The following is a 62,590-nucleotide window of genomic DNA, read 5'->3' as shown; positions in this document are numbered from 1 at the left end:
GAGGTCAGATCTTTTATTAGACCAATGGACACAGTTGGAAAAACTGACACGTTCTGGGCATGCAGGCGCTCCTCGGGCCCAAGAGCACATCTGTTTTTTCCTAAAGGTCTTAAGTTAGGCTAATAAAAGACATTACCTCTGCAGACAAACTTTGCCACCCTTAAAAAGTCCCAGAGGCTGCAACGCTCTGGGGAAATGCAGAGAGCAGGAACAGGCACAGAGGTCAGGAGACACTGGCAAGATGTGTTTTGTTTCCATCCTCCAAGCTGGTAAAGCCCAGCTGGTCCCTGCAAGCGCAGCCTTGAGGCTGCTAGTACCAGAGCTGTCTCTCACCTTCATGTCTGAGGTTAACCCAGACCCGTGCCTGAGGTTGCACAAACCCAGCAGCATGTCCACAGGAAGCCTGTTGCTTGTAGTGTACCTGCTTCCATGCTACAGCATCAGCCCTGTCCTCTCCTCTGCAGGGGCTCCAAAGCAAGTGCTTGAGAAACTAAACCCCGATGCCCTACCAGCACCTCCGTCCCAGTGCTGTGCTGCCTGCTCCACACATCCTACCAGCCAGCTGGGTCAATGGACCACACCACTCCTGGATTCCCTACCTGGACATCCCCTGCCCATGTGGGCTCCATCTCCTCATCCAACCATCAGGCACTGCATACCCTGGAAGGATATCACACACAACCTCCCTCCCTCCTGGCCTTCATCCCACTCTCCAACATAAATCCAGGAGACCAGCAGCACACTAGTGCAGCCAAGGGTGGAATCTGTGCTGCTGCAGGAGATACAAACTGGCCTGAGCTGTACCTTCAGACTCCAGGCATTGGTGGCATTCTGCAGCTGTATTTCAGGGCTGTGCCACTGACACTTTTTAACACATCTCTTCAGGCTCCAACCCTGGGGCTGCAGGGCTGTTTGAGGCTGTGAAGAAGCAGAGGGCGGTCAGGAAGGAAGGGAGATACTCGAGGAGATGTTGACAAAAGGCTGGAATTTCCCAAGGCCAAGGCATAAGAGGCAGAGCCAAGAGAGCAGCAGGCTACCCCAAGGAGCAGGGACACACTGGGGGCTGGCATCCCCCAGGACTACCAGGTGAAACACATCTCCCTGTGTGGCAGAGGGAGCCGAGAGGGACACCCCCTGCTGTACTCTGAATCCTCAGCATGCCCAAGCCCAGAGACAGAAAACACTTTTTCTTCCCTGCTTCACGTCAGCAATGAGATTTCCAAGACATTTTGGATTCCCTAGTAGAAGGAGGACCACAGAGCAGAGCCCCTGGGAGAGATTTTTAGTCTCTCCAAGAAAACCTGCATCTCCACCAGGAGAAGGCCTGAACTTGGGCAAGCCCCTCACATAAATACCAGGGCACCTCTGCAGCTCTTCCTGGGATACTCCACATTTAGGAATCTGCTGACCCTCCTAAACCCCACCAAGAGGGCTTGTGGCACTTGAAGGTAGCACCAAGGATCTCAGCCCCTTCCTGGGCAGGGTGCTACTGCAAGGTCCTGCTGCTTTTGGGGAGGACAGAGCAACCAACCCAGTCCCCTCACCACCCGTCCAGCAGGCACATGCAGGATGTACAGCTCAATATTGATTCATCTTCTGTAAGCTCTGCCATTACAGCTGGTGGCTTTTGCAGGAAAACAACATGAATCATAAGCTACAGGCCACATCGCTGCTGTGTGGCTCTCTGAGTCCTTCCAGGGATCCCTGCATGAAGGCTGCCATGATCTTCTGCACCTGGGGATGAGCAGAGAGGGTGGGTGCAGGGGCACCACCTCCTGTAGACACTTGGGGACTGAGTGGTCACAGCCCTTGAGGTGTGTGAGTGGTCTCTGAGAAAGAGGCATCGTATTTTCCCCTCCACTTGGGTCCTCCTTTCCTTGCCTCAGGTTCCAAAGCCACCAGCACACACATGATGCTAGAGCATTGTAAAAAAGCATAAAGCAATGCCACCACCTCAACCAAAAGCACGAAAGGAAGCCAAGAGCAGTCCTGAAGTCCTAAAGTGGCCTCAAGAGCAGAGCTGGAAACGTCACTGCAGCCATGAAGCAATTGCAAGACATAAGAGCTTATTATCTTGCTGCTTTCTCTGCCTTACATCCTAACCTCACTGCAGCAGGCTCTACCTTGACATCTGAAAGTTGAAAAATACAACTCCATAAGATATACCTGGGAGGTAAAATCCCACAAAACCTCTTTTAAGGCAAGCCCCAAAGCATTAACAGCCAAGCAAGCAGCTCCATCCCAGCCAGAAGTCCCCAGGATAGGATGCTCAGTGGAACCAAGGTTCTCCATCCCCAGCCCAGGCACCCAGAGATGTCTCCAAAATCAAACTTGGTTTGGAAAGGCTGCAGATGGAGAGAGGCAGGCAGTGCTGGTGACACTCTGCAGCAGGGACACACTCAGCTGGGCCATACTTCACCATGACATGTTACTGAGGAGATATTAATCATTCCTGCTTCGTTCCAGCCTAGGGTTTGACTTGTGAGATGTCTTTTTTCTTTTGTTTAAATTACCACCAGCAGAGTCTCAAGTATGTCCTGTTGTAGCACTGACAGCATTGTGCAGAAAGGCAAGGGGGAAAAAAGTCCAAAACAACCTGTAAAAAAGAGTCTGTTTGGCTGGGATGGGATTTCCATTCCCACCCAAACACAATCAGACCAGACCCATCAGCTTACCAACGGTACAGGAATCAGGAAAGACTTTGTGTGTGTGAGCTCTGCTGTCCAAACCCACGCCCCACAACAGTGGCTCCAGGTGGGAAAGGAGGAATCTGGGGGCTGCAGCCAGCAGCGACTTGACACACACCTTGCTGAGTGAAGTGGCACTGCTGAGCTGCTTGGGGACCAGCAGGATAGCAGTGCGGGAGGGTCCTGGCTTCTCTGCACCCATGCTCAGATGCCTCAGGCATGGAGAAGTGTGGGAAACGAGAGCATCACCTTCATCTTCACCTCTTTGCTGAAAAGGAGCCCTGACACGGGCCGAAGGAAGATGCTCGCCCATCCTGCCACAGGCCACCAAGGTGGCTGTTTTTTTTTTTCCTGATGTATAAAACCCTGCACGTTTCTTCTATTGTTTAATTTCCTTCTTCTCCACCCATGGCAAGTTCACTCAGAAGCAAGAAACTTATTTCCTATTGAATTTGTCCTGGTTGTTTTATTTGGAAAACGACGACTTCCTCAGCCGTGGTCCCCATGCATAGCTGAGAGGAGCAGGCACGGGGCTGCTCACTTCCCCGTCTGCACCAGCCCTGCCCCAGTATAAAGAACACGCTTGAGATGAAAGCAATAAAGATGCTGCTTTGCTGCAGGAAGAGCTGCTGCTTCGAGGCTGTCGGTGACAAAGGGGCATTGCAAGGCACCAGCTTCCCGACCCTGCAAGCACCAGTGGCAGGAAGACCACCAGCCCCACAGTGTGCTGCAGCTGGCCGGGACTGCACGAAGGGAGAGCCTCAGCCTGGGATGCAATGGCAGTGCTGGGAGCAAGCATCAGCCTCGATGGGAAGCAAAACCTTCCAGGAGATGCTGAAAGGTGTCCAAGCTGGTGCACCACTGGGCATCATAGGCTGCCCCCGTCTGCAAGGGCCAGCAGTGGAGGCCAAAACCAAAAGACATGGGGGAAATCATAAATACAGCCACGCAGGAGAGGGCCAGTTCACCAGTGGCAAGGTCAATGCCAGGAGCTCTTCCAGAGGGGCTGATGCTTTACAGAGCTTCCAGCCAGGCTGGCCAAGCCGTGCTGTCCAAAAGACATGCACCACTAGACCCGCTCTCGCCCGCGTTGCCCTGAGCTCCCTCAACCCTTTATTATTTTTGACTAACGCTGCTCGCACTCCTCTGGAGCGGGGCTGCTTTAGGCCTCGCACCCCACACCCCGCTGCCTGCGCCGCGGCTCGGCCTCGACTTTTCCAGCCACAGTCCGGACCCGCAGCACGGACACCGAGGGGAGAATGCGGTGGCATCCCTGGGGCGAGGGCACCCCCGGGCACCTCGCACGGCTTCGCCTCCGTGTGCTGAGCACCGGAATGGGGACGGTAGAAAGATAGCGGTGCGGGGGAGCAACGTGAGGCCCCAAGGAGCTGCTCGGGGCTCGGTGGGCTCTGCGCCTGACCCCTGACTCGGCGGGTCCCGGGCAGGCCCCGCCGGACCCCCGGGCAGGCCCGGCCAGCTCCTCCCAACGGGCACCGAGCACACTGCGAAGGCAGCCGCTGCGCCCAGCGCTGGCGCGGAAGAGAAGGGCGGCGGGGCCCGGCTCCCCCCGCCCCAGCCCGGCCCGCCGGCGGGGCAAGGCCCGCCGGGTCCCGGCCCGCGCTACCGGCCGCTCTTTGTCTGCGCTGCCGCCGCCTCCGCCCGCCCCGCTCGGCCTGTACCTGCCTGCCCGGCCGGGTCCACACCGCGCCGCTCCGCCAGGCCGCCGCCGCCCGCTCCGCTCGGCTCCGCTGGGCACGGCCCCGCTCGGCGCGTCCCGCCCGCCGCCCCGGCCAGGCACCGCCCCCCGCCCGGACCGGCCCCCGCCGGGCCCCGCTGGGCTCCCCGCCCGGGCAGCGACACACACCGAGCACCGGGCTGGGAGGGCGGAGGGCAGCCCCGGCTGCAGCCTGACGGGCGCCGAGAAACGCTGCCCCGGCCCGGGGCCGCCCTTCCTCCGCTCCGCTGATCTTCTGCCTAGCGCAGCTCCGAGAGACGCGTCCAGCCCCTGTGTATCGAAGCACCGGGAATGACCATGAGCCCTGCGTTGAGCTCTAACGGCAGGGCTCTTTCCATCGCCCCGGGCCTGGGCCGCGTGTGACCGTACTGGCTATGCTCCCACCCGGTCCCTGCTCTCACGGCTGCTCCCTGGGGTCGCACGGTGGGGGTGTCCCGCAGGACACAGCCCAGGCAGCGAGTTTGGTGTAACTGGGTGTCAGCCTGATGTCTCCTACAAAGAGCCCTTTTATCTTTCTCCCAGTGTGCTTGTCCTTCGTGGCAGATCGTGAAGCCACTCTAAGCCTGAGATGGTCCCCATCCTCCACCCCAGCTGCAGAGCCCGGGTGTGATTTTGGAGCGCTGGGACATCGCATCATTGTTTCAGGTTTTCCACTCTGACACCAAAACAAGCTCAAGGTACGGATCTGAGTCACGGGCTGGCTGCTCCCCCCGCGACCTGCATGCACACATACACAAAATTCCCTTCATTCCTCAGAGAGGGGATAAACGAGCTTAGCATGGCTCAGCTGCCCCGCTCCTGCCCCTGTCCTCCCCGCGGAGGCTGCCGGGGGCTCTGCCGGCGTGTGCAGACACGCTGCGGTCCGGGAGTAGCAAACCCATGTTAATCCCAGAGAGAGCCTCTCGGGTCCACCCCACTGCCGGCGTGAGAAGGGATGCAGCGCATGAAAACGACCCCACCAGTATTCATGCGGGGATGAGATGTGGCAGAAGGTCTGCCTGGTGGGTTTGGTTTAGGAAGCAATGCTCTGGGAGGGCTCCTGACATAACGGGAGGCGAGGAAGCAATTTCAATCAACTGAAACGGACAGACAAACAAACAAAAAGAAAAGAAGAAAGGCAGTCGTAGGGGTGGAGACACAAAGAATCGCAGACGATCATGGCTGCAAATTTTCTAACAGGCTGAAGCATTCGCTGAAGTCAGAGACTTCTTATCCTTAAACATTTCACTTCCCTCACAAGCCTTTTCTCTGAATATCTCTGACGATCTTGCTTACACCAAAGTTACTTGAAAGCTCAGAAAACAAAAAGGGACAAGCAATAAGTTTTTTCTTTTCAACTGCGAACTACTGTAAAGGGTATTAAAGGGATATATTTTTTTTCAACCTTAAATGATTTGCAAACTCAGCCTGAAAACCCATCTCCACCGGGAAACAACTCTTCGAAGCTGTCAGAGTTCTAGCAGAGGAGATTCATGAACAAATCATTGAGCTAAAAGCCAACAATGAGTAATCAAAGGCACAGGAACCAAACTCTGAGGGAACAATCTGCAGAATCTGCAATCTCCAGTGGTAGTTTTCCACTGAATAATTACTTCTGAGAACAAGGAATTTGTTGAATGCTCGGTCTGGCGTTTGCTAATACATTTTTTTTTTAGCAGAATGACCTACTCACTGGAAACAGAGGCTGCTGGGAAAGGCAGTGCTATTTATTAATACCAGCTCTGCTGTTTTACATGAAATTCAGATAGCTTTTTGGGGGTTTTTGCCTGTCTTCTGTTTGCAAACACAAAGGAAAGTTCCTTTCCTGCTGCAGCTTACAGGCTCTTCTTCAGCACATCTGTCGGAAAGAAGTTCAGCGGCTTTCCTCCGCATTGTCTCCAATTTATTAATCAACACTTACAGCTCCCTACTGAGTTACAGCCAAATTATGGTCCCCTTGAAGTCCGTGGAAGCACTTCCACCGACTTCATTAGGACCAGAAACTGCCTCTTGAAGTCTCTGCCAATTCCTTAAGTGCTTTAACTTGAGCGTTGGAGATGTCTTTTTAAATCTTCTTATGCCTGTTTCTGACACATCATTTTACATGTGTGCATGCACAAACTGCCTTTCTGAAACGAAAAATGACCTGAAAAATGAATGGAAAAGTTTGCCTTTTTTTCCCCCTTCACCTGTGAATGGCTGCATTTGAGGTCCCGAATTTCTTTTTGACAGGGCTGTTAGAGGAAAGATCCCACTTTGAGAGGCCTGGAGCTGTTTGAGATTCCCAACAGGAGTCCCTGTTCCATACCACAAGGCTTCAGCCTCTGGGAAAAACTTTGGCCTCTTCCAGCTCCAGTCTCTGTTTCAAGGCCACCAGTAAGGCCACTGGTCCGGTGGCTCGTGGGAACAAGATGCAACCATGGAAACAGTGACATTTGAGTGCCAAAAATTCCTGCCTGCGGGAAGTCTGGAGCCAGGGCTTTTGCAGGTCAGGCCAGTCTCTTCCCCTGACCCCTTCTCAGCCAGGACCAGTTTACAGCAGGGCTAAAGTCCGGGCAGGAGGAGAGGTCAAGAGCAGTGTTTCCATTTGCCTTGGCTCTCGAGCTCCCTTTCTGTTTAGTCACTGGCTGAGTTATGAAATTTGCCTGCAGCGTCATTGTGTCTGTGGGTTTCCCATGGGCTGGAGAGGCTATTACCAAGGAGCAGCTGGAATGTTAATTACCCATTAAGGAACTAAATCTGGGGGATTTCTCAAAGCAAATACACATCATCTCTGGCACTGACCACACTATGGCCTAAGGATCCTTCCCAGCCAGGCTGAAGGACACAAGCCTTTCAGCCCCACTGTGTGCCTCTCTTCTCTCTCATCCCAGACTGGCAATGTCCTCAGCACTGTACTCAGCAGCTAGGACAGCCTGTCTGGAGCTGGCATCTGAGCTCTAGGAACATTTTGCAGGGCAGGCGGTTCCCTTGTAGACACGCCAGGACTGGTGCAAGGCAAAAGGAAAGAACTAATCCTGGCAAGTGGAAAAAGCCCCATCCCACAGAGAGCCTGGAGGGACTGGGAACAGCCTGCCTCGTGGCTGCTTTGGGGCTGAGGGAGTACTGGATTTTGAACTACTGGGTTGTCTGGGTTGTTATTTTAGCCTGTTACACCATAAGTGGGGGCTTGCCCTTTTCCTTCCCTGTGGCTCACGTCTGTTCCAAGCAAACATCCATAGGCTGGTGCAAGCCTCAAGGACTGTCACAGCCTGCTCTGCATGTATGGCTCCTTGAGGAGAAACCCACCCTGCCTTGCTGAGGCTGCCCACGCAGCCTTCACTGTTCCCAAAGCTCCTTCTCAGGTGTGTCACCCACAGCCAGCACAGCACATGTGGCCTGACACGGGCTGACCTCTGCAGCACCCACCTGCTGTTAGCCCATTCCTTGTCCCCTTCCATCAAATCAGGCCACGGCCAGTGTCACTGGAGCTGCCGGCTGGAATTACAGCAGACTCGCCTACGTATATTTTAAAAGCATTTCAGTATTTAAACAGGAGGATCCCCGACACAGGCCCCCAAGGTCGAGACAGGCGTTGCAGTGGCACTGGTGAGCACAGGGAGCTCTCCTGGGGAAGAAGCCCAGCACAGCAGGGAGCCTGACAAGCAAACCTCCTCTCCCTGGTGGCGGCCGAGAGGTTTGCATCCTGAAGGGACCTGGGACGCTTGGCCAGAGAAAGGGAAAAGGTACCCTGCAAGATTTCAGTCTTGATGGGCACGTGGATCCTTCCCCAAACTAGAGGCTGCAGAGCTGATCTGCACAAGAAGGGGGTCAGAAGATCTGCAGATCTTTTCAGGCCTTTGGACTGTGCAGCCTCACTAGTGGGACCTATACAAGGAGCCTCCCCCCTAATATCCAAGCTAAACCTCCCTTGGCACAACCTGAGGCCATTTCTTCTTGTCCTATCGCTTGTGACTTGGGAGAAGAGACCAACCACAGCTCACAGCTGCAAAGTCTACACCACTCACACCAGCCGCCTGAGTTCCCAGCACCTCGCTCCAACCTCCTTTCAGGTGGTTGTAGAGAGCGAGACGGTCTCCCCCGTGCCTCACTTTCTCTAAGCTAAACAACCCCAGCTCCCTCAGCCACTTCTGGAGAAAATACTCCAGACTTTCCACATATCCAAACCACTCTGTACATCCCCTTATAGGTCAATTCCAACACATCTCCTCACCGTCAGGGCTCCTTCCTGAGCTCATTGCAGGGACAAACAGCTGCCCAGACGTTCACAGCCATGCTCAGAGACAGCCGAGCTGAGGCGATGCGTGGCCAGGAGGAGGCAGGCTGTGTGTTGCCATTACACTGATTTTCCTCCAGTTGCTTTTTAAACCGTTTCAAGCCTGCGTTTCCAAGTTCTCCTAGCGCGCCTCTGTCAGGAGCGCATCATCCGCCCGCCACGCCGCCGTCATCATCCCGACAGGATCTTGGGGCGGGACCAGCCACAGACGGCTGCCGCCATCTTGGGGAGGGACCCGGGGGCGGGGACATGCCATCTTGGGGAGGTCGGCTCGCTGTGCCCTCGGCAACGCCCTTCATGGTTTCACGGCGGCGCCCGGTCCGGCGGGATCAAAATCGAAATTAGAACTGGCGCAAAGTCTTGCGCCTGCCATCGGGAAACCGCCACTGCGCCGACAGCCCTCGGCCGCTCCTCGCCATCTCTTCCGGGTGAGCGGCGGTGACTTCCGCCCCCTGACGCTGCCACTTCCTTTCCATCAGCAGCCGCCGGAGCAGATACACAGGTGAGTGGGGAGCTGTGGAGTATCCGCCGCCATCCTCCCGCCCGCGCTTTGCTGTGGCCCTCTCGCTCGCCTCCCATCTCTTTGGGCTCGGAGCTTCGCAGGGCAGCGCTCCCGGCCCGGGGGATGCGAGCCCGGCGGAGCGGGGCGCTAGGCCGCGGGCGAGCCAGGGGCTGGCGTAGCCGCACGCCCGGGGAAGGGCTGGTGCGCCTAGCAGAGGGTGAGGGGTGGCGGGGCCTGGCGGGCTGGAAGAGGGCAGAGGCCACGGCAGGACCAGGGCTGCGGCTTCGTGCTCAGCCGGGGCTGCAGAACGGCCGAGCGGTTTAAGAGCCGCGGGATCCTTGCTCTGAGGTCAGTGTCTGCGTTACAGGGCCCAGGGCTCAACGTTTGCTCGGTGGTGTTTGTATCGTGGGGCTTCACGGGCCCCAGATGGGGACAGTAATGGTTATGGAGCCCTTGGCTGCCTGTGTCCGATGTGTCGCTCGTCAGAGCACGGTCGGTACTCGTAGCTGCTTGCTGTGGAGAGGGGACCATGGAGCTAAGGTTTCTGGGTGAAAGTAGGTCGTTCTTGGGCTGATTTCCTTAATGAAGTCATTAGGTTTTTCTCTGGTGTAAGGCACCTGTTGTAGCTGGTACTTGGCAGGAGAGGGCAATAGGGGACCATCCTCCCGTGCTCAGGAGTAGGCACAGGTTTCCCAGACGCTGAACCAAGCAGTGTGCCACCTCCCAGAGAGGAATGTAGTCTTCAAAGACCGCAGATATCCCTAGGCTGATCCCAGGGATGTGGTTAGGAGACCAGTAACTTGAAAGGACCCAAGATGCTACTTGAAAAGTGTAGAGTCAGAGCTTACTAAAAATTGGTTGGCTGGGGGTTTTCTTTCCATAAAGCCATGTAAATGAGCAGGGGAAGCTCTTGATATTGCTGGTTGGTAAAGGAAGGGGCTTTCTCATGCTCTACTGGGGCTTGTAACAAGTCCATTTTTATCCTAAAATTACTACCCAGCTGTAAGTTGCTTGTCTTGCTTGGAAAAAGGTTGTGGTATCAGAGAGTTTCATCAAATCCTGTGAGAGAACGCTGGGAAAGCCACCATCATTCGTACTTCTCTTTTGTTATTCCTTAGAAATGGCACCTCGTAAGGGCAAGGAGAAGAAGGAAGAACAGGTCATCAGCTTGGGACCTCAGGTTGCTGAAGGAGAAAATGTGTTTGGCGTTTGCCATATCTTCGCTTCCTTCAATGACACTTTTGTCCACGTGACTGATCTTTCTGGCAAGTAAGTATGGAACAGTGGTCACCTCCCTGCAGTGCTCCCTTGGGCTCTGTTGTAGTGTGGTGGGCTGAAATTCCACACCCCCCCCCCCACATTAACAACATCAGACCAGCTCAGTTCAGAAGCAAATGTAGCTGCATTTGCAAGCAAAAACTACAGTCTACAATGAATATGTACAAAATATACAGCATTTACAATGTTTACAGATATGTACAATAAACAGAATAGGTACAACAGATAGTGCAATAAACAGAAACAGCACAAAACCCTCCTAGCCAAAGCCAGGAAAGCTGCCCCCCTGCCTTCCCCTTTACTTCTTTCCCCAGACCCCCCCTGGCAGAAGGAAGAAAGACAAGAAGCAGAGAGGGTTGTTAAAACTTAGCTTTCAAGGTACTGCCAGTATGTTATCTTTGAAATGAAAGCCAGAAGAAGAATGCTAGAAGAACTCTGTTAGACTGCCCAGCAGGGAAACACCAGACAGACTGAACTTTGAGTACTTACTCTTAAACATTTGTTTCCCCCGTGGAAGTGTTTAGAATAATCATTATTTTGCTTTCTTACACCCAGTTGTGATTTATTTACTTTTTTATACTTTTCTGCTCAAACTCTGTGAAAAGAAATTAAAGGCATAGCCTTAAAACCACCACAGGCTCAAAACCAAATTAAAGGTTCCACCAAAGCCCTCGAGTTCCTGCTGGTGCTGTGTGTATGTGAGTGGAGCCTGGGTGGCTTGGTGTGCTCCTCTGTGGTGAGTGTTGTGCTCGAGGTGCTGATTTGCAGCTTACTCAGCCTGTAACATTCAAATTAACATAGAATCAACCAGGTTGGAAAGCTCATCCAGTCCAACCTATCACCCAGCCCTATCCAGTCAATTAGACCATGGCACTAAGTGCCTCATCCAGGCTTTTCTTGAACATCACCTACCTCCCTGGGCAGCACCTTCCAGTGGGCAGTCACTCTCTGAAGAACTTTTTTCTGATACGCATCCTATGCCTCCCCTAGCACAACTTGAGACTGTGCCCCTCATTCTGCTGCTGGTTGCCTGGGAGAACAGGTTCAGTCTGTACCCAAAAGGTGGTTTGTGGGGAGGAAAAGAGAAAGGACTTTGCCTTTCTTTTATAGGGAAACCATCTGCCGTGTGACTGGTGGCATGAAGGTGAAGGCTGACAGAGATGAGTCTTCTCCCTATGCGGCTATGCTGGCAGCCCAGGATGTTGCCCAGAGGTGCAAGGAGCTGGGCATCACTGCCCTGCACATCAAGCTGCGTGCCACCGGGGGAAATAGGTAGGTTGGAGGGGTGGGCTTGGTGTTCCCAGAGGATGTGTGTGGTCTCAGAACCCTGCCAGCTTGCACCACATCCCTTCTTGCCACTGCCTCAGTGGGGAAGGTAGATACACCCTGAGGACTTGGCCTTAGGGTTGGCCTGAAGGGTGGTCTTGTCACTTGGTGTGGTTACCAGCTGGTGTCATCCCAGCTGAGCATTTGGAGTTCATTCTGCAAGGACATCTTGTGTTGGCTGGAGTTGGGCTGTGCTCTCACTTACAAAGTGGTGAATGGGGAGGTGTTGTGAACCTTGGAGAGGGATCACCGTGGAGATGGGGCACTGTGGTGACAGTAGACTGCCTGTCTGATGGCGGGTGGTTTGGGTCTGGGCACAGGACAAGGGTGAGGTTGAGGGCAGGAGGAGGGTGGGTTCTGGTATCTGGATGTTTTGAGCAGGGAAGCTGTGGGTTCTTTTTTTTTTTTTTTTTTTTTAGTGTTGTCATTTGTTTGTGAACTGTGTCCATCTTCATTTATGGGCTTGTTGGTTCTGACTTTTCTCCTCAGGACCAAGACTCCTGGACCTGGCGCCCAGTCAGCCCTGAGGGCTCTGGCCCGCTCTGGAATGAAGATCGGCCGCATTGGTGAGTGCTGGGGAAAGCCATGGCTGGGGGGCTGTGATGGGCTGTCAGTGCAGAACTCTGCTGCTTGGAAAAAAAACCCAAGAAACCAACCAAAAAGGTTTTGAGAGGTTGTTTAGTAAGAGGAGCTCTGTAGGCATGTGCCCCATGGTGTGATGGTTTGCCTCTGCGATGTTCTCCTTGGCTTCTGCCAGATGGCACCAAAGGTAGGATTTAATTAAAGCAGATCCTCAAAGTGAGGATCCAGCAGGAGGTGGTATGAGCAGTCTGGAGACACCAAGTGTGTCTGCAGGATAAACCCAGCTGCACAGCAGGGTGCTGGTGCTCCTCTGGCTTACCAGCATTTGTGTAGATTTGTTGGGTCACCTAGAAACACGGTGGTGGGCTCCTGTAACTCGGTGGTAGGGGAGTTCTCCAGCTGCTTGAGGGAGAGCCTCAAACTTTGAGGAATCAGAGGAAGCAGTGGTGGTGACTGCTCTGGCAGTTACATTGAGCACTCAATTTCTGTAGAAGTGCTGTGGCTGCTGGGTTTCATTGGGGTGGGAGATGGGGATTTTTGCTTCCTAAGCATGAAATCCCTGGGTGCCCAACCTGTGGTGAGTTGAAAAGTGCCTTCCCTGCCTTGGAGTTTCTCTCCTGCTTGTGCGTGGCTGACTGAGAAGGGGTGGCTCTTGGATGCCAGAGTGACTGCTGGGGTTGGTGGCTGTGCCCAGTTGGTTTCTTGGGATACCTCTGGAAGGGAATGGTGTGTTTGTGTTCTCCCTGCAGAGGATGTCACCCCCATACCCTCTGACAGCACTCGCAGGAAGGGTGGCCGCCGTGGACGTCGTCTGTGAAGAATGCTGCACCCATTGTTATTAAAGCTCTCTTCTAAAACTCTTCTCACCTGCCTCTTCTCTTGAGGAGGTGTGCTCAGGAGCTGAGCAGCTTCAATTTAATCACATCCATGAATGGCTTCTGGTTGGGGTTGGGGTGGTTGTGAGTCCTGCTGCAGCAGAGGGGCTCTGAATATACCCAGGAACCTGCTGCAGCAGGGTTTTAGAATCACAGACTGGTTTGGGTTGGGAGGGACCTTTAAAAGTCGTCTTGTCCAACCCCTCTTGGCAGTGAGCAAGGACATCTTCAACTAGATCAAGTTTCTCAAGAGCCCTGTCCAGCCTGACTTGGGAACTGTGCTCTCTGGGCAACTCTTGCCAGTGTTCTACCACCCTCATCTTGAGAAGTTCTTTAGGCCAGGAGAAGATCCGTGGGCATACAATACCCAAAAAGTTTGGTTTAAAATAGGTAAATTCTGTGTGCTCATGGTGTTAGGGTTCTTTACACTGGTGGTTAAAACAGCTGTGGCTTTTATCACGTGGGAGAGGATAATGTCACTCCCCCTCCTGTGCAGTGGTGATGTCAGCTCTGGTGCAGTGGTGCCTGTTTTCACATGGGTCTAGCCTGTGACCTCCCCAGCAGTGTGGTGGGTGGGAGCTTGTGGTGGAGGCACCTCCATCTGGTGCATTGCCTCATCAGCTGCAGTTCAGTGAACTGTTGGCTGAAAGAGGGAACTCTTTTGGAAGTGGTGAAGTGTTTGTCCAGGAATGCTTGTGGGCAGGTTTAAGTGATGGTTATGTGTCAGAACTGGGTGAGAAAGCTGCATGGCAAATAGGAGTAGTCCTGTGTGTGATGTATGAACTGTGAAATGGAGCTGGAAGGTGATGGTCTGTTTGTACTGGGTTCTTGGACAAGGCCTGCCCCCAGATCCTGAGGCTTGAGAGCCTCACAGCTTTCACATGGGCCCTTTCCCATGCCCTTGCATCTGAAAGTGCTTCATGGGAGATCCCTTTATCTGCCCACTACTCCCAAGCCTCCCTGCCCTTGTGGGAAAGGGTGCTTTGGCTGGTGGTGGTGCAGGAGGCACTCTGCTCTCAAAGCAGCCTCTGTTCTGGTGCAGTTGCTGAGCCTAGCTTGGATCCAGGGTGTGTTGCTCCTGTTGAGCCTGGTCTTCAGTTGTGAGCACAGTCAAAAGGGGATGAGCTCCATGGTGGACGAGACCAAGCTGTGATCTGAAGCCATGGCGTGTGTCTCAGTCTTGAAGGGAATGCTACTTGGACACTTGTGGTTTCAAAGTGAGTCACCATCTGTTGGATGTGTCCTTGCTGTGGAGAAGAAAGCTGAGCTGTGAGCAGGCAAAGTGCAGCTGGGCTTCCTGCAAACTTTTGCTTCATGCATGACTTCCCCTTTCTGTGGAAAAATCTGCCTGCACATGTTCCTAAGCCAGCACTTCCCTTGGTGCAGCCATGCTCTGTTTGTAACTTCATAGGTGGCCATGGAAAGTTTGATCCTAACCTTCCCTCACTGTCTGAAGAGTGCCATGTTTGCAGTTCAAATCACTGTTCTCCTTCCACCTGAGCCATTCTGTGATTCTCTGAGATGGGAAGGTGTCTGCTGAGTGCTGCTCCAAGGGCATGAGAAGGGGAGTGACTTTTCATTAGGATGCAGGTTCCCACCATGGAGCAGGATGAGGCTGACCCAGCAGCATGGTACTGGCCAGCAGTGAGCCTTGTGGTGGTATGGACCTTGCTTTGCTCTGGAGGGGAGGCTGCTGAGACAATAGCTGGGACCCAGTCTGTGGCAGGAGGAACCCAGACCAGTATTTGCTTGGTGCATCCTCCTCCAGGGAGGTTTCTAGGGGCTCACAGATGACAGGAGCTTTGCCTACTACAGGGAGGTGAATTTACTTCGTTAGCTCTTAGTCTGTGGCAGCAGGAGCTCAGCTGAGTGTGTAGGGATGTCCAGGCTGAGCTGCTTTACAGCCCATGCCACTTACTGCCCTCGTCATGCTGTGCCATGCAGGGTGTTCCTTGTGCTCACTGCAAAACTAGCAGCAACAATTCCTTTTATTTCTCACCTGACATCTTTGAGACTGCTTCCTCCATCAGTATGAAAGCTCCCAAGGGGGGAAATGACAAAGCAGGAACTGAAACGAGAGCCAGGCAGGTCTGTGCACAGAGCAGGCTGCCCACACGTGTCCCAGGGGTGGCTGGAGGGAAAGGCTGTCCTGGCTAAGTGACATGGGTGGGTTCCTTGGCTCCTGTCAGTTCCTGACCCTACCCAGCTGGTTTGTCTTAGGAGATTCAGCATCATCTGCAAGCCCCCTGCAGCTGGGTGACAGCTCCCCAGCTGGGTGGGTGACACACGTGGCTCCCACCTTGTGTCTTCCTAGCAGGGATGTGGGATTCCACTGTGGGACCAGGGCTCCTCTTGGGGCTGCAGCACCTCTCCAGACCTCTAAAGTCCCCAGAGATGAGTCTGCTGCTGAGCCCTTCCCTTGGGTCTGTCCAGGGCAGATTCTGTGCAGCCAAGGATGTCACCTCACGGGCAGGGAGATGTGGGTTCTGTTCACCAGATGTCAGGCTGTGCTGGGGCTGTGGGCTGTGCGGCAGAGGCTGGGCTGGCAATGAATGGCTTCGTGTGAATGCCCACAGAGTGATTTCCACCTCCCCTGCCTCAGATAATTGCTCTGCTGGCTTGGGTTGAGGTCCCCCAGGAAACAGGCAGGCCTGACTGAGTCTTGAGCCAGCTCCTTGCTCCAGATGGCTTTTTTCCCCCAGAAGACAACTGTTTCCCAGCCTCTGGTAATGGTGCTCATCAAGATTTTCATGGGCAGCACAAAATACCAAGTCTTGAGGGTGCCAGGGTGATGCTGAGCCTGTGCTGTGTCCAGGTGCCAGCCTCAGGCTGTGGAAGAGAGAGAAAGGGCTAAGGTGCTCTGTGAAAAGCTCTGCATCTCCCCAGCAACATCCATTCACAGACTCAAACCACTCCAGATGCCACAGCCCTGTGCAGCAAGGTGTGGAGGTGGTGTGTGTGAACAACAGAAGGATTTGGTGATCTTTAAGGTCTCTTCCACCCCAAATGTTTCTAAGTTAATGGAAATGTTTGTGTGCAGGGCAAGGGCTCTGTTGGTGCTGGTAGCCCCCAGCTGGGTTTGGGGGGCTCAGGAATGGCTCAGCCTGCCCCAGAGCAGGGAGTGAGGCTGTCCTTCTCCCCCCTCCTCCCCCGCAGTTCATTGTTTGTGGTTTGCAGAGCTGGGCTCAATGAAGTCACTGCAGGTTTCACTCCCTGAGTTCCTATTTAGACTTTCCTTAGTTCCCCTTAGGGCTGGGGCTGATCATGGAATGTGCCTGGAACTTGGCCCCAGGGCAGGGGGCTTGTGGCACTAATGTCCCCCCAAGCCCTTCCAAGTGCCTGCCATGGGCTGAGTGTGGAGGGAGAGCTGAAAAAAAATCTATGTAACACTTCTATGCACTTCCCCCCCCCTTATTTTCTCTGCTGTTTTTCTGAGCACCCTGGATGGTTTCTAAAAGCAACATCACCTACAAAGCAGCAGATCAGTTTTGTCTTCAGAACAACCTCTGGGGAGGAGTACAGGTGGAGGCGGGAGCTGGGGATGAAGGTGGCCTGGGGTAAGGCTGAGGGACAGACACCCTTGGAGAGGGATCTGTGCAGCCCTGGGTGCCAAGGGCTTTCCTGCCTGGGTCACAGCAGCTTGGGGGGCAGGACTGGACTCTCAGTACCAAAGCCCTTCCCCTGTGCTAGGGCCTCTGATTTCCCATCTGGGAAGCTGGAGCATCATCCCACCAGCACCTGCTTCTTCTCCAGAAACAGCATCTGCCAGGGGACCCCTGCCTGCTCCTTGCAAATGCTTTTAGATTATTGCTTAAGGATCCCTCCCTGCTGGTGGGATGACTCTGGGACTGACCTGGGAAAAGAGATGAAGCTGCTGAAGCAATCTGCCCATGCTTGCCCCCAGCCTTGGGCCGTACTTGGTGAGGCTTGCCTGGTCACCAGTGAGGCCTGGGCTGGTTGCTTGTAATCTCACACCTGAGTTTCACTATTGGCTGAACAATGGTCACAGTTCTGCTGGGTCCTGATCTTGGAGCTGACTTGATGCTAGGCATGACAAAGCCAAGCCCTGTGGCACAGAGCTGGCACTGGGGACGTGTCAGCCCTGGGCTGTCTTTGGGAGAAATCACCTAAAATCAGCAGTATGGGGGTGGAAGGCTGCTCTCCCCCACATAGTGCTAGTGGGGTGCTTTGGGAGCTACCCACCTTGAGGGGCTGCTTCTCACCTCTTGGGTTTGGAGGTTCAGCCCCTGCAGTGTGCTGCAGGCAGGGCTGGGGAGGTGCTGCAAGAGGGGAGGGGGTCTGAAAACATTTGGTGGTCCTGTAGTCGTTACCCCCTCAGCCTGAGTGGTGCTGGCCAAGGACCCCCACCCAAGTGGAGTCCAAAGTGACCTTCAAAGGGGACTTTGGGCCGAAGTGCAGCTTTTTCCTGGGAGTGAAGGTGAGTGAGGAGGGATGTACCCTGAAGACGACTCCACAGGGGTTCCTGCCCACCCTTTGGTTTGAGGACCCCTTCCCATGGAATCCTACCTCTGCATCCCACCTCCTTCCTCACTTAACTGCCTCCCTCCCTTCCCATCCCACTTTTCCCGTCCTGTATCCCGTATCCCACCTCCTGCCCTCCCCAGGGAAGCTAAAGCCTCCAGGCACTGGGTATCACTGGGCTTGGAGTCATGACCTGCCCATGGTGGTGGGGTGGGAAACGATGTCCCACGGAGTGGCCTTGGTGCCCACGTCCAGATCCAGCACAACTGCTGGATCTGAGACCTGCTCAGCAGAGGTCTGCCTGGCAACAGCTGATACAGGTGCCAGCAGCCAATGGGGATATTTTATTTTTGGCCCCCCTCTGCCTCCGGGGGTGGCAGGGCAGGGTGGGGACCTGCGGGGGGATTTCCAGCGGTGGGGCTCAGGAAGCTCATTGCTGATAGGGGTGCCGAGAGCGGAGCCATGGCCGAGGAGCAGCGAGACCTCATCTCTGACCGTGCCAGCATTGGGGACACCCAGAGGTGCTGCTTGGGGGTGTGGGGTCAAGGGGGCATGCGGAGGGCAACGTGGGAACGTGGGGCAAGAGGGGGCATTGCGTGGCCATGAGGGGTGAGGGGATACAGCTGTGCCAAGGTGGTACAGAGTGGCTGTGGGGCAGAAGGTGAGGGTCACGCTGTGGAGCCAAGGGGGCTGTGGCGCAGGCAGGGACGTGGGGGGGCTGTGGGAGGGGGGTTACAGGGTGTCACTGTACCTCTGCGGCAGGTGGGGACAGGGCGGTGAGGGTGTGGGCAGGTTCACAGGGTGGCTGTGGGGCAGGTGGGGACCTGCATAGCTACAGCGCAGGCAGGCTCAGGTGTGGCTGTGGGGCAGGCAGGGACACAGCACGGACAGAGTCCAGCCAGTTTTGTGGAGCCACCGTGCCCCACGTCCCAACTAGCTCCCATCTCCCAACCCCCGTGGGCCCCCTGCCATCACTTTCCAGCCAATTACAAGCCCCGGGGTTCTGACGTCATCAGTCACCGGACAGATTTGCGGGCAGCCAGTGCCTGCTCCGGACTTTGCCAGCAGCACTGGCAGCGGAGCTGCGCCCATGGGTGGCCCTGCCTTGGCGCGCAGCAAAGGCAGGTGGTGGCACTCCTGAGCACTGCTGCACCCCGGCAGTTCCCTGTTCACCCCGACAGGGCAGGATCTGGCCCGGGGAGGCCTCAGCAGCACAGTGGGTGCTTGGCTTTGCCTTCTCTTGGCACCTGAACACGATGGTGGCACTGTGACACCCAGCCAGCCAGTCTGTCCGTGTGCTGTCTGTGCACCTCTGCTTTTTGCACAAAATGTTAACAATTAAGCACAATCCAGCATCCCATGGGATGTGTCCTCTACCCCCACCAGGACCAGCAATGCCTCGTGGGCTTCATCATCCCACAGAAGGTGATGTCCAAGCCATGCCATGCCCCAAAATACCCTGGCAGCACCCAGCCCACAGCCCCCGTGTGCCCACATGCACACAGGGTACCTCTCCCATGCATCTCCCCCCTTGCCCACCCAGAAGGTTTCAGTTCCCCAGTGCTGAGGGGCAACCTTCATGCTGAGGTTTCAGTTCTCCAGGCTGCAGTGGGGGAATTTGCATTTGTCTGGCTGCAAAGCCCCTGGGAGAGGGGGGTGGAGGGTGGCACAGGAGGGTGACATGGGCTGCAGGAGGGGTTTTTGGGGGTGGTGATGGTAGGCTGCAAGGACATCTGCTGCTGCTGGAGGCTGAGCTCCTTCTGCATGTCCTGCAGGTCTGCTGTTGGGCGCAAAGCTGCCCTCTCCACACTCTCCATCCTGGTGGCCCTGCTGATCGCTGGCCAGGCTGTCACCATTTACTTTGTCTACCAGCAGAATGGGCAGATCAGCAAGCTGACCAAGACCTCCCAGACACTGCAGCTGGAGGCACTGCAGAGGAAACTGCCTGCCAGTCAGTAGCCCCATGGGCACCAGCATCATGGAGGGATGGCTGGGGAGAGGGGATGGGTCCCCTCTGCACTGCCCAACCTGGTGCCCCTGATGCCGTTCTTCCCTTGGCAGGTGCCAAGCCGGTGAACAAGATGAAGATGGCCATGATGAACACACCTCTGGCCATGAATGTCCTGCCTGTTGCCTCCATTGCAGACACACTGGTAAGAATGTCCACCACTGCTTGGCACTGCCTGCTGCCTTTGGGGCTTGGTGCCAGCCCTTGTATTCACTCTGCCCCTTTGCCTTTCTCTCCAGGACATGGCTCCCCCCAGCAACAAAACTGAGGACCAAGTGAAGCACCTGCTGCTGGTAAGGTTCCCACTGCCCTACACCTACACTGCAGGAGCTGATGGGACCCTCTGCTTCCAGCTCACTGCCTCTTGGCTGGGTCTGGGGGCCTCTTGGGGTGTCAGTGGGAGCTCCTGGCCTCCTTCAGTGTCTGTCTGTCTGATATAAGCAGAGCTTAAACCCCCCCCCCGCCCACCACCTCATTTTTCTTTATGCTGTCTCACCATGGTTGCACTCTGCAGCAAGCAGACCCTAAGAAGATGTTTCCAGAGCTGAAGGACAACTTGCTGGACAACCTGAAGAGGCTGAGAACCACTATGAATGGTGCAGACTGGAAGGTCAGTGCTTGCTGTGGTCCTGCTTTTCCCCTTCCAGGATCACCCAGCTTTGGGAAGGGACTGAGGTGTCCCCACCTGGACAAAACGAAGTCCTGCTTGAGCCAGGCTTGGGTCACTCCCACTCTAAGGAAGGTGGTGGTACTCACAACCTTCCTTGGCCTGCATCACAACTTCCCTGTGGAGCACCCACCCCCACGTGCCAGATAATGTCCTGGTTTCTCTTGTTGCAGGCCTTTGAATCCTGGATGCACAAGTGGCTGCTGTTTGAAATGGCCAAGAACTCCCAGCCAGAGGAGCCCAAGGCAGTCCCAGCAGAGCCCAAGACAGTCCCAGCAGAGCCCAAGGCAGTCCCAGCAGAGAAAGGTATTGGGGGGAGGGTTGGGAGTAGCCCTTCAGGTGCAACCACTTCCCCCTAGTAGATGTCAGCATGAGGATTCTGAACCCTCCATCCCCTGACAGGGGGAAGGGAACAAAACTAGAAATGGGTAGATTCAGATTGGATGTTAGGAAGAAATTCTTCCCCATGAGGGTGGTGAGACACTGGAACAGGTTGCCCAGGGAGGTGGTGGAAGCCTCATCCCTGGAGGTTTTTGCAGCCAGGCTGGATGTGGCTGTGAGCAACCTGCTGTAGTGTGAGGTGTCCCTGCCCATGGCAGGGGGGTTGGAACTGGATGATCCCTGAGCTCCCTTCCAACCCTAACAATTCTGAGATTCTAGGTCATGAATCTCTTTGGTGGCCTTTAGGCCATCACAGAGCCACTACCCCACCACCTGCAGGGCATTTGGGATGAGCCCAGGTCTGACAAGCTGGAGCCCCACACCACATCTCCAGCCCTTGGCTGGCCTGAGTGCTTTAGGACAGTCCCTGTGGGGTGGGGCTTGGGCACCTTTCAAATTTAGCTGCTTGGGGATGAAAAGTTCCTGCCCAGGCTGCCTGGGCAGGGGTCTCACGGTGTCTCCCCTTTGTTTTTATTGCCCTAGTGCAAACTAAGTGCCAGGCAGAGGCCAGTTTTGGGGGTACCCATCCGGGCCGCTTCCGCCCACAGTGCGATGAGAACGGCGACTACCTGCCCAAGCAGTGCCACGCTGGCACCGGCTACTGCTGGTGCTGCTACAAAAATGGCACCAAGATTGAGGGCACTGCCACTCGGGAGAAGCTGGACTGCCCTGGTAGGTCACCAAATAGGGGACTGAGGAGAGGACCCTGCTCCCCCCCGTTTTGTTTGTCAGTAGGGAGAAAAGAGAGCTGTCAGGGAGAGGAGGGTGCCCAAGCTGCAGGGAGCATCCTCACAGCTCTTTGGTGCCAGCAGATTAAGGCTGGAGGAGGACCATAAAACCCACAGCCCTCCCCCTTGGGTACCTGCAGTCAAGCTTTTCCCCAAATCCCTCTTGCCCCCAAACCTATGAGCAGGTGCAGGCTGTCCTCCAGAGGGGTGGGGGAACAATGGGGTGGCCTCAGGCATCCAGCACCCACGCCTGCTCTCCCCCTGCAGATGTTCCTGCTGCTATCATGGAGCCAGAGGAGATGATGTTCTCTGGAGTGGACATGCTCAAGCTGGGTGCAGAAAAAGGTGAGATTTCAAGTGGGACAGGGAAGGGGAAAGCCCTGGGGACTAGACAAAGGAGGTGGTGGGGCTGGGGTAGGTAGAGGTCCACCCCTAATGGCCAGGGCAGGCCCAAAGCACCGCTGGGCAGGCAGAAAGGGTGATGTAAACACAGCCTGGGCTTCAGGAAGTCCTGAGCTGCCTTACTGACTCCCTCCTCTCTTTCCTCCACAGCTGACTAGAAGATGCCAGCAGATGGCTGTCTCCTCCAGCATCCCAGCTCACCTGCCTTATTTCAATTGCTCTCTTTCATTTCTGCTCTCACACTGCTTTCCCAAGGCAATTAACAGCAGGCACCCCCTCTGCACCCCTACCCCTCCAGGCATCAACTGCAACTCTGCTGCAGGGCACCAGGAGCAGAGCTAGAGACAAAGTGTCCCCTCAGAGGGTGGCTAAAGCAGGCTGGGAAATGATTTCATCTGTGTCAGACCCACAGCTCCTGTTCCCTTTGCCCACGAGCAGCACCCAGGCTGGAGAACACTCCATGCTTTCTTACACTGAACTAACATTCAAAGCAGCAAAACAACCTCCACCAGCTTCTTAACTGACCCAGATAGCTTGAAGCCCCAGTAGATGAGTGGAGCAGAGGCTTTTATTGTGGAATGAGGAGTTTTGGAGGTGGACATTCACCTTCAGCTTCTGCCTTCAGGCTGGGGAGCAGCTGCAGCAGTGGGGAGCAGTGGGCAGAGGGCTTCTAGTTCTTCTGAATCTGTCTGATAGTTCCTTTATAAATGACCTCACAAGCTACTGATTCTCAAATAAACTTCTGAATAAGAAAGCCTTGTAAGCAACTCCAGCAGGGCAGCACTGGCCAAGTGTTTGCAGCTGCTGCAGGTTAAAAATAAATCAAGGGGAAAAATAAAAAAGATGTCTGCAAGGACACTTGGATGCCTGTGTCCCCTCTCAGGACCATGCATAGTCCTTGCCCCATTCCTGGCACATCACTTGCTCGATCACCCCTGCCCCTTGGGGTCTCCCTGCCCCCCAGCACAGCCTGGGAGGCTGAGGTCAGCTTTGAAGTGAGTTGTGGGTGCCAGGAGCCATCTCTGGGCTGCTAGAGCAGCTGCCAGGGAGCTCTGCACTCCTCCGCAGAGCCAGGCTCTGCAGTGTGGGAGGGAGGGTGAGGGAATCCCATCCCTCACCTCCTAAATCCTGGGGCTGGGAACGCAGCCAGGAAGCCAGGCAGAAGCCCAGGACAAGGTGCAGGGTGGCTGCTGCCACTGTTTGAACAGGGTGAGGCACAAAGCTGCTCTCACTGCAGTAAGGAGAACACAAGACAAGCCCCCCCTAGAACATGCAGTTCAAAGATGAGGAGCATCTGCTTGTCCTCAGGGAGCAGGCAGAAGCAGTTCCTTCTTCCCCAGGGCCTGAAGCAGTGCCTGTGAAGCTGGGGAAAGCCTGGGCAGTGCTCTTCTACCTGCAACATCCCCTCCTGAGATGGCTGAGCCCTGCTCTGCCTCCCTGCCCTGGGTCACCTCCCTTCCCCTGGAAGCAGCTGAAGCCAAATCCAACCCTTCTTTTATTTATTTTGTAGTCCATAAAAAAACCCCAAAACAAAACCAAACCACAAGACATGATGCCACCTTGGCTGAGAACAGCTGCTGGACACAGCTGTTCAGTGCAACTCCAGGAACATGAAAATCACTGCTGTCAGTGTTAGAATAAAAAGTAACCCCAAAGAGCTCTCTTCTGTTGTAGCAAAAGGACTGACACTACAAATCACTGAAGGGGGGGGAGAAAAATAAACCAGAAAAGGTCAAAGTTGCTCTTAAAAAATATAGCTCTGTGAGGAGAAAAGAGATGGGTGGGTGTCAACTAGGAGGAAAGCAGTTTCTTCAAGCTGGCTCTTCTCTGGTCAGCCTGCCTCCTTCAGTTCAGTTCAGTTCAGTTCTTGTGCAACAAACAAGCTGGCAGGAGGGGGGCAACAAAGAAATCATCTCCAGGCCCCCAGCAGGGCAGGAGGAGGCAGGAAGTTACACTGCTTTGCTCTAGAGGTCACAGTTAAAAGGAGTTATAAATTATTATTTAAAAACAAAACCAAGAGTTGAAGTTCTCCTGCCAGGCTTTCCTTTCCTCTCTACTGTTTGATCTTCACCCATAACTCCTTAAGCACAGGGATGTGGTACCTTGGGGGAGAGGAGTTGAAAGAGTTAGGGGTGGGGAGGAGGAGAACAGCCTTACAGCCCAGCAGAGCCAGGCCACAAGCATCTGGTCCACTTCCAGGTGACTACAACATCACCACCTCAGCCACAGCACTTCTGCAAGCTCCCTGTGGTCAGCAGGGACAGACAGACACTGCCAGAGGCCACTCAGCTCTGCTGATGACAGAGGACAGCGGCGTCCAGGCTGGACATCCAGTTCTCAGCAGCTGAAGAGTTGAGGTCAAACACATCCAGAGGAGCCAAGACGCTGCTGCAGGACTGTCCTTACACTGCTCCACTCCCTGGACCTCTAACCTGAGGCCAGGCTGACTCAGAAGGTTCATTGTCTTCCCAAGGTGGGCCCAGGAGGACGGAATTTGGCCAAGGTGACCGCTGCTCAGAGGTACCAACTGACAGTCCCCAGGGGCCATGTACCTTCTCACTATCCTTCAGGCTCAGCTGTTTTCTTCTTCTAAAAACAAAAGAAAATAGAAAAACAGATCAGTATCTATCTGCCCCACAAACATGATGCACCCAGCAAAGCCACAAGCTTCTTGGCTACCACCTCTGTAGGATGTTTGTGTCCCTGTAGCCTCCCTCTGTCCCCTTTTCTAGCCCATGGGATGGGATGCAGCAGCCCACCATACCCTCAGGAGCTTGTTTCTGGTTGGAAACAACTTGAAGAGACAGCTGAAGAAGAGCACTTACTCCTTGGGCAGGTTCTCTGCTACCACAAGAACCCTTGGGCTTGACCCTTGCAGGGAAAAGGATCTCTCCAGGGTGATACAGGAACAAGCTCTTCTTCAAGTCCCCCCCAACCCCACCCAGGGGTCAGGGGTATCTCAAGACAAGCCACAATCAACCACAGCCTCCTCTGCACTGCCAGCAAGGCCAGGACACAGCTCTGTTCCTCTCCAGCCTGGCATGCTGCAGGGATGAGTACCACATGGTGGTGTGGTACTCATCCCAGTGCCAGGGGATTCCACATACCTTCTTCTTCTTGGGAACCTCAGCAGAGCCATCTGCTACAGGCTCCCCTTCCAAAGGCATCTTTTTGCTCTTCTTTTTTTCTTTTCCAGCCTTTTTTTCTGGGAAAGAGAAAAGAAAAATCAACTAAGAGAGGGATTCTGGTGTGAGATGGAGTACTGAGTGGTAGGAGCACCCCCAGTAAGCTTTTCACCACATCCAAAGCTGAGCAGGCTTTCCAGAGCAGTAAGGGGGTGAGGGCAGAGCCCTGGTACAAGACAGCTGCACCCAGAGGTGTTTCTCCAAGTACTTCTGTGCCAGAGTGGTCTGATCCCACCATCCATGACCATGTGTGGGCAGAAGTACACAGGATCCCCTTCTTTCCACATCCTGCTGCCTACCCACTCCTGGGGAACTGCTGCAGCATGGAAGCAGCCAGGCACATGCCAGAAACCAGAGCAAGGGGAGCTACCAACACAGGATGGACAGACACCAGGCTCAGCTCAGCATGCTCCATGAGGCATCCCTGTGCAGCAGCCCACCCCAGGGCTGACAGACAAGCCTGGCTCCTCCAAAATGAAGGGCTGCATCTCTGCACAACAGAACCCCCAGCAGATCTGGCCCAGCCATTCCGACTCCCTTCTTGTTTTAAAAAGCAAGAAAGCACTGAACAGCTCCAGTCTGCTAATGCAGTCTGCACTGCAGAGAGCAAGAGCTGCCTCTGCATGAGGGCAGCAAACAGAGCACAGCAGAGAGGCAGGCAGGTATGAGAGGCAGGAAACACTTCACTGGGAGCAAGAAGCAGGAGGCTGCTACCATCTTCCTCTTTCTCCAGGGCTTTGAAAGCAGCAGTAACAGCCCTGAGCTGCAGCTCTGGAAGGAGCTGCTCACCATGCTGCAGCACAGATGCTGATCAGGCAGGGTCAGGCCAGGACACGGCTGCCCCATGGGTATGGCAGTGGCTGACAGGGCAGATGACAGCACAGATTTCAAGGCTGACCTCGTTTAGAGAGGCTGGCAGCAAGAGGCCACGTTCAGGAAGCTCTGACTAACACAAAGCTGTGTGCATGTGGATGCTAGGCCTCCTCTGCAATGCCCGCAGCATGGCAGGCACCTTCTGCCTGCCTTCCTCAGCCACATTTCACCTTAGCTCTCTGCCAGCACGGGTTGTGTTTGCCACAGAGGAGCCAGGGAAGCTGGCAGCTGGGTTGGCAGAGCTGCTCTGCATGGCTCTGCTGCAGGCAGCTCACAGCCTTGTGGCTTACAACCAGCGAGAGCTCTGCCAAGCCCAGCGCGGGCAGGCAGAGCATGCCAGGGGGCAAGGAGGCCTCAGGAGGTTCAATGCAGACTCACCTCAAACTTTTGCCAGCCTTCAACTAGACAGCTGCTTCCAGGCAGGATAAAGGCCAGGAAAGGACAAAGCCCTGGAGGGACAGGACATGCCACAGAAGATGCAGAGGGAGCCCAGTTTGCTCGGCAAGCAGCCAGGATCACTGCGTTCATGCAGTTCCTGCTGTGATGGATGCAGGACAGAGGGGCAGGAGGGCCCAGCCTGCTGCCTGCACCAGGGCCTGGTGCTGAGACTGCAGAAAAACACTGAAGGGGGGGTGTCAAAAACCTGGCAGGGGCTTTGGGTGGGCCAAGAGGGAAAGAGCCAAGCAAGAAGCTAACAGGAAAGTGGGCAGGGTACTCCTTACAAGGCCCCAAGCAGAGGCTGAAGGTGCATCAGCTGCAAGAACCTACTGCCAAGGCAGCCCCAGATGAGGCACACTTACTTTTAACTGTTTTTTTCTTTTCCTTGCTGTCTGGCAGCTTCTCCAGGTCGCCAGCTGCTTTCTTCTTTTTCTTTTTGGGTACTTCTTCATTAGCTTGTCCTTTCTGCTTCTTCTCCTTGGGCTGCACAACAGCCTCATCCTCTCCTGCCAGCTTCCTCTTCTGAGACATTTTCTGCTTCTTGTTCTCTTTGTCTTTGCTCTTAGATGTTTTCACAGCCTTGTCTGCTGTGGAGGAAGTTTTCTTTTTTTCCTTCTTTTCTTTTTTCTCCTTTTTCTTCTTCTTCTTCTTCCCTTCCAACCCTTCCAGTGTTTGCACTGCAGGAGCTTTGGCAGCAGTGCTGATCTCAGTTTCGCTCCCAGAGCTGGACTCCTCTGCCTGTGGGACAGGGAGTGGTGTGTGTGATGCTGGGGTCACCTGCACCCCTTTTGCCCCAACATCATTCTGTTTCACAGCCAGGGCTTTCTTGGGTCGGGAAGCTTTGAGGCTGGTAGGACCTGGCTCTGTTTTTCCTGCCACTTTCTCTTTGTTGGAGGTTCCTGTGGTTTCCTGCCCTAGAGGAGGGTTGTTTTCTGCACAGTGACAAGAGAGAGAAGACAACTCAGGGAGTATCCATTACATAGACCACAGAGTTACTGGAGGATGGAAAAAGCTGTTTGAAGAGGAGAAGCACAACCTGCTGGCCAGCAGTGCAGCAAAAGATGCCTCGGGCACAACAGCTTTGCTGTTTGACTAGAGGGAAATGCAGCACAAGCCAGGGGAGCATGGCTAGAGCAGTCCTTTCCCAGGACACCACCCCCAGCAAGTCAGGGACTTGCCAAGGTGGAAGGGATGCCTACACCATCATCAATGGTCTATCCCTCAGTACCTGGCCCTTCCTGAACCTATATATAGCTCAGACCTCCTCAATTTAACAATGCATAACTTAACAACGTGCCCAAGAGGCCAAAAGACCCATCTGAATCTTCAGAACAGACCAGAGCTCATCTGAAAGTGCCAGGGTCACACCAGAGCAGAAGCAGCTTCCAGCTCCAAGTTTCACAATTCACAAACAAAGCAGGGTGACAGGGAAGTGGCAGGAAATTTTGTTTCTCCACAGGTCTCCCCACTTGCTTCCCCTCCTCTGCCCTCCAGACACAATACAGAGCCCAGGAAAGACCAAGGGGAGGTTTGAATACCAACAACCGTGTGGCAGACGTTCTTCAGCTAGTGCTTGAATCTTCTGTAGAAGCCATTGCTACCACAGCACAGCAATGCAGTGTGCACGCTGCCTGCTGCCATTAGCTGCATTAATTACTGCAGCTAAAGCAGAACTCAGAAGAGGCAAAGGCACAGAACCTCACAAGCAAGCCAGCCAGCCCCAGAGGGGCGCTGCGTTGGAGAGGTGTGATGGCGAGGGGCAGCCAGCAGGCGGCAGCAGCACGCCGTGCTCCGCCGCGCAGACGCGTTGGGAACGGGAACCAGCAGGGGCAGCCTGCTGTGCCAGCACCGCTCTGCCGCCGGGACGAGCAGCTTCCCTACCCTGCCCCAGCAGCTTCCCTACCCTGCCCCAGCAGCTTCCCTACCCTGCCCCAGCAGCTTCCCCAGCCTGCCCCAGCAGCCTCACCTGCTCTGTGGTTTGTAGCCACCTGCTCCACATCCATATCCGAGTCGCTGCTGTCGCTGCTGTCGCTGCTGGCTGGGGCCGCGGTCAGGGAGGGTTTGGTGAGGGAGTTTGCAGCCTTCCCTTGCCCCACTTTGCCCACAGGCTGGGGGGGAACCGTCTTTGGTGCCTGGGCTGCTGCTGGAGGCTTGGAGGGGCCCTCATAGCCTGTGAGGAGGGACTGAAACAGCACAGCCAGGCTGAGGAGCCACAGCAGGGCAGCCTCCCGCACACCAGACACAGAGCTGTCTCTGCTGCTATTGCCCCCACGCTCTGAGCTCAGGGCCCACCTCTGGCCACCTGGGCAGCGACCCCCACAGCCAGGCCAGGGCTGCCAGGTGACTGGGCCAGCACTGCCAGCCACAGGCTGAGCTGACAGCCACAAGAGCTGATGGTGAGAGGCTCTCCTCTTTGTTCTCACCCAGTAAAGCAGGCTTGGGGGAGGCTCCTGGCCGTTAGCAGGCACCCACGCACAGCTAATGCACTGCAGATGTGCTGCACTCCCTGCACGTTACTGACAAAGGGAAGTTAATGGCTTGGACACGGGTTAAGTTACAAATAAAAGTGGGGAAACAAAACCCTGCTGCTGTTGGCACTCTGCCACTATTTCCCCGGTTTAACCCTTGCTGGGCACCACCTCCTCTATCCCTCCCTCTGAGGAGGGCACAAAGAGGCCTGGACCCAAGGCCAGGCTGCCTGGGGAAGAATTCCAGATTCAGAAGCCCCTCCCTGCCCCTACCAAAAGGCCCTGCTCACAGCACTGCACTGGAGAACCCCCACTTCTGTGCTGGCAAAACCCTCCAGCACCCCACTTGCTATGGCTGAGAATTCTCAATCCTCTGTCCTACTGAGGAGCCAGCTGCAAGACCCAAGAAGATCCCAGCCCTGCTCCAGTACCATACCTGTGATGCTGCCTGTTCCTCCTCTTCACTGGACTCTGAGGAGGAGCTGTGGGCTGGCTGGATCCCTGCTGGTTTCTGCTGTGAGCCTGCTGGAAGAGCAGAGTTCATCCCATTAAATCCATCACTCGTGCCTGGAGGTGAGCTCCACCTTCCCAGCACAAGTTACTGCCACCAAAAAGCCTTCTGACCCCAGAGAAGGGGGAGTGTTGTGCCAAGCTGAAGAGGAGGAACCCCCACTTCACCCACTATGTGAAGGTGACACCTCCCACGGGGTAACAAAACACTGTCCCCACCCTGGCCTGGCCAGCAGCACTGAGCACATCTCCTAGGAAAACTGACCAGGTTTGGGGGGCTGCTTGGGGGTCTCCTCATCATTGCTGTCCAAGGAACTGCTGCTGTCTGAGGTGTCCCCTGCCTGGGGGGGTGGCACAGCCTGGCTCAGCTGGGCATCCTGCACTGGCTGCAGGCCTGGTTTCTTTGACTTGGCAGTGGCACCTCCTGGGAGTGAAGCAGCCTGTGGGGCAGCAGTGCTGGCTGGAGGAGCTTTTCCCACAGGAACTGTTTGCTTTAGACAAGGAGCAGTGGAGGCCTAGGAGAGAAAGATGAAAGCATCTGAAGAGCAGTAATTGCTCACGCCCATGAAGTATCAGAAGCAGCCCAGAGCAGATGGGCTTGGAGCACCTCAGCCCTTCTTCAGCCATACTGCTCCAATTAGTGCCAAAGTTAGCCCAAGAACCCCTCCTGCAGGGCACAGAGACCCCATCTCCCCCCACTCCACAGAGAAAGCAAAGTCCTGACTGCACAAGGTACTGCTCTCGTAAAAGGAGGAAGAAACTACTCAGCCAGCTGGGAGGCAGGAACAGCAAAAGCAGCAGGGCAACCCTCTGCTCATCTGCCCCACCTGAGGGTGCAGAACAGTGGCAGAAAAAAAAAAAAAGGCAAAGTAAAACAGAGCAGCCCCCCTCCATGAACACAGTCCCTCAGCTGGGCACACAGCCCCAGGCTGGCTCTCCCCAGGGAAGTTCCTCCCTTCAGTCTCCAGCATGGTTACCTCTTTGGCCTGCTCCGAGGCATCGCGGCCGGAGCTCTCAGACGCTCTGCTGACTGCAGGCACAGCAGCAGCTTTCAGCCCCTTCCCTGTGGGCAGTGTGGCATTATCCTTGGCAGACACTGTGCTCAAAACCTTATTTGCTTTGACACTCTGCTGGGACAGAACCTAACAGAGATGAGAAAGAAAATCAGGACAGAACACAACTTGGAGGGAAAATAGACAGGAGCATGAACCAAGCCACCACTAACTACTGAGCCCTTCCCTCCTTTGCAGCACAGCACCAAGCCTCATAGTTATTTACTTTTTTTTTTTTGCCCTTTACAGGCCAGCTCTGTTTCCTATGAGCCTCTGGGCAGGGTCTTTGGCACAGCCAGGAGCAAAGAAGTGAAGGTCAGCAGCCTGGGAGTGCCTGGGTATGACCTCAGTGCCCCAGAGGCACCCATCCTGAGGGCAGGCAGGCAAGATGTGATGTGCCAGGCAGGCTGTGAGATCCCTATCCACTGCAGCACTGGCAAGGCTGCAGCTCATAATCCTACTTTGCAAAGCTGGCACTTGGATTCCAGGGCATCTCCTACACCCTAAAAACCACACATGGAAGGTCAGCTGGTGACAGAGAGAAAGGGAAGGACAACCAGAGGGCAAATCTGCCTGCAGGTCCAGAAGCAAGCCACAAATGGGGAAGCAAACTTACAAGAAGCAATTTTGTTGACTCACATTTGGAGCTAAAGGTAAGAGGAGATAAAAATAGCAGAGCTTGACACCAACATCAGGTCCAGAACACAAATGCCAGCAGAAGAGGGAGCAGAGGCCACCAAGGAGTGCTCAGCCTCCTGGTTTGAGTTACAAACAAGGCTAGGAGAGCAGCCTCCCCTCCCCACATCTCCTGACAAGCTGGGCCTTTGTGAGCTGACATTTCCCTCACACAACATCTGGCCCTTCAGAAGAGAAGGCAAAGCTCCATCATGCAGAGCTGCTCTGGGCTGCCTTGCACAGGGCTCAGGTTACAGCAGCTGGGTTATTTTACAGCCCTGGTGCTATAAACACGCTCCAGCAGGGGCTGCCTGGACTGCCTGCCTGACTGCCTGCCCACAGCTGCAGGGAGGCAGCCCTCACACTGCCCCCACAGCATCAGCCCAGCACAGGCAAAGGTTTGCTTGAGTGCACAGAACCTGCCAGGAAAGGTGCTGGCCAGGCAGGGGATGTGTGTGGGACAAGAAGCACAAGTGGCCACCAAGCCCTGGGCTAGGAGCTCCAGCCAAGCCAGCACCATGGAGGAGTGGAACAGCAGCCAGTGCTTCTTCACATGGCTTCTTCCTCAGGCTCAAACTGCAGCAGAGGTGCAGAGACAGCCAAGACAGCTTCATGCAGGGCAGCTCAGGTCCTAAGGAGCTCAGCCACAGCCCTGTGGAACTGGCATGCAGACATCAAGAGCCTCAGGTCTGAGAGGAGGGGGCACTTCCCCTCTACAAGCTGAAAGGCAGCAGGATCACTGTGCCACCCTTCAGGGCAGATCCTTCCAGCCTCCCAAGGCTTGGGAAGGTGAGTCCAGAGAGCTCCAGCTGCATTCCATGCCCAGGGTTTTGGAGGAACCAGGGCAGGACTGTCTTGGAGTCACCCAGCTAACAGAAAGACCCTGCCAGCAGGAATTTGGCTGCTTTGCTAGTCCTGGAGCAGGGAAAATAGGGCAGAGACCCAGAGGAGCTGTGGGCTCATGCACCCAGCCATGCCAGAACACTCAGACCCTGCCCAGCTCTCACAGGCTGCCAGCTTCTCATGCACGGGAGCCAGGCTCAGCCAGACCCAGGGGCTCTGCCAAGAGAGCCTGATCCAGCCAAGGGGAGGGCTCCTCCCTGCACCCATCACCCACCCACCACCTCACAAGTCCTGAGACCTCCTGAGCATGCAGGATGAAGAGGATCCACAGCCAGCAGCTCCTTACCTGAGTAGGAGGGACTATCTCCTCCTCTGAATCTGACTCCTCGCTGGAATCATCACTGCTGGCCACAGGTGGAGGGGCTGGGGCTGGGGCTGGAGCTGGAGCCTTCTTCACATTTGTTGGCTGGGGCACAACATTGGCTTTTACTGCAGGAAAAACACAAGAGATTTTCATCATGAGAAAGTTCTCTCCTTGGCTGTCCAGAGCAGGAGCTACCACAACAGGCTTGGACTGCTCTACGTGCAGGGGAGAGAGGCAAACCTATGAGGCTGCTGGTGAGGCATCTGGGCACTGCCAGGAGACTTACCAGGTTGTGGAGGCTGTGTTTGTGCCACCAAGGTCTCCTCCTCACTGTCAGAAGAGTCACTGCTCTCACTTTCTGAGGCCTGGCTATTCAAGGTGCTTCCCACTGCTTTTTCAGGTGGCCCAGTTTTAGCAGCCTGGCCCAGGCTGGGAACAGGCCCAGGCTGTTCTGTTAATCTCTTGACAAAAAACAAACACAGGCCCAGGAAGGTGGTGTTAGTACAGGTGGTGTTTGGGGGTTGAAGTGCAGTTTCAGCTCAAGCTGGGGTTTGTTTTACCCTACCACAGCTGCTACCAACACTCACTCCATCCTGGGGCTGGCAGGCTTGGAGAGGGCTTCAGTTGCTGCCTGGATGGAGCTGCTGAGCATGAAGCACTGCATTGAGCAATGTGCCTTTGGCAGGAAGCCTGAGCATGTTTCCCTGCACGAGCACCCAGGCCTAACAGCACTCAGCAGCAGCTCCTTGCTGAGGCTGAGACACTGGCTGGGCAGGAGAAGCACTGCAGCTCCCAGACTCCCTCTTAAGGCACTCAAGTGTGACCTCCCCCCAGCTGGGAAGCCAAAACACTTGCAAGATTCAGACAGCATCAGAGCAGCTGCAACCTAGAGCTGCTGGAGAGCTCTGCTGTCTGCTCACTGGGGAACACAGAGGGTAGGGCAGGGGCAGAGCAAGACCCACTGTGGAAGCTGATCCATCAACAGCTCTAAGAGTTTAGAAATCTCTAGGTGGCAGAAACCCTGCAGCTCCCTTGGGTGCCTTTTTATGGCACCCATCAGTGCTCTGATGCCCCAGGACAGGCCCTGAGCAACTTCTGTGTCAGCACTAGGAAGCCACAGGTGTCACAGCAGCAGATGCACAGCTGGCAGGTGAGAGATCTCCTTCCTGCCAGGGCTGAGGGCAGCAGACACCTCTCCAGCACACTGCTGAGGGCCAGCAGTGGCAGGGGGAGACCCTGCTCAGGGGTCTGCTACCTTCACCCCCCATAGACCTTCTCCAGGCTCTGCACCCACTCAGTTTACTCCACTCATGGCTCATCTCTGGCCTGCTCTGCTAGAACACATCACACCTGCCAGGGCAGGCAGACCCCATCCAACCCACACCTGATGGCAGCTGGCAGCTCCCACAGGAAGGTGAGAGAGACTCCTGTGTGGCTGCACAGCCCCTGCCACCCCCCTTCTCCCAACCCTGCCCTGCTGCTAGCGTGGTGAAACCCTCTTGGCCCATGCCAGAGGAGCAGGAGGACTTCAGCAGTGCCAGCTCACCCAGGGGCTGCTCCTGGCCAGCAGCTGAGCACCAGCCTAGCAGCCTCCTGGCAGGAGAGATCTTACTGTGCTTCCTGGCACAGCCCCACCCAGGGCTGCCACTGGGGCAGTGTTTATCATCTCAAAGCCAAACACTAAACAGACAACAGCATCTGCATGTTTATCCCACCACAGAGCAGCTCTCTGAACAAGCCAAGCACATTCTGACTCTGCTTGGAGAAACAGAAACCTCCACAAGCTCCCGGGGAGGGGGGACTGCAAACCTCACTTCTCTGTTTTGTTTTGATAGCAGTGAGTCACAATCTCCAGGAGAGAGGCCAGATTTGCAGTGCTGGCTGAAGAGAGAGAGCTACTTGAGGCAGACACAGGAATTCACACTCTGCTGGAACGTGTGAGCTCCTCTCACTCCTGTCCCAAGCACAGCTGTGCAAGGCAAGAGCACCACCAAGAGCAGACCTCACTCACTTTTAAGACCTTCGTTGCAACAGGGCTGGCTTTTCCCCCTGCTCAGATGCATGGCACAAGGCTACTTCATTTCCTAACCTAGCAGGATGGGAAGGAGCTGCCATCCAGAAGCATCCTGACACAAAGAACCTAGCAGCACCCACGGAGAAACCACGTAAGCATCACACAGCAGCAGGACTCCTCAAATCTTCCTGGGAGGAGGCTGAGGTCCTTCCATCCACCTCCCCTCAGTCACTGCCAGATGGCTGACAGCCATCATGTCCTGCAGCATGGCCCCAGGTGGAGTCAGGCCAGCAGCATGGCTGAGGGACACCCAGGGAGCAGGGCAAGAGAGAGCTGGAGTACTGCATCCAGTTCTGGAGCCTCTATCACAAGAAGGATCTGGAGATGCTGGAAGGTGTCCAGAGAAGGGCCACGAGGATGAGCAGAGGGCTGGAGCTGCTCTGCTAGGGAGACAGAGTGAGAGAGTTGGGGCTGTTCAGTCTGGAGAAGAGAAGGCTCCAAGGAGACCTTCTTGTGGCCTTCCAGTATCTGAAGGGGGTCTACAGGAGAGCTGGGGAGGGACTTCTTAGGGTGTCAGGTAGGGATAGGACTGGGGGGAATGGAAAAACAATAGAAATGGGGAGATTCAGATTGGATGTTAAGGAGAAATTCTTCCCCATGAGGGTGATGAGACACTGGCACAGGTTGCCCAGGGAGGTGCTGGAAGCCTCATCCCTGGAGGTTTTTGCAGCCAGGCTGGATGAGGCTCTGGCCAGCCTGATGTAGTGTGAGGTGTCCCTGGCCATGGCAGGGGGTTGGAACTGGCTGAGCCTTGGGGTCCCTTCCAACCCTGACAATTCCATGGTTCTACAACTGACAACTGAAGGAGTACCAGGTACTGAAGTAACTCATGAAAGGAAGGAAATCATTCAAGAGGAAATCATTTTTCCTGCTCCTCTCCAGCCCCCAAGGCAGGAGCTGCCTGCAGCTCAGCAAAGTGGTGACTCAGCTGCTGCACAGCCCATCTGCCACCTCGCAGGGGCCCTTTGCACCATGCAGCACTGCATGCCAGCAGGGGAGGCAAGGCTGAGCCTCCTGTGCCCAGCACTGCTCAGCAGTGGCACTGCCAAAGCACCAGGGCTGGCACCAGTCTCAGCTGTGGCACGACACAGCAAGCCTAGGAAAGGGACTCCCCTCTCCTTTGGCAGACGTGGGACTCCCTTGTGGCCTCTCCCCACAGGGGCTGCCTCCCAAGATGAAAACCTGCAGGCACAACTTCTGGGGTGCTCAGGGAAGATACAGGTTCCCAACACACAGAGATGCATCTCACACCCAGTCCTGGTAAGAGAAGCCAAAGCCTATCCATAGAGGGCTTGAGTTGAGTGCCATCTTTGTCCCCAAGATGTCCAGGAAAGAGGAAGCAGAGCAGAATTAACAGTTCCAAAAGAAAAGCATCTTTGAGGTCAATCCAAGCATCTTTGAGGTCGAGCCAGACTGACCATCATCCCCATTCTTCCCCCCCAAAATATGCAAACACCTTGCAGCTTCTTTGCCTAAATATTCCTGAGTCTTCAGAGGTAAACACACCAATTAAGCAGTTCAATTTAGGCATGATGTTCATTTTAATTGTGCTAATCCACCCCCACAGGGAAAGATGAAGCAGCTTCCAACGCTCTCTATCTGTTTGGATCTTGCACAGAAGCCAAAGGAAGTTGCAGGATACAGTAAGTCAGTGGTTAGCATATGCCCAAGTAGCAGATGGTGAGGATGAGCTAAGAAGAGTTTGACTGGGAGGACAGGACTGTGGACACAGCTAAGCCTCATGGTTTATCTTCAGGCTTCACTCGTGGTCCCTGCCTGCAGGCTACTAACAGGGATGAAGAAACAGCCTGCCTGGCAAAAATAGAGCTCCCTTGCTGACAAGCTCTTCCTTGCTGACTGTGGCTGCTGAGGGGTAACTGCCAGCTTGCAAGAGGGAGGATGCTGAAGCAGTTAAATAGCTGGAGAAGACCTGTTGCTGCCAGCTGCAAATCAACACTTGGCAGGAAACAAACACCTACCCCAGTAGGTCCTTCACCTATGACCCTGCCTCAACAGATGAGTCTCAAAGCTTTTGGAGTGGGACCCCATGGCACAGCTATCAGAAGAGCTGAAGCTCCACATATAATCATGCAGGAAGAGAGCAGCACAGAGACAACTGTTGGAGATGCATCCCCCTCCACCCACCTCAGCAGACCAAGGCTATAAAGACAAAATGCAGAGTCTCTCTAGCTTCTGCCTGTCAATAGAGAAAGGACGTGTTGACAAAGAGCCTCCTTGCAAGGACACGTGAGGCTCTGCCCCCAGCTTCCCTTCCTCCCTTGCAGAAAATAGCTGCCTGCTCCCAAACCCTGCTTTCAGGGCTCCTTCCAAAGGGACCTTGCAGCTCACAATCAATGCAGAAGGTGTCTGGGACACTCTTAAGAAGGGATGTGCTTCCCTTTGCAAGATCAGCCACCTAAATCCGAGTCTGGTCTGACTCCTCTCAAGAGAGGTCTAAACAAATCTCCCTAGGAGAGACAAGACCAAGCTGTCTGTGAGCCTGCACACACCAGAGGGGCAAGGCACCAGTGAAGGAGTTGGTATCAAAGAGGTTCCCCTGCACCTCGCCTGGTTTGGGTGGGTGAGAAGAGTTAGGCTACACTTCTTTCCAAGGAGAGACTGAGCTTCCTGAGGGACTGAGATACAACACACTACAGGCTACTGGTGTTTCAGCAGTAGCACTGAAAGGCTGAGCAATTGTCCTGCTTATCCCAGCCCTCAGCACTGAGCTGAAGGAGGCACCTCCTACCTTCTGGCTGATGGGCACAGGGGGATCCTCCTCTTCGCTGCTGGAGGAGCTGGAGCTCTCCTCTGGCTTCATACTTTCAGCAGGCTTCGTGGCAGCAGCAGCCCTTCCCAGCGTGGCTTTGGCCTGCTTTGGCACTGCTGCTTTTGGGGCTGGCTTCCCTTCAGAAGGTGGAAGTGTTTTAGCTGGAGCTGCTTTACTGGAGAGCGATGCTGCTGGTGTAGGTTTCACCGGGGAGAGGGTGGCCTGGGAGGGCTTTGGAGGTGGCTTTGTCTGGGCAAGACAAGCACAGTGTGAAACAAGGCAGATCCCACAGCAGTGCTGTGAAGAGGTCTCAGAGCCCCCTGGAAAGGCAAACACTGAGGGAAGATCAGCAGCTGGCAGGACACAAGGAATCCTTTCATCTAGCTGTGTGGGGATTGGCTCCCAAGGTGAGAGAACAAGACCAGACCTGCTTCATCAGCCTGCTGACACCCCCAGAGCCCTCCAGCAAAGTACCTCACAGCACTGTGCACTCTCCACAGCAGGGAAGCTAAACTGCACTAGCTTGACAAATGAGACACTATTGATTGCAAATTAGAGCTGAGAGGCAAATTCAGCCAGGACAATTTGCCTCCTCAGGTGAGAAAAGAATTGCTGGGTTTGTTTCTTTCTTTGGAAGTCCTGATGGGGATTATTCTTTTAAGGAAAGCACAATGGCTTGACTGAAGCTCAGAGCAAAGACACTGAGGTGCTTTAAAAACACCCTAATGCCTCTTTCCTCCCCCACCCCAGCATGACTTTGCTCTACACTCCATGCATGTACAAAATTTTCTTTTCACTGCAATTCTGGGCCCTGGAGAGGTGTGTAAGGAGAGATGGAGTCTGGGACAGACCTACCTGGGGCAAGGATGGAGGCTCCTCATCTTCACTGTCAGATGAGTCACTGCTCTCTGAGGTGTCATCAGGCTTTGCAGCCCCAGGAACCGTTGTGGGTGTGGGTTTGGCCTGGTTTGGTGCCAGTGCTGTTTGCTTCACTGCATTCTTCTTGAGGGGCACTGCAGCAGCAGGGGCACTTTTCACAGGTGTTGCATTAGCCTGCACTGTTTTCCCAGCTGGTTTTGCCTGGGGACAGGGGAAACAAAAGGGAACAGGAGGATCAGGTCACATCTCAGAAGCTACCTTACCAACTTTGGCCAGGGCAGGCTTGTTCTGACCCATGGGCTGTGGAGTATCTGAAGCAAGCCACTTTCTCCATGGACTGCCTGACTACAGCCCCTGGAGCTGCACACCAACTGCTTCCTACAAATCAAAGGATCTCCCTAAACTTCAGGCACTAGGAGGAACTGGGATGAAATCTCTGATGCAGAGTGTTTCTCTGGCCTTGGGTTTGGGGATCCCATGCACCCAGGGAAGGTGGTGTCAGAATACAGCACTGGAGCACTTCCTCTCCTTCAAGGGAAGGGATTTCCTAGAGACAAGGACCCTGGCCTGCAGAGGTTACCTGGACTGTTGGAGCTGCAGTCTCTTCCTCAGAGGATGTTTCATCACTTGATTCCTCACTGCTGTTCTCAGCAGTCCCAGCTGCCTTCTTTGGCTCTGAAACACAAGTGAGGAGATGTCACAGCTGCTGCCTGCTCTGGGCTCTCAGAGCATGATGCTAATGCAGCTTTTGAAGTCAGGAAAACAAAACAAGCCACAGAGACAGCTACAGGGATTTGCAGGAAGAGGGTCCAGCCCTGCTGAAAGCATCAAGGGCCTGCTGGGAGTAACTTCTCCAGACAAACTTTGGCCCACAAACATCACTCCCATGAGAAAAGGCAGAGATGAGAAATCCTTCCTGGCAACTCTCTGACCCTCACGGGAACCGCCTCACACACCTCTCTGCAGGGGCATCCAGCCTGGCTGGACCTCCTCTGGAAAAGAGCCAAGAGAGCTTCTATGATTTGTTCCTCACCCTCTCCCCCACTCCAACACACACACTTCAAAGCAGTAAAAGATTTCCCTACAGACTTAAAAATCCAAACCCAATCACTCTGCAATTGAGAATGAAGAGAAGATGCTGCAGTGCCTTTCTAAAAGGCTGAAAGCATCTGCAGTGTTAGTGCTGCACCTCCTCTACATGCACTATACTGTGATCTCCAACCCCACAGTGCTGGCTGCTGCCAGACACACATCTCAGCACAGAATCTGCTGCCTGAAATGGGAGCAAGCATGCTGGATTCATCCCACAGAGCTCTGGAGCTGGCTGCTCTGCAGTGTTCTCACAGCCTCCCCAAGGAACAAGCATCGCTCCGAGCTTTCCAGCAAGGGAGCTGACAGGAACAGGCAGAAGGCACGGCTCAGACCTGATCCACAGCAAAGCTGGAGCACACATGCATTCACCACACCCCACAGGCTCCTTACCCACTTTGGGGGCTGGGGCCTTTGCAGCTGGAGTCTCTTTTTCCTCCTCGCTCTCTGACGAGGAGCTGCTGCTGGAGCTTTCCGATGCTTTGGTAGTTACCAGTGCTTTGCTTTGACCTACTTTGGCTGCTGTGGTATGGTTGGACTTCCCAGGACCAGGCAGCTTCTGCTCAGCCTTGGCTGGAGCTGCAGACACAGCTGATGCACTGGGCTGCTGCTTATGTGAGAGCACAGTTCTGTTTGCTGCAGAGGGCCCTGCCGCTCTGCCTGCTGGGGCAGCAGCTTTGCTAGGAGAATGCAGGGAGCTGGCAGCGTTGCCACTCACCACAGCTGGTGTCACCTACAGGAAACAAGAGAAATTAAAAGCCTATAGACAGATGTGAGGCTAAATTGGACACAACATACCTTGCACAGCCATCTGGCAGCTGGGCAAGCCATACAGCTCTTTAGGGAAGCACCTGGGGGACAGGCATCAAAAGGAAGGCTTATGCCAGTATAGGAGGGTCATTTAAATATGAATGCCACCCCAGCCCACAATGCTACACGTGCCAAGGAGCCTGGGACAGGCCTGGCCTCCAAGCACTGTCAGCCTTCAAGGCTAAAGGCAGAATCACCTTACCGTGCCTGCTCCTTTCCCGGCGGATGTCTCCTCTTCCGAGGAGGAGTCCTCATCTTCACTGCTTTCTATGTTCACGACGGAGTTGGTGGCCAGGGGGAGGCTGGCTGCTGCACAGGAGAGCCACAGAGAGATCACGTCAGCACATCTCCAGCACCAACATGGCCTCTGGTCTAGAGCAAGACCACAGCAGGCAAGGCAGGCTGGCATTTCCACACCTGCTCCCACACCACGGCTGCTGTCCTCGCAACAGGCAAGGCTCCTCCACCCTAGCCTGCTCCCTACCACCAAGACAAGGAACCTGCCAAGATCTGCATGTTCCCAAGGTCCACAGCTGATGAGACTGAGCCAAAACTTATCAACCATACAGGCTTTTGTTAGACTATGCAAGCCAATGCCTCTCACATCAGCTGCACCAGGGATCTAGCCCCTCAGATAGAGGCCACTGGCTCTCCAGACCAGCTAACAAATCCTTCCTTCATACATGAACCAGACCTGTCTTTGCTGGCCCAGCAGACACCTGTGACCAACCAGAAGTCACTCCAGAGTGGGCAGTGCTAGGTTTCCAAGCCTTCATCCAAGTGACAGCAGCCATCCCTCCCCAGTGAATCATGACAGGCTTTTTCTAGCTTTAGCAGACATCTGTGCTCCTCTGAAGCTCCACATGAGAAGGGGTTGCTAAATTAGATGTCCTATTTTTCTAAGAGCACAAGGGAATAGCCAGCACTGTGCAAGCAGTTTCTCTAGCCAAACAAGTTGGGCTGTTCCTGCACAACTTCCAGTCCTTCTCTGTCAACACCAGGCAGATGAAAGGCTCCTACCCTTGGCAGCTTTCGCCTTCTCCTTCTCATCCTCTTCCTTCTCAGAGCTCTCAGAGCTGCTCACGGGATCAGGAACTCTGATCTTTTCTGGGATGGCTGCCTCCTCCTCCTCACTCACCTTTCTTCTCCTGGTATTTGAGGGAGTTCTGAGGGAACAGAATTTGCATCAAAATGGTGTGAGGGGGTACATAGATACTAAACAAATTGTAAGACAGTTATCCATCCACTCCCAGGTCAAGCTCCAGCCTTCAGACACGCAGGCATTCCACTGCAGCTCCTAAGGGGGTGGGAGAAAACACTTCTCTAACCTGCAAGGGACATCTCCAGTCCCTCAGGTAACTACAGAGACCAACATAGAATGGTCTGGGTTGGAAGGGACCTCCCAAGATCATCCAGTCCAATCCCCTCTGCAGTCAGCAGGGACATCCTCCACTAGATGAGGCTGCCCAGAGCCCTGTCCAGCCTCACCTTGAGTATATCCAGGGATGGAGCCTCAACCACCTCCCTGGGCAACCTGCTCCAGTGTTCCACCACCCTCATGGTAAACATCCCTGCAATACTCAGAGAAGCTTTTGTGTTCCAGGCAGACTCTTTCTCACTTTAGAAGAGAAATAAAGACCTAACACGATGGGGCTGGTGCTCACAACAGAGCAAAGGCATCCTACAGAACACAATGGCTCCAGGAGACAGCTACAGACAGACAGACAGACAATAAATGCAGTCCCAGGTTTAGGGCAGTGACTCCCAGTCAGGTCTTGCTATTCCACAAGGCCAGGAAAAGGCTGCAAAAGCCACTTGAGCATGGGCTTACAGGCCAAAAGCACAGAGAAATCAGATTGGAGAGAGATTTAAGAAAGGAAGTGGCTGGACTTACTGAAGATGTGTTCAAAGAGGGGGAGGAAGAATCCACAGCATTAAACACTTAAGCTCTTCAGCTGGGTTAAAACATTAACTGGAGAAAAATGTCTCTGAATCCTATTTGTACCAGAAGAGATGATGTGGTTTGAAAGTTATCTTTAACTTTCACATGAAAACACAGGCAATGCATTTGCTTTATTAGGAGGCTACCAGTGGCTGGGCACATGGCTGTGTGATTCACAAATGCAGTGCTAAGCTGGTGAAAGCCCTGAGACACCCACAACTGTCAGGAGGCAAGAAAAAAAAAGAGAGATCCTTGCTTTTCTGACAGTTCAGCCTGTTTTATTTCTTCACCTACATCAGAAATAAGATCTTAATGATTTGGCCAGCAAAGACCATGCTTCTTATGGGTGTGTCAGTAGTGTAGCTGTAAGGGCAAGCTGTCTGCAGGCAGGCTAAGCAGAAGGCACATCTGCTGTTACCAAGTGCTGTTAACTGCTAAAACAATTCCTTTAGGGAAATAAAAGGGCAAGTCACAGAGGCAGCAGTGACACTCCAACGCCTTCCTGATTCAGCAGCAGCTGACAGCACAAGAGACACTGCTGAGAGAATCTGTCAGGAGTGACCAGGGGCTCAGGGATACTTGTGTGGGGGAAAGCACAACAGACACTGCTGAGAGAATCTGTCAGGAGTGACCAGGGGCTCAGGGATACTTGTGTGGAGGAAAGCACAACAGACACTGCTGAGAGAATCTGTCAGGAGTGACCAGGGGCTCAGGGATACTTGTGTGGGGGAAAGCACAACAGACACTGCTGAGAGAATCTGTCAGGAGTGACCAGGGGCTCAGGGATACTTGTGTGGGGGAAAGCACAACAGACACTGCTGAGAGAATCTGTCAGGAGTGACCAGGGGCTCAGGGATACTTGTGTGGGGGAAAGCAGTGGTTTTGTTTTGGCTTTTTTTTTTTTTTTTTTAAACCAGGTTGGAAAAGCCCTCAGAGATCATCAAGTCCAACCTATTACCTAATACCTAACACCTCCTGACAACTAAACCATGGCTCCAAGTGCCACATCCAATCTACTGGCACTGCCAGGCACTGGCTGCTCCTGGGGTTGAGCTGGCCTAGCTTAGCCCTGCCTCCAGGCATACTTCCATTCCTTCCAGGAGGTTAAATGCAGCCCTGGAGGAAGGCTACTCTTAATGAACTGGAAACCTCCACTGTTAGGTTCACTTTGTAAGAGTTTCTGAAGGAGAGCATCAAGGATAGCCTCAGTTTGATGAGCAACAGCCATAGTGCAGTCAGAAGGAAGACATTTCCAGGCCTGTGAAGTGACAAGATGTAAGAATCACAGCTCACCCAGGGAGAGCACTTCAGCTAGGCAGGGAGAAACCAAACTACTGGCCCCTGCATCCCTCCCTGTGACTCCACATCAGGGGCACCAGAATAAAAGGCAGACTGGTGGGGTGGGACCACACGAGTGTGACAGTAGAGAAAAAGGAATTAAATGTAATGAGAGTGCCCTGTTGCCTGCCAAGCTTTAGAAGTTACAGGGCTAACTTGCACAGGGAAAGGTCACCATCATTACCCAAGAGAGCAATAAATTGTTAGAGGGAGGAACTGCAAACCTGTTTCTGTGCTGCTACATCCTCACCAAGACCCAGTGTTTCTGCTGCTCAAGTAAGAAAATCCTGCTGAGACAAGAGCAAGAACCAGAGCAGCAGCAAGGCAGGAGGAGTTCTAGCAGAAGACACCTCAGAAGCAAACACCTGCTTCCCAAGGCTGCTGGTACAGCCATGCTGAGGAGCACCTCCACTCCAACCCCCATCAGCACAGGCACAGAAGCCCAGCACTGACTCTCCACTAACCCAGTTCTGTGGTTCCATCAGACCTCGCAGCACTGCACTCCAGCATCAAAGCAAAGTGAGTGGTGCACAGGGTGGCTGCCAAGGTCACCACACCCCACAGAGAATCACAGAATTGCCAGGGTTGGAAGGGAGCTCAAGGATCATCTAGTTCCAACCTCCATGCCATGGGCAGGGACAGCTCACACTAGGTCAGAGGGGAAGGCTCCACACTGCAGACCTCCACGTGGGGTACTCAGTGGAATTGCCACGTGGGAAGATGTTGGACTGAACATGTCAGAGCTTGAAAGGACAGGCTGAACCCAAGACTTCCTCTGAGTCAGAAGAAACATGATCTGTGCCAAAGTTTAAGCCCCTGTAAGAGCCTTGGTGTTTCGAGCTGCTCAATCTCTCCGTGCCTCGGTCATTATTCCTGCAAAGCACGTGGCTTTAAAAAGAAAGCGAAACAGAAGAGGGAAAGGCTTGCTGCCAGTAAAGCCTGACTCTGAGCCCTTCAATACTCCAGATTCAAAATCCCAAAGAGCGAGAACAGCGTCAGCCACTCAAAGCAGCAACTCATCTCAGGAAATTTTAGACCAAAGTAATCTTTAACGTCTGAAAAGAATTGGTCTGAAACCAGAGGCAAGGAGGAAAATTCCAGCAAGTAAAGATCGCACATGCCATGCAGCCGGGATGTTAACACCGCCTGAAATCTATTCGATGGTCATTTCCTCCTTCCACTTACTTTTCCCAGTGAGTAAAGATGTCCTCGAGAGAAGCTGAGAGGGAAGGGAGCAATTTCTGTGAAAACAGAGGGAACACAGGTCAGGACGCGACCACCAGCCAGAAGCAGAGACCGCAGAGACCCCTCCGAGAACCCCCAATAAAAAGGGATGGTATTCCTCTCCCCGCCGTGGGCCAGTCCCGCTGCAGCCAGAGCCCCCTGCTCGCCGCCGGGACTTCACCCGCAGCAGCACGTGTTCGGGGAGCATCACGTTGCGGGACAGCTTTATCCCGTGCAATGCCGCTTTCAGCCCTTCTTCCCACCCGGCTTGTGGCCAGGCCTGCACGCAGGCACCAGGCGCAGAGCCACGAGGCCAGAGCGGGCCCGGTGCTCGGTGTGGGACTAAGAGGGCCCAGACTCCGCGTTCGGCCCCCGCCGCGGCCTCTTTGCCTCCCCCCTGCCCGGGCCATGTTGCCCGTTACCTGCCCGGTCTGCGCCTGGAGCTCTCGGGCCGCCCGGGCGAAGCCTCCGCGGAGCAGGTGCTGGTGGATGAGAGCAAGCAGCTCCCGGCTCCCGCGGCCATCCGCCGCCATGGCGCGGCCCCCACTCGGCACAGCCCCGGGGGCGCCGCGTGCTGCGCGACTGCGACGTCACGTCCGCTTCCGCCGCACGGCCCGCTGGGAAGTGTAGTGCCGGGGGCACCGCATGGCGGGGCCGGGGCGCGGTGGCACACCCAGGGAGGGCAGAGGAGGGGACAGCGGGGAGCAGGCGGCATTGGGACTGTCGCAGTAGCATCCTCTCGAGTTTCCGGCTGTGTGCTCCAGCAGCACTGCGGAGCGGAATCCTCAGGGCTGGGCTGGGCTGGACGTTCCTAGACCCATAGAACCGTGGAGGTTGGGAGAGACCTCGGAGGTCATCATGTCCAACTGCTTCCACACAGCTTGCGTTCCCACAGCTGCTGCTAAAACACAGCCCTCAGCACCACACCCACGCGTCTTCTAAATACCTTCAGGCACCTCCACCGCCTCTCTGGGCAGCCTGTTCCAATGCCTGATAACTCTTTGTGTCAATAATTCTTCCCTAATGTCCAGCCTGAACCTTCCCTGGCACGGTTTGAAGCTATTTCCTCTTGTCCTGTAACTTGTTGCATGTGAAAAGAGACCAACCCCCACCTCTCACAGAATCACAGAATGTTAGGGGCTGGAAGGGACCTCGAGAGATCATCCAGTCCAACCCCCCTGCCAAAGCAGAATCACCTATACCAGGTCACACAGGAACTCATCCAGGCAGGTCCTGAATATCTCCAGAGAGGGAGACCTCTCCAACCTCCTTTGAGGTAGTTGTAGAGGGTGATGAGATCTCCACTCAACCCTCCTCTTCTGAAGACTTAAACAAGCCCAGTTCCCTCATCTATCCCTTATAAGGCTTGTGTTCAAGGCCCCTCATCAGCTGCCCAGGCTGCCCTGCTGAGAAGGGCTTGGGGATGCTGGTGGATGAAAAACTGGGCACGAGCTGGCAGTGTGCACTTACAGCCCAGAAGCCAACCGTACCCTGAGCTGCATCCCCAGCAGTCTGGGCAGCAGGTCAAAGGAGGGGATTCTGCCCTTCTGCTCCTTTCTGCTGAGACCCCATCTGCAGTGCTGGGTCCTCAGCACAGGAAAGACAAGGACCTGTTGGAATGGGGCCAGAGGAGGCCATGAAAATGATCTGAGGGCCAGAACACCTCTGCTGTGAAGACAGGCTGAGAGAGTTGGGGTGGTTCAGCCTGGCTTGGAGGGGACCTTATTGCAGGTTTTCAGTAGGGTGCCTGCAAAGAAAGCTGGGGACAGTTTTCAGCAGGGCCTGTTCTGACAGGATAAGGGGTAATGGGTTTAAACTAGGAGAGGAAAGATTTAGGCTAGATATAAGGAAGATATTTTGGGGCTAAAGCAAACAAACAGTGAGAGGGAAGAAGGAGCTCCTGACACAGAGCAGCTGTCGGCAAGGGGCCAAGCAGCAGAGGGTCTGCCCTGGTTCCATTCCCCAACCCTGTGCTGATACTTTCCAGGAAAATCTGGCTTGCTTCATTTTGGCAGAGGTTTATTTTTGGAAGGTTTAATAATGTCCATGGTGTGCCTGTCGCTCACTCCAAATACAGAACCTTTATTTGTATTTAGAGGCAAGATTAAATATAAAACTGGCCTGGCTCCAGCTGGCTCTTGCACCAAATGTCTTGGACACCAGCATCATCCAAAAGCTGTAAAGCCACTGGCCAGGTGGCAGTTTTACAGCTCCAGTAAATGAAATGCAGACCTGGCCAGGCCCTTTCTGGGACTGACCTCCCCCCTGCACAAACCATTATTGATGCTTGGTGTAAACGTGTCCACGGCACACGCCGGGATGGGGAGGCTGGCCTGGGATGCTGGCCCAGCATGACTGCTGCTGCTGCTGCTGCTCAGAGGCGACCTGAGGTGCAAGGTCTGGGCACAAGAAAAAAAGATCAGAGGGCTGGAACACCTCTGCTGTGAGGGAAGGCTGAGAGTTGGGGTTGTTCAGCCTGGAAAAGAGAAGCTCTGGGAGACATTATAGCAGCCTTACAGTACTTAAAGGGGGCCTACAGGAAAGATGGGGAGGGACTTGAGAAGTCTTGAGAAGAGAAGGCTGAGAGGGGATCTCATCAATGTGTATAAATATCTGAGGGGTGGGTGTCAAGTGGAGGGGGCCAGGCTCTTTTGGGTGGTGCACACTGATAAGACAAGGAACAACAGGTACAAGCCTGAACACAGAAGATTTCACCCCAACATGAGGAGAAACTTCTTTACAGTAAGGGTGACAGAGCACTGGAACAGGCTGCCCAGAGAGGTTGTGGAGTCTCCTTCTCTGGACACATTCAAACCCCACCAGGATGCATTCCTGTGCAGACTACCCTGGGTGATCCTGCTTTGGCAGGGGGCTTGGACTCAATGCTCTCTGGAGGTCCCTTCCAACCTCTCATGTACTGTGATACTGTGGTACTGTGACTCTTCATCAGGGAGTGTAGTGATAGGACAAGGGGTAATGATTTTAAACTGGAATTCAGATTAGACTTAAGGAAGAAATATTTTATGGTGAAGGTGGTGAGAAATGGGCTTAGGTTGCCTAGAGAGGTGTTAAAAGCCTCATCCCTGAGAAGATTCCAGGTCAGGTTGGACATGGCTCTGAGGAACCTGATATGGTTGAAGATGACCCTGCTCACTGCAGGCAGGTTGGACCAGATGGCCTTTAAAGGTCCCTTCCAACACAAATCAGCCTATGATTTTAATCTATGACCAGCTAGTGGCCTGGTTTGGAGACCAGATTCTCCTAACCAAAGAGAAAAAGCCAGAAAAATCACCCCAGGGCAGAGAGCAGTGAAAAGTGTCTCCTGGGCTGAGGGGACAGGGGCACCCAAGGGAAGGTGACTTCATAAGCCTCTGAAAATGAGGTTGGGTGGAGATTCAGCCCCCATTGTCCACAGAGGCACTGCCTGTTGCAGGTATACTGAAAAATTTCCTTATCAAAGAGCTTGTCAAGGCCTGGAGCAAGCTGCTGAGGGAGGTGGTGGGGTCAGCATCCCTGGAAGTATTTAAGAGATGTCTAGATGTGATACTGAGGCATGGTTTAATGGTGGGCTTGACAGTCCTGGCTTAACAATTGGACTTGAAGAGCTTAAAGGTCTTTTCTGACCTAAACAACTCCATGATTCTATGATGAACAGATTTGGACCTACTTTGACATGATCTGGGGTGATTTTATGCCTTCAGGAACCACTCAGTTTGTTTACCAAAAAACCCCCCTCAAATCTTAACACCAAACCAACCCTCCTCTGCCTGCTCCACAGCTGATCCCAGGAGGTGCTGCCCAGGCCTTGGGCAGAAAGAAGCAGAGGATCTCTCCTAGGCAACGGAGCTCCCCAAACAAATATTGAACCATCAAGGGAGCAATGTGTGGTGCCTGGAACTGCAGTAGCACTGCTTGGACTGGCCTGGGTGGATGGGGCATATAGGTCTGGCAGGAGGTGAGCTTTGAGATTGGCTTTTAGGGGTGGGAGTTTAAGCATCAAGATACCAGCAGAGAGGCAAAGGAGGATAACAAGTCCTGGATGGGACAATGCAGCCTTCAGTTCACATTGCAGGCTGGAGAAGGGAGCACAGCTCTGCAGGGCGTGGTGACAGTACCCTGGGGTTGGGTTGGAGGCTGGAGCATTTCCAGAGCTCTCCCTTTCTCTCCCTGCTTTACAGGTTGCCTGGGGAAACCTGGGGAATGAGTTTCCCCTAGTTAGGGCACCAGGAGCCCAACAAACCCCTTCAGTACTGCATTTTAAGGTCTCTCTCCCCTCTTCTCCCTTCCCCTCTCCTCGAGGGGTTTGTCTTTGATCAATTTCAATAAAACATGGAAGGAAGGACCATAGCTGGGAGGAAACACAGTCAGTGGAGACTGCTCTCAAGAGGAACAAACAGAGAATGTTAAAGCCCTGAGTACCCAAGGACAAATGGCTTGAAAAACTGACTTCATTTTCCACTCCCCACAAGTACCTTCTCTGTAGGTCTGCTACAGTTCAGGGTCACTTGAGGCCAAAGCTTCATCCCCTCACACCATGAATACCTGTAGCAAACCACAGCAGGGGGGCCTGGGAAATGACACAACCCACTTGAATGAAGACATCTGAATAATAATTTAAAAAAATAAATAAACAAAACCTAATCCTGTGTGTGCTGCACCACAATTACAGGTAGTGGAGGCATTCGAGGCGGTTAGCAAACATGCCAAATAATAAATAGAGCTTTTCAGTCAGCAAACAGCTGCGTGATTATAGCTAGGAACATCCATCCCAGCCCAAAGCCAGATGAGAACCAACAACACAGGCTGATTAAGGAGTGATTTGTCAGTGTCTCTGTGTCTGTGTGTCTAGGTTTTCTGGAGGGAGGTTGAAAATATTTTGCCCGCTCTTTATTTTAGGAAGGTGAAACGTCCCTGGTGGATTTCAAAAGCTAACTCCTTGGGTATGTGACCTCCTCGCCAGGGCTCTGAGTCACGAAAGGGCTGGAGGAAGCTGTTTCAGATCCAGCCGGGATGGAACAGCTGTGATTGAGTAGCCGGCTCAGCGCGCACTGCTAACCACCGCAGAGCTAACCCTGCCCGCAGCCCTCCCGGCGCACAGCTTTGCTCGCCGCCGCTTTCACATCTGCTTTGCTTGTTGCTGGGGGTCGGACTTGTCCACACCTATTCCGTGCTGAATGACTGCTTGTGTCCAGGCCAAGCCCGGCTTCAGGGAGCGTGCTTGAGGCTGCAGAGCGCTGTCCTCCCTCCGTCGCGGCCGATGGGAGCTGACAGCCTCCAGGCTCATCTGCTGGACCCTTGGGCTTGCAGGGACACTCTGCAAGCTCTGCGAACTTCACTTTGCTCTATTTGTCCACCCATAAGCTTCTGGCACACGGTGAATTGCAGCAGCAGGGAACACCCCTCCCATTGTGGTCTGACTTGTTTAGTGCCTGTTTGGGGTTGCAGAATGAGGGGATTCTGTGATCCATAGGGCTGGCAGGGTGGTACACAGCACCCATGGGGTGTAGATCCCAGGCTATCTGCCCAAGGAATTTTCTGCCTCTGGCTGTTGGTCTTTGCACTATGGTGCTGGAGCAGAGACAACAGAAAATGGCATTCTGCCTATTTCTCAGCTGGTGCAGCTCCTCACCTGACCCATTTTGTGGCTGCAGGCACTTGGCTGCTTCTACCCCAGCCAAAGGGTGGATTGGGACAGGACTCTTGTTCCCCCCAGCTGGTAACTCCAATGTATCTCATGAGTGAGACCACTGACTGGAAGCGCAAACCATGTTTAGGGGGATCATGTTCAGAAGCTGAGCTTTGAATGCCCTGCCAAGAGCTCTCTTCCTCCTGCAAAGCTCCTGGGGACTTCTCCTCAGCTCCACCTGGGCTGAGTGGACCAGGGAGGAGGTGAGGATGGGTCAGAGCAGAGGGAGTACAGGAGACAGACGGAGAGGAAAAGTGTTAAGGCACAGGGGGGAGAAGCAGGAAGAGGAGAGGGGGAGCAGTCAAGAGGAAGAGGTTCTCAGTTCCAAAGGAAAATTAAAGAGAGAGGGAGGGAGAAAGGAGGGGAGAAAGGAGGGGAGAAAGGAAGGGAGAAGGGGAGGGAGGGAGGGAGGGAGAGAGGGAGGGAGAAAGGAAGGGAGAAGGGGAGGGAGGGAGGAAGAGAGGGAGGGAAAGAGGAAGAGGAAATATGAGGAGGGATGAAGAAGAGGAAATGACCAAGGAAAAAGCAAGCCACTGCAGTGGTTAGCTTGGGGGCATTTGCTGAGTGGTGCCCCTGATTTGGCAAGTCTGGATGTGTGCAGGGAGGGCTGCCAGGTGCTGCTCTTCAGGCTTTGAGTCACCTCAGATGTTGGCAACTCTCTTCACACACCTGGGGAACCGAATGCATCCTGGGCAGCGCTGGGGCAGAACTGGCCCTAGCCAGTCTCACTGCCCCCTGCCCCACGGGTGGGCTCAGGCTCTGCAAGGACCAGGAGCTACTTTGGGAATAGACTGACTCAGGAATCCCGATTTTTTTTTCTCCCCCTTTTGTTTTGCTGTTCTCTCTCTCCTCTCCCCCCCCCCCTCCTTTTTTCTTTGTCTGCTAATGCACAGCAGATGGGAGGAAATGCCATTTTAAATGCCACAGCATCCTGATGAAACAAGATGGGTTATGGCAATCTCAGATGAATCATGGCATTGTTTTGTGTGCACAGCCCCACTGAGGCTTGGCCTGGCTCGGGCAGCTTGCAGCTTGCAATTCTGCAAACACACTCTGGGTCATTTCACTGTCCCTGCCAGCCTGGTGCCAGCAGGTGCCCTCCAGGACCTGGGTGTCCAAGTCCCATTAAATAATTAACAAGTCACATCTGATGAGGCAAAAAGGAGCCCAAGGTGCTTTAGCAGTGGTAAAACCAGCAGCTAGCTTTGAAACTCCAGCACAGGAGGTTCCACCTCAACATGAGGAGGAACTTCTTCACTGTGAGAGTCACAGAGCACTGGAACAGGCTCCCCAGAGGGGTTGTGGAGTCTCCTTCTCTGGAGACTTTCGAGACCTGTCTGGATGCATTCCTGGCTGGCCTGTTCTAGATTCTATGGTCCTGCTGTGGCAGGGGGGTTGGACTCGATGATTTTCTGAGGTCCCTTCCAAGCCCTAACATCCTGTGAGCCTGTGTGATCCTGTGAAACATCTGGCCTGTGGGGACAGGGGGCTTATAAATTAAACTCAGTTCCAATGTTATGTTTCTAGGGTCTCCACACAAGGTGGAAGAACAGGACTGAAAGAACCTGCTGCAGCACAGCCCTCCTTGCTACCTCCAGCTTAGCTCCTGGCCCTTCTGGAAAGCTGGGCTGTGTCCCCATGCCTGCCTCTTTCTTGGCCTCGCAGTCAGGATGGATCCATGGAGACAAAGCTGAGAGAGGTTCCTGTGTTGTGGCCATTTGCTGCTGGGGCTTTGCTTGAGGTAATCACATCCTAAGCTGTCAGGCAGCCATCGATTAATACTGAGTCACTCGCTGGCAGCCTGCTGCCAGGTGAGAAGGAGCAGCTCAGACATGGGGAAAAAAATAATAAAAATATATATCCACATAGTCAAATAGCTCCATCACTGACACTTGTAGTGACCCAGCCCTGTGAGCTTCCAACTAATTAATTGTGGGAAAACCAGTCATCTCTAAGCCTGCAGAACATACAGCAGCCTTTTCGTTCCAGTAGCTGAAAGAACAGATTTGAGAACTCCAACGAGCAGGAGACGTGACATTAAAATTTGGTTGCAATATGCTTAATTTTAACAGTCTAGATTGGGAGTGTATCTCAGGCTGTGTCTAACTGCTTGGGTGTCTGCTGGCGTGGCACTTCTTCAGCGCTGACACTGACAAGCTGGTAGCATTAAGCCATTTAATTTATCTTCCTTTTTTTTTTTCTTTTTTTTTTTTTTAAGTAGTAGATTTAATATACATGGATGTAGAGAGCAGAAGGGCTGTTGTTTTTAATCAGCCCCCAGCCCAGCCCTGCTTTCCCCCAGGCTCTTGCTCTGCTTTGTAAGCCTATCCCTGTTAAAAGCCCTGGCAGCCTCCCGGCACGGCACAGCCAACACCAACAGCCACAGCAGCTTGGCTCTGTTTATCCAGGTTTCAACAGCTCTACCTGGGAGGAGAGGGGAAGGGGCTGTGTTTGCCTTCCTGAAGCCAGAGGTCCAGGGTATTATTTTTCTCCCATCAGGCATCCTTTGCTGCTTTAACTTAAGTCAAAAGAGACAGGAAAAGGAGGGGAAGGAGGGAGCAGGCAGGGGCAGGGAGTGCTCACACTGCACTGTGGCTTGTGCCTTTCCAGCATCCTAAGCTTTGTCATCTCAGTTCTGACCAGAGCAAAACTCTTTCTCCCAGATAAATGGCCCAACATGAACCTGAGACATGAGGATCAGCCTTTTCTTTTTCAGCTAGCATGGCTGTATCCGTTTTTTTGCCAAGGGGAGAGCTGACTCCTGCTTGTGCTCCCACCAGAGCAAGCAACATTTTCCCCTGGCCCAGGGGACTCTGCCCCGCAGCCCCTCACTGTGACCACCACCCCCAACCAGCCAGTTTGCTCCCCCTGTGCATTGTGTCTGGGAGGCTGGGAAAGAGAGGAAGCCTCACTGGGGCAGGATGGTTGACAGAATAGGTCACTCAGGGCAGGGTACACTGTGAGCAGTATCACTGTGCAGAGCCATATCCCTCTGCCCTCCCCTGCCTTCCACCACGCTGCCGGTAAGGATGCAGTGATCTGAAAATGGGGAAAAAAAGAGGATTTCTGCTTTGTGCATTAGTGTCCCTTCCTTGTCCCCCCTCACTGTGGCTGCTGGGCATGAGGAAAGCACCATTAATGGGCTCTTAATGTATGTTTATATCATTTAGCACATCCTGAGTGCATGGTGAGAGCTTTAGAGTCGTTCATTACGGTGATTGCTTCCCTTGCTTATGAAGATGGAAAAAGTGGTTAGGGGAGGGGGGGGGGTGGCCAGATGTCAGATGCATTAGTGCTCTGGGCAGGCATGGAGAGCCTGTTCCTGAGGTGCTTTGCCTCAGAGAGAGGAGGGTTGTGAAGAGCATGGCTTCCTCATCCCCTGCACCCCTTGTCCAAGCTGCTGCAGGGTGAGGGTAGAGCCCACAAGGGACATGGGAACCTGCAAATGTCTGCCCTTGTTTGGCAGGGCTCAGTTTGAAGACAGGGAAGACTCATGTGAGGACATCCAGCACAAGCCTTACCTCGTGCCATGCTGCTGCCAACCTTTCTTGATGCTTGTGGCATGAGCAGCCAAGGCCAGGGCGATGGTTCTGCTTACAGCATCCTCGTCCTCCAGAAGCAGATTCACAGAATCACAGAATCAACCAGGTTGGAAGAGTCCACTCAATCACCCAGCCCTAATTAATCAACTAGACCATGGTACTAAGTGCCTCATTCAGGCTTTTCTTAAACACCTCCAGGGACATCGACCCCACCACCTCCCTGGGCAGCTCATTCCCATGGCCAATTTCTCTTTCTGTGAAGAACTCTCTAAGATCAAGCCTAAACTTTCCCCTGCACAGCTTGGGACTGTGTCCTCTTCTTCTGCTGCTGGTTGCCTGGGAGAAGAGACCAACCCCACCTGGCTATAACCTCCCTTCAGGTAGTTGTAGACAGTGTGGCTACCAAGCTGGCTTGGCTGGCTGCAGACCCAACAGTCTGGCCCTGCCTGGGCCTGGCAGCCACAGCAGGGGAAGTGGCTCAGCCAATGCAGGCAGATGCCTACTGGTTCCTGTGGTGAGATCCCTCCCTCTAGGTCCTTGTCAAGGTGGCTTTCCATATTGTGGTGGGAGATTCTGCTGTCAGGTGATACAACACATGCATGGTGTGGGAGCCAGCCCAAACAGAGCAGTGGCTGATGCCCTGCTCCCAGCACAAGGAGGTCCTTCTCTGAGTGGACATTTGGTGAACCACCTTTGAGCCATTATCTGACCACTCGTCCTGCTCTTTCCCAGACAAGGAAGAGGGCAGGATGGAAAGCTTGTGCTCCTGGGATCCAGACCTCTCACCTCCTGAACTGTGGAGCTCTCTACCTCTGCTTGGGTGGGATGCAGCCCCATGCTGGCTTCAGCCACATCCTTCAGATGAATGTGACTGTGCTGTCCCAGAAAAGCTCAGTTTTCACTCAGGAACCACACCTAACACCCATGCCCTTGTAGAATTAACATGGGAGAAGACCAGGCTTGGACCTGCACAAACATGGGCAGCAGAAATGAGCTCTTGGAGCAACGCTAGTCCCTGTCCTCCCTGCCTTGCCAAGGGGCCAGCATGGCCAAAGATCTCCATTTGTCTATTTATGACAATAATGTACAGGAATTGCAAACAGATTTTTGTCTTATCTTGCTCGAGGGTTATTGCAGTAAAGGGATTTATTTTGGCTTTTCTGCCAGAAAAAAAATGTACACAGCCATTCCAGCACAGCACAGATACATGTTTCTCTTGGAAACAGAGAAGAAAACCCATCATCCTAAAAAGCCCTGCACTGTTATTAATCTCTGGGGCTTCTCCAAGGTTCATTAGGAGTCTTGGACATACTTGAAATGGCTTTCAGATAAAGCTGAATGAATCTCCCTCTGTCTCAGAGGCTGATGTGGCTTCATTTCCTAGCTGAGCTTTGGGCAAGGTGGGAATTGGCTAGGAGATTTCCAGGCACCTAAACTGGGAAGGAGGGAGTGCCTTGAAGCAACTCAATCTGAGTGACTCACAGATGCTTTCCTGTGGCTTGTTGTGAGCGTGGGGGGAGCAGGGGAGTCCCACGTGAGGGAAGCTCTTTGTTGGCTTGTGTTGAAGCAGGTGGGCAAGAGATGCATGAGTCAGGGCAGGAGAGCTGGGAGAACCAATCCTCCAGGAGATGAACAGTCTCCCTGAAGCCCCTGGGAGCAAAAGGCCAAGGAGCAGGCTGAAGACACTCCCTTGTCTTCCCTGACTCATGGGTGTCCTGGACATGGCCACCTCAAAGCCACAGCCAGCCTGGCAGCCCTTGTAAGCCACAAGAGGGTGACAAAGTCCTATCCTGTGCTGTGGTGGTCCTGGGCAAACCTCGAGGTGTCCCTGGCTTGCAGAGGACAGCAGTCACCCTTGGAGACTAAGCTAGGCTGGGCAAACAGAGGCTTCTGGAAAGTTGTTGCTGAAGTCCTGTATGGGAGAGAGCACTGGCTGGAAATGGGATCTTGCTGATGGGGACTTATTTTTGCTGCTTGGCTTTTGTTAGCATCAGTGCTGGCATCAGCAAACCATTCCTGTTGCCAAAAGAGAGGGGAACTCCCCAAAACTGCTGTAGCAGGCAGGGAAAGAAACCTCTCATTTGCTCCACGAGGGTGGTCTGATGTGAAACCCACATTTTACAGGATTTTGGGAAGAGTGGAGAGCAGCTCCCAAAATGTCCTTTGTATTCACTGGGGAGCTGCATGGCCAGCTGACCTTGCACCTCCTGGTCCTCCAAAGGTGCCAGAGCTTGGGGACAGGGGTTGCTGGAGGAGTCCCTAAACTCAGACAAGGCTGGGATGAAGGCAGCTCAGTGTTGCTGCCAGGGATGCTCCAGGAGCATCTCTGCTACCTGGGGTGCGGGGAAGATGCTCCTGCTCCACACTCTGGCTGCCCAGGATGTCTCCAAAGAACAGGCAGGTGGTGGGCCTGAATATCACACCACACAGGCTGCAGTCTCCTCCATGCCCTTGGGCTTGGGCTGCTGGTTGTCTTTTGGCCCCATGAAGGAACCTGTTGCAGATCCCAAGCCCTGTGGCCTTCCCTGGGGTAAAGCAGTGATCCCTGCTGTCTCTTCCCTCTCCCTCCTGCCTCCCAGGCTGCAGCATCCCCACTGCAGTGCCCCATGGGCAGGGCTTCTCTCGAGATGATCTTTATAGTTCTGCTTCTAGAGAGGCAACTCACATTTCTGAGCAGCTGCCTGAAGCACTGTCCAAGACAGAAGATTAAAGTGTTCTGGGAGGTTTCCAAAGCGGAGTCTCATCCTCCCCATGTCCCAGGAGGCTGGGAGCAGCGGGTGTGGGCTTGACAGCACCTCCGGACGTGAGCTCCAGCCAGCCCCCTTGTAACTTCAGCTGTGGCTGGGATGGGAAGAGCCTTGCAGTGCAGCAGACGGGGGGGTGGCTCTGCCAACCTCTGATCTTATCTGCTGAAGAAAGCAGGCTGTTGGGTGGGAACTGGCCAGGACTCCCTGGGAAGGACCGGCTGCCTGGCAGCAGAGCTGGGCACTGGTTTCCCACGGAGCATGGCTTTGGTTTCCCTCTCATGCTGTCCCACTATACCATGGATGGGAATGGTGTAGTGGGATGTGTGTTTATCCCCTTACTGATAGAAGGATGAGGGGGGAAAGGACCCTCTTGGATGCTTCAGGGAGTGCCCAGGAGGTGCTGGGATGCAGCTGTGCAGTTAGATGTGAAGGAGGGTGCTGGTCCAGGTACCACAGGCTCTGTTCTTGCTGCTGCAGCTTCTTCACTGAGTTTATACTCCAAGGCATTCTTCTCTTTTCTCTTTAAATACTAGAAGTAATTAGATGCTGCTTATGAGTAATTGCTTGTACTAAACAGTCTGGTTTCATTTAAGTGGTCAGTATGAAATGCCTCATGTTTTGGTAGGGAAAAAGATCAAGAAAGATTCCTTCTCTCTCAGACTCCCTGGAGCTGCCATGGGGTTAAACCCCATCTTCCCTCCCCCCTGAAGACCTCCTGAAGGGATGAGGGACAAAATACCACCTCCCATGGTCAGGGCAGTGGATGGAAGAAGGGCTGGTTGGCTGTTTACACTGAACCCAAGGGGGCTGGTGGGGTTTGGTGGGGAGCAGCAGATCCCACACTTACCTACAGTCCCACAGCAACACACAGAAACATTTGCTGCTTCCCCCAGGCCAGCCCCACGGAAAGCCTAAAGCCAATGTTAAGGACCAGCTTGCAACCAGCTGAATTCTACAGTCCTGGGTGAAAACTGTGACAGTAAATCTGCCTGGGGCTCCACAGCCGGTAAGTTGCCCTCAATACCACAAAAATCCCTGCAAACTTCGTGTTGACTTTGGCTTGTCTGAATGCCCTGCTCTGCTGCAGTGTTAATGGCAAAAGAGATTTTGGAGGCCTGGGATGCGGCAGGGCTGGGCTGGCTGAGCCGGCGGCGGGGAGCGGCTGGAGGGAACAGGCTCCGTTTGGTGCCTTCAGCACATTTCATCAGCTTATCCGAGCCGTGGGCAGATGAAACAGCACAAAGTCAGGCGGGGTGAGAAGAGATTTCCCAACAGGGTAAGCAGGCATTTGGAGGCAGGAGGAGTGTGGGAACTGCAAGGCAGAGGAAGTTTTGGGGACCTGGGGCTGGGGAAGGCTCTGTGCCCTCCCTGCCCACAGAGATCCTGGGCTGCAGGGCAGGACTGCATAGACCTGACCGGGCTCTTCAGCTCTGCCTGGCATCCTCCTGGACAAGCTATTTGCTCCTGTTCCTCATGCTGTTTGCCTGGGTGTGGAGCCATGACCTGGTGCATCTCAGAGATGCAGTGCTGAAGAGCTGGACCAGGGCTGACCTCTGCAGCCATTCCCATGTTATCATTGCAGCCCTGGGCCCTGGTTACCTACTGACTGTGCACTGGATTGCACACCAGCACCAACTAGGAGCATGAACCCTGCCAGACCCCACACCCCTGCAGCTGGAGGCTCATCCCTGGCAGCTCTGCTGTTGCTAGCCCATAGCCCATCACATGCTGCCAGGACAGCTACAAAATCCCTGTTCATGCTTCCCTCTTCCCAAATCCCCTCCCATCATCCCAGATTTAAATCAGTCCTACAGCATCTGGGGCTCTGGGAGTCATTTTCAGGCTGTTAAAGCATCAACTCCTCCTGAGGCGGGATCCCAGGCCTGCTTTGACTGGGCTCCTGGGGCTGAGCTGTATCATCCCCTGCTTTTGTTTAGCTGGGTGTTTAGGGGAGCTGAATGTGGGTTACACCTTTCCATTTATAGTGTTAGCAAAGCACAGTTGGATTTTGTTCCAGTCGCTTTTCATCTTCACTAAAATGTCGGTTTTCAAGACCTATTATTAGCCATTTTGTAGAGCTTCTGGATTACTGCAGATAAATCATGAATCACCCTCTGCAGTATTGATATAGGTACTCCAACAACCTCCCAACAGCCACTCTGGAAGTTATGCCTGCAACTGAGAGGAGAAACCCCTCGATGCTAATGGGTGGGCTTGGAATCCAGGGGTGGCACTCCGGATCCAGCATCTGCAGCGCATGGGGCACGTGCCATGGCTCAGCTCCAGCTCCCAGCACCACCCAAGACTTTGCTTCCAGCCCCTTCCAACCCCTTCCCCACATTTTTCCTGCTTGGTGCCCATGTTTCCTTGCAGGGACTCCCCCCCTCCCCAGCTCTGGGTTTGGTGCTTTCTGTTTGGGCAGCTGAATTTCTTTGCTCAGCCTTGGGGGTTTGCTGGTGTCTGGCAGGCAGCTGCCTGCAGTGAATGCAGCTTACCCTGACCCACAGCTCTGGGATAAGGCTGCTCCAGATCCCTCTGTTTTGGAAATGAAGTTATTTCCACAGATTGATCTCACCCTGCAGAGCTTAGCTGCAAATGCAACACGCTGCCCTCAAAAAATAATTCCTGGAGTCTTCCATTCAAGGGAAATGCTTCAGAGTGCTCCTCACTAAATTCAGCTGATGGAAACTGGGTTTTGTTATGATTAGTTTGGTTTGTTTCCCATTTGGAAGGGAGGAATCTGAGCTCCAAAGTTTAATCCTAGGTTTTTGTGCTGAGGGAGCTAATTGCACAGCTAGGAAAGGAAGTTCTGGTAGGCTTTGGGCACAACTGATGCAGCAGCATGGTCATCCTGGACATCTCTTCTGGTTTCAAGCCAGAAATCAAACAAGTCTCTGGGTTTAAACAAGGACTCTCTGGCTTCACTCATCTTGGGAAGCAATAGCAGCAACAAGGCTGGGGAATTACAAACCCAGGGCAGAGGAGAACGCAAGCACTGAGCCTTCAAAGCTCCATCCCTGCATATCCTGCTTTCCATCCTGTCTGTGGGCACCCTGAGCCTTCGAAGAAATGGGAAAGGAGGCAGCATACCCTCTCCTGCTAGCAGAGAAAGCTGATGAATAATAGAATGGACCCACCCATTTGTGCTTTCATCTGTCATGTTCTATGGAAATGAAGCCTTTCTCTTACAAGAAGGCAATTTGTGCTCTTGGCATTTCTTCTGCTGGATTATTGATACCTTTTGTTTTAAGCAATGCAATGTCTAATGGGGCTCTCTTCCTGTTCTGAACTGCTCTCCAACCAGCGCTCAATGGAACAGAGACCTTTTGAGATGGCTGGAGTGGGTGCTGCCAGCACCCATGCCCAGGACTTGCCACTGCCTGCGGAGATGGGGTGGGCAGGGGAGAGCCCAGATGCCCAGGTCTGGCCAGCCACACTCCCTGCCCTCCAGCAGCTTGGTTGTGGCCAGCCTTGATGCAAAAACCCTTTGAACTGCCCCTCCTGAACTTCCTGCTTTCCTCTCTTGACAGGATGGAAAACATCTTGGTGCTGGGGCAGAAGCAGCCCCTCCGTGCCAGCCCTTGGGGTGCTGGGCAAACACAGCCTGGGTACACAGGAGGCAGTTTGCAGGTGTGAGCCCGGCTGGCACGGGCAGGTGTGTTTGCCTTGTGCTGAAGCAGGGCTCTAAACATGCAGGAGCTCAGGTCAGGAGCAAGAGCTCAGGGCAGGAGCAGGCGCCCAGGCCTTGCCCTGCTGCGAGTTCCCTTGGTGAGAAAGGGCTCCTTGTCTGGGGCAGGCAGCTGAGCCAAGCTGGGGAGTGCTGGGCTTCATCCTCCTCCTTCTCCATACCTTGGCTCAGGGTGGTGGGTAGAGCTCTGGGCAGACATCCTGCCCACCAGCCCTCGCATCTCCTGCCAGCCAAAACCCACCAGCTGCCTTTGAAGAGGTTGCACCTGAAAGGGGAGATGGAAGCTAAGGGCAGACAGGAGCCGAGAGGCTGCCCAGCCCTGGGGAGCTGGTCTTCAGCTGTGCTGTGGCTTTGGAAGGCAGCCAGGACCCTGCTGGGGTGTTAGGAGGAGGTGGAGGACCTAGGGCTGCTTCCCTGGACCCAGGAGTGTGCCGAGTCCCTGGGTACCTGCCTGCCATGGTAGCTCCAAGAAGAGAGAAGCCTTCCCATGTGAGTGCTGGGAAGAATTGCTCTTTCTTCTCAAGCCCGGGTGAGGCTGGAGGTGATGCCAGCATCTTGCATACTTTGAGGATTGGGGAGTTTCTGTATATCTCATGATAAATCCTGTCAGGAATGAAGGTGGGGTTGTCCAAAATCAATAGGCTGGAGAAGCCAATGCCAGGGTCACATGGCAAGCTGCCAGAAACCAGCTATGCTAAATGCTTAAATCCTTCCTTCCACCGCCTTGGGACTTTCTCTGCTTCAAAGAGAGCCCTTGGAGGCCAGGGAACAGCTGCCTTTTTTTAATATATGTTGTTTTCCAGCAAAGATCAGTCCTTCTGGAAGGTGTCTGTGTGTGCTGGGGGCAGAGTAGTGTCCAACCCAGGAGCTTGAGCTGTGAGAGCCTGATGGGACCAGACAGAAAGACCCACCCAGCCTGCATGTTCTTTAGACTTCCCTCAAATTCTGCCACATTCAGACAGGTTCCTCTCCTCCTGCCTGTGAAGCCATACTCAAGTTGCTTCCCCTGATGTCCTCCCTGGATCCTGAATCCATGTCCCAGCACATCCCTGGTTCACATCAACTGGGAACTCTTCAGCCATCACGCAAGCCCGAGGGCTCTGCTGGGAAGCCTTGATTCCAGAGGGGGCTTGGATTTGGGGCTTGGGAAAGGGAGGAAGGATGAGGAGGGAGAGCACCCAGGCGATGTGGAAAGCTTGCCATAAGGCAAGGGAAGAAAGGAGCAGTGCCAAACCCATGGGCTCTTCTCCAGCTCTTCAAAGCAAGCACGCCAGTCGTTAGAGACAGGAGAAGGCGGTGAGCTGCAGCTTCCCGGGAGGTGGGGAAAGGCAAGGGGAGGAATATTGTACGAAGGGAGGGGAGTTGATGGACTGAAGTCTCCTGAATGAAGGGGAAGGAAGAAAACAAATGTGAGCAAGAAGGTGTCAAAGTTGTTTCAAGGGAGAATTTGGAGAATCATTGAGAGGTATCATCAATGACCAAACCCAGAAGAAAAACTTCTTAGTCTATGGGATGAAGTGCTCTGGCTTTGGGGTTTTATTTCATACTTTGTGATTGCTGAGCCATCAGGAGAGCAGGAAGGGGAGCAGCAGCCTTTTGGTGGGGAGTGAAGCCTGGCCAAGCCCAACATGTGCTGTTAGAGGAGATGGTTTACATCAGGAAAGACTCTGATACTGCGCTAGGGCTTCTAAGTGCCTTTTGATGATGATGATCTTCAACTGTGCAAACTGCATCAAATGCAGGCAGCTTATTGAAAATAAAAGACCATTTGGTTCCAAGAACAGCATCCAGCAGTGCTGCTGAGCCCTTGTCAGAGGGACAACTGATGCTCCCCTCTCTGTCCCCATAACACACTACCTGCCATGGCTTTGGCATCCCACGCCATGGCTGCTGCTGCAGTGCTCCTTGTTCCTCTAGCAATGATGAGAGTTGCATAAGCAGGAACCAATGCAGAGTTACTGTTTTCTCCTCCCTGGCACCAGCTTCCAGAGAGAAAATTATGGTGTGTTCAAAACACTCTGAGTTTTCCCAAACCAAATCCCATCCCTCTGATCTGGTTGAGGTCCTGCCACCAGCAGTTGCTGCTAGAAAATTGGTTTCTACCCACAGTGTCCATACGGACAGAGGCAGGGAGATTCAGAGGTCAAGAGTGGCAAAAATGAGGTGCTGGGGTGGGAAAAGGTGATTTTGGAGTCGGGTGGGGAGGACGTGGGTCCTGGTGTTGCTGGCAAAAAACTCTGTGCACCAGGGAGCAAAGATGGTCCCTGAGGATAGCCCTGGAGGATAAGACACCAGGTGAGCAGACAGCACTCTTGGCAGGGGGAGGACCAAGACAGGAGTATGATCTGTCTTCAGGCCAAGGCCATGGTGGCCAGGATCTCTTGGAGACACCCAAAGTCGATGGAGAGACATTCAGCTCCAGCCC

At 54.0% G+C, this 62,590-nt stretch overlaps 4 protein-coding genes across 4 annotated transcripts; 2 read left to right on the top strand and 2 right to left on the bottom strand.

Annotated features, from left to right (window-relative positions):
* Positions 1 to 3,849: 3,849 nt before the first annotated feature.
* LOC128973140 (protein SPT2 homolog) lies at positions 3,850 to 8,849 on the bottom strand. The gene is made up of 2 exons (XM_054389359.1): positions 8,808 to 8,849; positions 3,850 to 4,692 (listed from the first exon to the last, which is right to left on the bottom strand). Exons 1-2 carry the CDS (start codon positions 8,847 to 8,849, stop codon positions 3,850 to 3,852), a joined length of 885 nt encoding a protein of 294 aa, XP_054245334.1.
* Positions 8,850 to 9,078: 229 nt separating this feature from the next.
* On the top strand, positions 9,079 to 13,215 carry RPS14 (ribosomal protein S14). Its single transcript, XM_054389150.1, has 5 exons — positions 9,079 to 9,179; positions 10,298 to 10,448; positions 11,568 to 11,729; positions 12,273 to 12,349; positions 13,115 to 13,215. Exons 2-5 carry the CDS (start codon positions 10,300 to 10,302, stop codon positions 13,180 to 13,182), a joined length of 456 nt encoding a protein of 151 aa, XP_054245125.1. The 5' UTR covers positions 9,079 to 9,179; positions 10,298 to 10,299; the 3' UTR covers positions 13,183 to 13,215.
* Positions 13,216 to 18,184: 4,969 nt separating this feature from the next.
* CD74 (CD74 molecule) lies at positions 18,185 to 22,146 on the top strand. Its single transcript, XM_054389084.1, has 10 exons — positions 18,185 to 18,243; positions 19,498 to 19,673; positions 19,784 to 19,875; positions 19,970 to 20,023; positions 20,245 to 20,340; positions 20,571 to 20,642; positions 20,685 to 20,703; positions 21,322 to 21,510; positions 21,834 to 21,911; positions 22,119 to 22,146. The coding sequence occupies exons 1-10, from the start codon at positions 18,185 to 18,187 to the stop codon at positions 22,124 to 22,126; spliced, it is 843 nt and encodes a 280-aa protein (XP_054245059.1). The 3' UTR covers positions 22,127 to 22,146.
* Positions 22,147 to 24,229: 2,083 nt separating this feature from the next.
* TCOF1 (treacle ribosome biogenesis factor 1) lies at positions 24,230 to 45,035 on the bottom strand. The gene is made up of 16 exons (XM_054389186.1): positions 44,925 to 45,035; positions 44,464 to 44,519; positions 41,019 to 41,164; positions 40,201 to 40,307; positions 39,582 to 39,921; positions 38,680 to 38,774; positions 38,076 to 38,300; positions 37,200 to 37,469; positions 32,669 to 32,837; positions 32,359 to 32,510; positions 29,708 to 29,957; positions 29,369 to 29,454; positions 28,431 to 28,647; positions 26,827 to 27,396; positions 25,076 to 25,173; positions 24,230 to 24,557 (listed from the first exon to the last, which is right to left on the bottom strand). Exons 1-16 carry the CDS (start codon positions 45,033 to 45,035, stop codon positions 24,528 to 24,530), a joined length of 2,922 nt encoding a protein of 973 aa, XP_054245161.1. The 3' UTR covers positions 24,230 to 24,527.
* Between the last annotated feature and the right edge of the window lie 17,555 nt (positions 45,036 to 62,590).

This window comes from Indicator indicator, chromosome 18, assembly GCF_027791375.1.
Source record: "Indicator indicator isolate 239-I01 chromosome 18, UM_Iind_1.1, whole genome shotgun sequence".
Classification (NCBI taxonomy): Eukaryota; Metazoa; Chordata; class Aves; order Piciformes; family Indicatoridae; genus Indicator; species Indicator indicator.
This window is presented reverse-complemented; position numbering and strand designations above follow the sequence as displayed.

Bases quoted from the DNA above. Each gene is read 5' to 3' on its own strand.
- LOC128973140 (XM_054389359.1), bottom strand. From the start codon at position 8,849: ATGACGGCGGCGTGGCGGGCGGATGATGCGCTCCTGACAGAG. The intron at 4,693-8,807 runs GCGCGCTAGGAG...TTCGATACACAG, and splicing joins ATGATGCGCTCCTGACAGAG to GGGCTGGACGCGTCTCTCGG.
- RPS14 (XM_054389150.1), top strand. From the start codon at position 10,300: ATGGCACCTCGTAAGGGCAAGGAGAAGAAGGAAGAACAGGTCATCAGC. The intron at 10,449-11,567 runs GTAAGTATGGAA...TTTCTTTTATAG, and splicing joins GTGACTGATCTTTCTGGCAA to GGAAACCATCTGCCGTGTGA. The intron at 11,730-12,272 runs GTAGGTTGGAGG...TTTTCTCCTCAG, and splicing joins CGTGCCACCGGGGGAAATAG to GACCAAGACTCCTGGACCTG.
- CD74 (XM_054389084.1), top strand. From the start codon at position 18,185: ATGGCCGAGGAGCAGCGAGACCTCATCTCTGACCGTGCCAGCATTGGG. The intron at 18,244-19,497 runs GTGCTGCTTGGG...CATGTCCTGCAG, and splicing joins AGCATTGGGGACACCCAGAG to GTCTGCTGTTGGGCGCAAAG. The intron at 19,674-19,783 runs GTCAGTAGCCCC...TTCCCTTGGCAG, and splicing joins GCAGAGGAAACTGCCTGCCA to GTGCCAAGCCGGTGAACAAG.
- TCOF1 (XM_054389186.1), bottom strand. From the start codon at position 45,035: ATGGCGGCGGATGGCCGCGGGAGCCGGGAGCTGCTTGCTCTCATCCAC. The intron at 38,301-38,679 runs GTAACCTCTGCA...CCCTGTCCCCAG, and splicing joins CTGCAGCTCCAACAGTCCAG to GCAAAACCAGCTGGGAAAAC. The intron at 32,511-32,668 runs AACCTGGTAAGT...TCTCTTGTGTTT, and splicing joins GGCACAAACACAGCCTCCAC to TTCCTGCAGTAAAAGCCAAT.